This window comes from Mytilus trossulus, chromosome 4 (assembly GCF_036588685.1).
Source record: "Mytilus trossulus isolate FHL-02 chromosome 4, PNRI_Mtr1.1.1.hap1, whole genome shotgun sequence".
NCBI classification, from domain to species: domain Eukaryota; kingdom Metazoa; phylum Mollusca; class Bivalvia; order Mytilida; family Mytilidae; genus Mytilus; species Mytilus trossulus.
This window is the reverse complement of record NC_086376.1, coordinates 19,018,484-19,072,209: the sequence shown is the minus strand read 5'-3', so window position 1 is coordinate 19,072,209 and position 53,726 is coordinate 19,018,484. Positions and strand designations below refer to the sequence as shown.

Sequence of the window (53,726 nt, the reverse complement as noted above, 5' to 3'; positions counted from 1 at the left end):
ATGAACTAAAATTAAAATCATACAAGACTTAAAAGGACAGAGGCTCCTGGATTGGGACAGGCGCACAAATGCGGCGGGGTTTAACATGTTTCGTGAGATCACAACCATCCCCTATACCTCTAGCAAATAAAGAATGAAAAACACACAGTAATACGGACAGTAAAACGCTCTTGAATAGGAAATACAAGTCCTATGTCAGAATAGGAAATAAAAGAAACTAATCAAAATGACAATGATAATAAATTAACAAAGGATTACCATATTCAAGGCTAGCAGTTACTGCTCCAAACCTCAATTAAACTAATTGAAAGGTTTTATATGTCTTTATATGCACACTCTCTCCTTGATGCACTTATTGCTAATTTGTTCCGGAACAATCATGAAATATTTGTCACTGGCAACAAAAAATCGATAATTCAAAATAGGTTTTTACATGCAAATTACGAAGAACCGTAGAATTCAACTTCCATTGGTATACAGCCATAAATGGAAAAATCCATCATGCAGCTGACAGTGTGGCTTCTCTTTGCACGCCCATTCTGACGACTGGATGTACATGTGTTCTTTTAGCCTTTGCTCAAGGTCGATTGTCGTACGGTAACTTAAAAATGCCCTAATAACAAAATGCAAATACGGAACTATAATATCCTTTAAAAATCTCTTCCTTTTATTTACTATTTAAAAACAGTGGTTGATTTAGGACCCATAATGGAGCTATGTGTATGATAACCAGTCCAAACGTTTAATGTAGTACAGAGGCAACTATTACATAAATATGAATGCTCGTGAAAATAATGTTTATGGTATACGTTTATATACGATATGGAAAGGTTTCAACTTTTACAAAATCAGAGCTATAAGTTGGATTTAAACGTTTACTTTATTTGACCTTTTCAATTTTATTTGACTTTATTTGCCTTTTTTACTGAATTTGGTTCCAGTGTCAGTGATAAGTCTTTTGTATACGAAACGCGCGTCTGGCGCAAAAACCGGCAAAATTTATATCCTGGTATCCATCTACGATAAATTTTTGTAGATACCTTGTAACAGTATATTGGCTCCAATCAACTAATATTGGATCTTAGTACTCTTAATTTCAGCGTAAATAAGATATTATATATAATTTATATATATATATAACCCCCCACGTTGTGGACTAGCACAACCTTAATTGGGATACCATGCATTCAGTATCCCTACCGTATAAATATTAACTAAAATCATTGATACAAGGCAATATAATTATGATCGTCATACAACCGATAAAAATGAAAACCGATAACGTTAAAAGTTACGACCGAATCGCTTTTTTTTTATCGACCTTCTGACGGAACGCTCAAAGCTGAACTTTTAGGGCCAACAACTTACAAAGTACAGATTAAAACGTTTAAGATGGTCGTTCATAGTGTACATGAAATGATATATTCTTGAGCCAACATGATTGCAGAAAGTAAGAAGTCGTAGAGCAAAACAGAAAAAAATGAAATCAAAAGAGATAATACACCGTGTATTGAGCCTTTTTATTGCTTTGAGTTCAGTAGAAATTTTTATACGTGCTCAACCAAACCATACTTTTTGACCTACTGCGAGTTGTTCAGTTTTTACTGTTACTCCTGTTTCTCCTAAAATATGGGTGCTAGAAAAATCAGCAAGTAAAATGGTCAATATCAGAGCCGTACGTCTGATTTTTAAATGAATTCTCTTCTTTTGAGAAATATTAATTTTGTCATCCAATTTTTCATCGCTTACAACTGTCCGTCTGTTGTTTTATTTCATACATAAACTTTTAAGTATCAGTATGTTTTCAATTCATAATGTTTTGTTTCGTTCCGCTTTTATTTCGTTTCGCTTTTTACATGTACCCCTCTTTTTGCCCCTTATCTATTTTTGATCTTTTAATCAAAAATTTAAAAAATCAAACTTTCAAAAAGTGAAATAATCAAAATTACACGTTAGTTTTAGTATTTTAAAAGTTTGATCAAATTCCTAAACTATCAAATTTATAAACGATATTTAGAATTTTGATATTTTAATAATTTGGTTAAAATTTCAAAATTTCAAAACTTTAACACAATTTGAAATTTTGATATTTTAACTTTGATCAAAATTCCAAAAATCTAAAATTTCAAAACTTTTTAAAAGTTTGAATTGATAAGTGTTACACGGACCTTTTGAGGCAAGATGTATAGAGACACAGACACGTTAATTTTTATTTCTATAGAAATCGCTCCTCACTATCCTACTACCGTCGATACATTTATGTTTGGCATTGCACAAGTCATGTCTTCTTTTACTATTAATGACGTTAAAATACTAAATCCCTGGGATGTGTTTTAGTTGATTTTAGTCTCTGATGCATAATTTTTTTTATTATTAATTGGTTTTGGCTTTTAACTAGCTGTCAGTAGCTGCGAGTACTCTCAAATTGTATTTTCTTGATAATTCGACCTGTTGATACTGTTTATAATGCTTTTTTGTTATTTTTTATTTATATGGATCTTGTCTGTATACCAGCTTTGATTATTTGTAATATCTTCAATGTTTCACTTATTCTTACTACATTTGTATAAATTTCAAGATCATAATTATTTTTTTTAAAACCGGTTTTTTTTCTAAAGTGAATATTGATCAATATTTTCGAAGGGTTAAATATTTCTCAGTGGTGTCCTGCCATGGCTTTGTTTGAACTTATTTGTTTGCTTTTTGGCCATGAATGATTGTCTCTAATATTTTATTAACTGTACATTTGTATTCATATATCGCAGATCAAATTTATTCGTTCATTGTGTAATCATTTACGTTTTTTGATTGAGTTAAGTCTGCCAATTGATATTTTATCGTGTGTATTTCTATGTTGTGATGTTATGCTATTGTTTCAGAAAAAGGGAGAAGGTTTGGATCCATTAAAACGTTTAATCCCGCTGCAAATGTTTGCACCTGTCCTAAGTCAGGAATCTGATGTACAGTAGTTGTCGTTTGTTTATGTAATATATACGTGTTTCTCGTTTCTCGTTTTTTTTTATATAGATTAAACCGTTGGTTTTCCCGTTTGAATGGTTTAACACTAGTAATTTTGGGGCCCTTTATAGCTTGTTGTTCGGTGTGAGTCAAGGCTCCGTGTTGAAGGCCGTACTTTGACCTATAATGGTTTACTTTTAAAAAAATTGTTATTTGGATGGAGAGTTGTCTCATTTGCACACACACCACATCTTCCTATATCTAATAAGAATATTCATCTTCGACCAACCTTGCCTGAGGGAACTGCATGGAAACATCTTTTCTAAATATCTTTTTTAAATTCTTTAATGAAAAGCATGCTATAAATCATCTTATATCGGGACATCTCAAACTAGCATTTACTTTACATTAATTAGGCCGTTTCATCGTTTAAGTTATTTTACACTTGTCATTTCGGGGCCTATTATAGCGGACTATGTGGCTTTACTGATTGCTGAAGACCTACTGTTGTTAATTTCTGTATCGTTTTGTCTCTTGTAGGGAGTTGTCTCATTGACAACCATACCTATATATACAAGTTTAAATTCACTTCAAATGATTTCACCCGAGTTTCTTGAAAATAAAAGTTATTATCGCTAGTTTGTGCTTTGTTGCTTTTATTTTTTTTGTGATCATTTTTCATATCATGATACTCGATTGAGATGGAAGATTATCGCTAGAAACTAAGGAGGCACGTTGACATGAAATTAAGATCGTCGTAATAAGTAAAATAATGATAAACAGATTATCATTGGTCATCTCATCTCGATTGCTTTTCTCGCTTTTGCCGTACCGGCTCAAGCGAGAAAATCAATCTCTTTGAGAGGATCAACGATATAAATCTATAATTTAACATCTAAATTTTCGCTAAAATTTTCATATTAAATCAATATGACTGACGCATGGTGCTAAATATAAAGAATCACTGATTTTTGGTTGATGAGAAAAATTATGTGTGCGACAATTAAACAAACAAAACAGATATGTGACAGGTCTGAAATAGCATGAATGTGCCAAACAAGAAAAGGCATTGTCATTGCTGAGAACATATCGACGGAAGTTTGTTATGAACAAAGGGACGGCACGGTCAAACGCACTGCCATGGGAAACACTTCTTTGGTGCTTAAATTATGATACAATTACACTGGTCTATTACAACCTACTGAGGAGTACAAAAATTTAATTTCGACATCTTTCATCTTGATTAGTAAAGCAGATTGTTTGGCTTGTGATTTTGTAAGGTGATATCGCAAGACTCGTTCCACTTTATTGAGTTAATGAGTACGTGAAGAAATAATTTTCTGGATTAGATAGATATAGGAAGATGTGATGTGAGTGCCAATGAGACAACTCTCCATCCAAATAACAATTTTAAAAAAGTAAACCATTATAGGTCAATGTACGGCCTTCAACACGGAGCATTGGTTCACACCGAACAACAAGCTATAAAGGGCCCCAAATTACTAGTGTAAAACCATTCATATAGCCTGCTTTGTCGAGCCAGTTGACATTTGGATAACTTACAAAATATGTTATACATATTAAGTATATAACATGTATAAGTAAACAATAGTGATATGAATGGTCAGTAAACGAAATTTAAAGCTGAAAATTTTATATTTGCTAAGATTGTAATATGTTTATTTTCGATTCAATTAAGTTATCAAATAAGTATCCATCAATAAATTTGATAGTTTAAAATATAAATAACAATATTATAGGGAAGTGCACATAATTGTTTACTGTATACGTCTGTGCAAGAATGGTTTGGGTCGACCAATCTTCAATCGAAACCTTCACTGCAGCAAATAAACAACAAATTATCAATTCGTCAGTTATAGACCGTAGCGGATCTATATATATTTTCATAAGGGGCTCACTGACTGCCATAAAAGGGGGCCTGCTCGAGTGATTCCCTAAATAATCAACTAAAAATGTCCTTCAAAGAGGGGCCTCCTCCTCATAAATTCCCCTCTGAAAGTGTTCCTACTACCCGGTTAAAACAAACTGTATGTGTTATAGTTAAAGGAGAAAGTGAAAGGAGAAAGTGAATGAATGTTGCAATCATAAAGATTTGTGGTATCTTTTTGGTGATCGTTTGCCGGTTTATGATCATGCGCTAGATTTTCCTTTTGATGTAGGGGTTGTCTAGGACAAATTATCCCTGATTTTGTTTCCATCACAGAGTCAACATCCAGCATGTCAAATCTTAAATAAAATTGAATATTAAAGAGTTTATAGCATTTCCCTAAAAATTCATTTCAAATTTATCCGAACGAAGTTCCATAAAATCAAAAAGTTATTTAACGCTTCATTTTGGTGTTGAGGGCGGTTTGGGTACACAATTGAAAAGCATTGTGGTAGATCGCTAAAAAAAATGCATCCGAAAGAAAATTCATAGCTTTTCTTTCAACCTGGGAATTAAACAGTATATCATTATATATGATCCAACTTATTTTGGCTTTGGTAAACCATTGCTTCTGGTACATTTTTATTTATTAATTAATACTATCTATAGTATACTTACTTAGATATTTCAAGACTTGAAGTTTAAATTGGACCCTCTAACAAAGTTTAAATACATGTTTTATGTTCAGATGGCTTGCTTGGAAATAAGTCGGCATAACATTTAAAAGAGGGACAAAAGATACCAGAGGACAGTCAAACGCATAAATCGAAAATAAACTGACAACGCCATGGCTCAAAATGAAAAAGACAAACAGACAAACAATAGTACATATGACACAACAATGAAAACTAAAGAAAAAGCAACGCGAACTCAACCAAAAACTAGGGGTGATCTCATGTGCTCCGGAAGGGTAAGCAGATCCTGCTCCACATGTGGCACCCGTCGTGTTGCTCATGTTATTAAAAATCCAGTAATTAGTCTAATTCGGTAGGTCACTAGACATTCATGAAGGGGAAGGGGATTGTACGTAGTTACGACGCAAGGAAATATCCGATATCATTTGTGAAACGGTTATTCCATAACGGTGAACCAACTCGTGATGGCGTCCGTAAAATTTACGAAGGGATGATTTCAACTTCACCATTTGGAACTCTTGGTTTAATAGCTTCCCTGTAAGCAGCAACCCTCTATCAAGAAAATCATGATAGGAAATGCAAGCACGGGAATATCGTATCAAATGGGAGATTTAACATAAGTGTAATTTGTGATTTTATGAGGTTATGTAAAGACCAGTTGATAAAAAAAATTGAAATAAAAAATCAGGAAAAAATTTCGACCGGCCTACTCCATTTGTACTCCGGACTTTGAAATATTGCCATTCAAATGCGATGGAACTGTAAAAACAAATGAATAGCGTCTTCGATCGTAATATCGCAAGCGTTTTTGTATCAATCAGTCAAAATTAGTTTCATGCAAGCAATTTTTGGTAATTTTGATGACCTTACAAAACAAGCACAAACCTCACGCTATGCCGTCTGATCATGTACATTTCCCGCTTCTTTACCTAGATCTTAACAGTAATGATTATTGATTTTATTCATGATTTATTACAAATAAAAATATTGAAAACGATCTAACGGTATTAATGGCTATTATAGTTTTCTTCGTGGTCCGAATAAGTGTCTCTTTTTTTTAATAATTGTCTCAGTACAGGTGCTTTTTGGCTGTCAGAAGTCTATTGCTAATGATGATCAAATTATTACAGATAAAACTTATTGTTTTTGGCTAATTATGTGCATTTTTTTAATTTCTTTTATCTGTACTTTTTGTTGTTGAAAATTGTCGAAAATACAGTTTTTCCTCTAAACGAATTATTTTTATTTAATTAGGTCTTCACCACTAGTGCATGACAAAGTCGCCATTGTAACTGTGGATAAGATAAGTAATAACATAAATTGATCTAAAAATATCTTAATATTGATTTTTAAATGCAGACTGATTTTAGCAGAAAATCATTGTACTTTTAAAAAGCTAAAGACTAATTTTATGTGAAGTTTACCAATTTTGAAAATAATTTAACTTAAAAATGGGTTCATGGTGGTTGATTTATTGATTGCATACCAATGTGTGAAAAGAGATGTGTGTCTATTTTTAACCAGAGGGTCACTGGAGTATTGCCACATAAAGCATGTTCGCAGGTTCCTCAAAGAATCACGTGACCTTCTCAATCCAATCATTACGAGAGTGTTGTTTATCTGTCAACAATTTGTTTGTTTGCTCCTTGTTACACTATCAGTAAACCCCAAAGTGATTGGATGCCATCTTTGGATAAAGAGGATGGAGTGAAAGTAGTAGTGGACAAAGAAGACAATTATCGATCTTGTCTTTAAGGGTTTTATTTTTTCAAAGAAGTTGATTGACAGTAAGTTCAGGTCGCAATAAAATATTCTGACGATAGATTTTTTCAACAATGGCAATTTAAAATGTGATTATAAAAAGATTAAAATAATATAAACGCACTCCCCCCCTCTTTTGTCATACATGTATAGTACTTGAAATATTGGTGTCAACTATTATGTGAGACTTAAGAACTTGATTGCACGATACCATTTGGTAACTTAATCAATAAAACAAATAGAAATAGAAGATATTATTTAAACTATGGCGGATCAAATGGAAACTGCAAACCGGAAGTGCATCTAGGAAATTTAATTTGTCACATTTTTTTTTGGATTTTCAATCTTTAACAATATGTATGTTGAACAGCTCGTCCCAATATTGTTTTAACGTAATTCTAATCATGATCAGGAATATCTTCTTCAATGTAAAAATCACTAGGCAAATGTAATTCCAACTAGAAATATAAGAGCATGGAAAGATCATCAAGATTCAAAGTCAAAGAGACATTCAAACTCACAAGTCAAAAATAAACTTACAATCCATCTGTATTCTGGCTTCAACTAGATATGAGAGAAAGCATTTATTGACGGCTTTAGAGAGCTTGTTTTGAATCTCTGAACTGATTTTGTGCATCCTATATCTTTTTCTGCTTAAAATTTGTTGATGACATACCTGAAAAATAAATATACCAATAGACAAATAACAGTTAACATCATGGACCCCATGAACTCCATCATAAACTGTAGTCCAGGTGCACAGCAAGGGTAAGCAGATCCTGCTCTAGCTGCGGAACTTTAGCTCTAACTGTCTTAGGTCCTTGTCCGCAATTAGAAAAAAATACCAAAGAGCTCGGAGCTTGTATTGTTGCACTTTGTTATTGTTTTGCCAGACAAGCTGGGGCCGTGGGACGTCAGAGCTCATCCCATATTAGAAAGTGGATATTTGCCCACCCAAAATAGATGCGCTGCTTCGTCGCTGCTGGAGCTAACTGAGGGCCTTGGAATTATTTAAATCAGGCATTAATCTCTTCTTTTTACATTTATCTCTTCATTCATGTATTATAGTTTCAATTACCTGCCAACCATTATTTTTTTATATTTTAACAGTTTTCTCAGAGACCCATTGATTGATGCATTTTGCCTTTCATTTTCATAATTAATCAGGTGACCACGAGAAAACAGTGCAAATGACCATAATGTAACACCTTTTCATTTACGATTCAAGTTACCTAAATGTCTGAGAGCCTGCGATTGTTATCATGGTCGGAGCTAAATGCTTATTACCGATCTTCTGTAAAGGAAGTGAAAAAATGTGGTTGCCTCTAAATGTTAAACATCGATCTCTTATAAAGAAGGTAAAAAAATATAAATATTTGCATATTTGAGTCTCGAGGCCATGAACTCTCTTCTAACTTGACGTTCATTTGAAAGTGAAGGTCAAAATGCATCAATCGATGGGTCTCTGTGAAAACTGTTAAAATATAGAAAAACAAAGGTTGGCAGGTAGGTGAAACTTACATGAATGAAGAGATAAATGAAAAATGAAATGATTGATGCTCGATTTATATAATTCCAAGACCCTCAGTCGGCTCCAGAAGCGACGAAGCAGCGCATCTATTTTGGGTGGGCAAATATCCACTTTTTGATATGGGACGAGCTCTGACATCCCACGGACCCAGCTTGCCTGACAAAACAGCCGTCGGATGTCAGAGTAATCTCGGACTACTAACTGAGTTACACTCTTGAAATAAAGTATTTATTAATATTATTGTTGTAAACATTTCAAAAGACGAAATAATCCAAATAAAAAGTTATGACAAAATTTAACTCAAACTTAGTCATTCGCAAAACACAAGCTGAATCCTATAAGGCAAAAAAAAAAAATGTTTTACTCAAGAATGAACTGTTTTTCTTTAAAGTCTTATTCTACTGATATGTATACCTATATAAGAAAGTATTTTCCCTACACACTCAGCGATCATATATTTATTTTCTCTTACTGCTACTAGTACTTTTCAAACTTCCCCTTAAAACATACACAAGTTTATATCGTTTTTTGTGTGTAAAATTGACGTATATTAGCACTAGATTAATATTTTAGAATCATTTACATGCAGTTTTAACTTCCATTTGATATTGAAAAACAGGGTTTTTTCATGGAAAAACTGCATATGACCACCAGGGTTCGACACTAACGCTAGCCGGCTAGCCCGAGACTAGTAACTTTTGTGTCGGGCTAGTAAATGTCCGTAGCGCGGTAGCCCGAGGGGCTAGTAAATTTATTTGTCATTGAACATCAGAGTGTTGTACTTTTGGCAAAGTACAGTCCAAACGCCAGTCGTATCTGACTTTGTCGAATATTGTCTACACTGGTTCCACGATCTCTTTATTTACATACCGATACAGATACTGGAGGGTAAAAATTCTACCGTAAACCAGTCGCTATAAACTGTCAACTCGGCCTAAGATTACTCGTCCTATAAAGTAAGAATGCACCACGTTTCAAGATTTTGAAATACATATTAATTAGACTGCATATACATTTTGGTTTTATTGTATTTTATTATTAACCACATTAGAGATCCTATTAAATTGCGTGCGTAGTTTACCTTTATCTATTACATAGTCGTCGTGTAAATAGTTAAAATTGGAAATGTCCTTTCATTCTTAAAATAGAGCGTTAAAAGGTTCCCTGTTGAAATTTTCCTTTACTCCAAAGGTACTCGTGGTGGTGAAAACTTTTCGATCTTCTCTGTCTTTATCGAATTAGCGTTTGTCATGGCGTCATAATTCTTTTCGTATTGCTCGGAACTTATCATTACAGTTGCAATGGAATGAAACGAAAGTAAATTTCCGGTAATAATATTAAATGTGCAATTGATTAAATTTAGCTTCTTTTTGAGAACTGGGGGGTGATGATGATAGCAAGACTAAGCCATTGGTATGCAATTAATGCATTAACGAGAACAGGAGGACCCAAATGAGTTGGAACATGAAGACTCGGCATTATAAACCAAAAGTAAAAATAAGGGGACAAGTCAACTTATTTATGTAAATACAAAAAAACAAAAACATTGTGGGTTTTTTTTAATTTGATTATTTTAGTTGATGAGTTAACACACATATTTGTTTTGATGTAAATGTAGATTGTCACTTTCTTTGTGGTTGGTCTGTGTGTCTGTTTGCCGTGGAGACTGTGAGACACATGAGTTGTCAAGCTCAGTACAACATTGTTATTAATTAATTTGATGCTGCAGAATTATTTGTAAATTGAATACCACCCTATAAACCTGGTCAAGGTTTTGAAGTATATATTTTTAATCTGGGAACTATATTTTTTTTTAAAGTAGGTCTGGAAAATACAAATGTTAATGTTTGACTAAAAATGTTAACACCATTAATATTTAAGATATGTATATCATAAATTCACCTACAGTAAAAATGTAAGTTTTGACATACAAATTCCTGCCGTTAGATTTCTTTGGTGAAATTTTTTTAATTTTTTTTTTAAATATAACAAGTATAAAATAGGTATTTTTCAGACTGAAAACATCTTCTTAAAAGGCCTCAGAATGCAGGATTTTGCATCTAAATTTCAAAAAAATTCTGGGGGGGGGATTGCCCACAGACCCCCCTAGCTTGTTCGCGGGCCTATGGCCCGCTCATTTTGTGGACCGTTGGCCCACGAACCGGGCTACCTGACACAGATCTGGGCTAGTTGAATATAATTTTTACTAGCCCTGGGGGCTACTGCCAACAAAAGTTAGTGTCAATCCCTGGACCACACAAGATTTGAATTAAACAGAGTTTCATAAGACATTTTTATGTTTGCCTCAACCAAATATTCATCTTCGCTAGCCAAGGGTTACGATCCACTCCCGCTTTCTGAAACTTCAAGTCAATGCTAAGCAAGTAGTTACAATGCTTAGTACCTCAAACAAAACCCTGATCAAGTTTAAATTTGGGTAGATCCACTCCGACTGTTATTGAGTTGTGTCCCTTTAAAATGTTATATTCAAGGAGGGGAAGCATCTGTACATGCACCCATCTACACATTCTCAATTTATTCAAGCTATCTTTCAGCAATTTAATTCTGTTTATATATTTAACAGATTATGGAAAATATGGAAGATGACACTGAACCCAAAGAAAATATGGAGGAAGATTACGACATGAAAGAAAATATGGAGGAAGATTGTGATTCAAAAGAAAATAAAGAGGCTGATTGTGACCCAAAAGAAAACTTAGAAGATCCTGATTCAAAAGAAAAAATAGAGGCTGATAGTGACCCTAAAGAAAATTTAGAAGACATTGAACTGAAAGAAACTATAAAAGATGATTGTGGCCCAAAAGAAAATTTAGAAGAGGATTGTGACCCAAAAGAAAATTTAGAAGATGATTGTGACCCAAAAGAAAATTTAGAAGATGATTGTAACCCAAAAGAAAGTTTAGAAAATGATTGTGATGCAAAAGAAAACATGGAGGAAGATAGTGATCAGAAAGAAAATAGAGAAGACAATTGTGATCCAAAAGATATAGAAGATGATTATAAGGATAAAGGAACAGGAGATACAGTTACAAATGGCTATGACTCTGATTCTAAACGGTAATATTTATTTCATTTGACTTTGTTAAAAAAGGTGTAGATGTGCAAGGTCTAAAATGATCATTTGTTTCCCAAATCCCAACCATCCCTGCAAAATCATGCTACTCATAAAATTTTACTGTCAAAATTAAGTCAAAAATTTTATTCATTTTGCGATTTTCAGGCTTGCCGGATCTTCTGATATTGTTCCAGCTTTTAGGAAAAAATAAAATTATTTCCCTACGTTCCTACCCACTTCTGGCTTGGCAGGTATGGGATTGGGGAAACAAACAATATACTAATTTAGACCTTAAGACTTCTTTGGTAATGGTTTAAAGCTAGTATTAACCATGCTAACTATGATTTACGTCAATTTGGCTTTATCAAGTCATTAGCAGTCATACATGTACCTCATTGATGAGTTGTAAAATTTAGAATGCACTTACATTATGTACCTACAATGTAGTCAAATTGGTCAAATTATCTGTCATTTCAAAACCCATGCACACTATTAACATCATCATGATCATTGACAAAAAATCTCTTGAAATAATATTCAACATCAATCTTAATAACTGGAGATACATGTAGATGGTGGACCTTTAAAAAAAAAGGAACAGTGAGTAAGCTAGGGTTATTATTAGAGAAGCAGTCACTATCAAATAGTGTCCATTTCAGTGTATTATATATACATGTATATTAAATTTCTACATGCATTTAGGTGTGTTTTATTTAAAGCACTGGTAAGCATACATTATTATTATTTTGTCAATTTCCCTCTTGCCTTCGCCTTTTCGGCAAAGATCAAATCAAGTTGATGAAAGCAATTAAAGCAACCATACTGCCTTCAACAATGAGAAATCATATGGTCTGCAATATAAGACCCTAACATGAAATTGTGAAACTATTCAGTTGAGAATACAGTCTAATTTACACGAAAAACAAAACAATTTACGAAAAAAATATGACATACATAGCCAACGATAACCACTGAATTACAGGCTTCGGACTTGAGACACACTAACAGGTACATAAACAATGAAGAAAAACCTGGGACAAGGGTAACCGTGTTTCAGCACAACTTAAAAACATTCTGTGAAAATCAGTTGAATTAGTGCTCTGACATGGTGCTCAATTGAAAATGTTCCAAATATGTGCAAGACACAAAGCACTGAAATTAGAGCTCTCACAGTTACCGAAAGCTAGTTCAAAGCCATTTACAACTTATAAAAAAAAAGATATGAATACATCATGTTCTGTCAAATTAAAGTATCAATCTTTACAGATCCAATGAATGTACATGTGTAGTCATAAAATGGTTTAATATATAATAATTTTCTTTTTTTAGGACAAAACTTGATGATGCTTCTGAAGATAATAGCCAAGATAAATTTTCTGACGAGAGTGCAAGTGATTCAGGAACAAAGAAGGACAGAGATGATGATGCATCAACTGTTAAATCTGAAGACAGTGAAAAGGAAAACCGGCGAAAAAATGGAGAAACAGCAATGGATCTTAGCACAAAGTCAAATGGTGGAGATATTATTATGCTCTCTGATGAAGAGGAAATGCCTATGATGAATGGTCATTCTGATGAGATAACTGTATCTGAAGTCAAAATGAGAAAAAGATTTATAAAACAGTTACAGTCAGAACTTCGTAATGAGGAATCAAAATTAGTTCTTTTAAAAAAATTAAGACAAAGTCAAACTACACATATAGCAGAGCAGAATGTACCTGCCAAACAACAGAAACAGAGTTCACAGCCTCCCCCATTAGTACGAGGACCACAACAGCAGCAGCAACAACAACAACAACAAGCACATCCTGCTCATAATCAGCCACCTCAGTTAATGAGAAATAGTCAACAAAATAATAACCGTGCACACCAACATGGCCCACCACCACTTGTGAACATGGGTAGACAGCCAGAGGCTGGATATATGAATGGAAATATTCCTAATTACCGTTCTAGTCCGTCGGCACCTCAACAATCTGCACCTGTTGATAATCAAACACCGGCACAAAGACAGGCTGCTGCTAAAATGGCACTACGTAAACAGTTAGAAAAAACATTGCTTCAAATACCTCCTCCTAAACCCCCACCGCCAGAAATGAACTTTATACCTAGTCTGGCAAGTCCAGATTTTATATATCTGTTAGGTTTAGAGGAGGCAGTTAATTATATTATTGATGCTAATCTTATTTCTAAGGGACAGAAAAATCCAGATGAAAAGTTGATATGTAATCCTTTCACGTGTGTACAATGTAACTCAGACTTTACTCCCGTCTGGAAACGAGAAAAGCCAGGCTCTAAAAATGTTATATGTGAACAATGTGTTACAACTAATCAAAAGAAAGCTTTGAAACAGGAGCACACAAATAGACTAAAAAGTGCATTCGTTAAAGCCCTACAACAGGAACAAGAAATTGAGAGAATGCAGGCCACTCAGAGTAGCAATACTAATCAGGCCGCGCCACCATCTAACAGTAGACCCTCTCATAACACCTCTCATAACACCTCTCAAATTAGTTCTAATCATTCACAGTACGCCAACAGCAATGAAGCTCTCCGACAACATCAAAACTTTATTCAGGCACATCAGGCTGCAGCTGCACACCAAACGGCTTTACGGATGGGTCAACCTTTGGGAATGCCATCATTTGGTGCACGGGGTGGATTTCCATATCAAATGCCATTTGGTGGCAAAGCTTCAGAATTACAACGACAATATTTGCTGGATATGATACGACCAAATCATGGTAGTTCACCATGGAAATCCTAGTCTATTACTTTATAAATATGGTGTGCTGTGTTCAGTTTTAATCAGTGTAAATTATTGTGACTTTGCTGTAGAGGAACTTGTTCCATATTGTAGATTTTAACACACTAGTATTGTTACAGGAATTAGACTTAATCGTTTATACAATATATAGCTTTCTTGGTTTGTAATACCACAATGAACATGTTCATGTATAAGCTGGTTTTCTGACTGAACATGTAATTAATTTTCTACCTTAGGTTTTTACACTGACTTTCTGAACATTTATCAAAGTTTCATTTAGGCAAATTTTAACAAATACTGTGTCTATAAACATCAGGGGTTTTGATCTGTTCAGGTGACTTGTAGTAATGTAAGGAGACTAGCAACATATGATTCTGCATATCAATTTGTTTCCTCACTTGTGTTTAAATACTATATTTTGAAGTAAAACTTGTGTTGTACATGTATTTCCTTCTTTAGAACAAATTTGGGTAAATATTGTGTTAATTGTCACTAACAGAATTGCTGTAGTCCATTATTCATCATCTAACATTTTAACATCAGTTATCCAATATTTTATCAATGGATAGACAATGATAGAGTCTTCAATTTCCAGCTCATCATCTAAATATTTAATTTAAAATGTACATAGGTTGCAACTTGCAATAGAAAAATTCATTGATTGAGCATATGTTATTAAAGTCCAATATAAAAAAAATCACATGTTGAAGAAATCCGGTCATTTCACTCCTCTGACATACATATGATATATTAAACATGTACACAAGAGATTGTTTATTGCTGCTTTAAAAAGAATCTAAAGAAAATCAACTTCAATTTGTCTTACAATAATACATTTAGCGTGTTTAATAGCATCTTCATACAATATGATGATCAGTATTCTACAATCATGTACAGTGTATTGACCTTGGCCTTCAAAAGCAGGACTTGAGATTTCTTTATTATAATTTGTTATTGCTAGAAATTTTGTTGAATTCTCAACATTATTTTATTTCAAAAAATTTCAAGATGTCATTTTAAAGTTGATTCTCTTCTGACCTGTTACTTCAGAATGTAAACCTTTACATTCTAAAAACTTGAAAAAAAGTTATATAATAGGTACCAAATTCAACATTCCAAACCAAAACCTGTGCAATGCCAATGGTATAAATTCTCAATTTCTTTTTCATATACAGATTAAAAAGTGAAGGTCATATTCTAGAATCACATGATTTTATTATTCCAATCCCGATCATGATCAGTGGTAATAAAACATAGCAGGCAAAATTGTTTAGACTGCAGTAACATATTGGATGTATATATTTTTATTATGAAACTCTGTAAGGCCATGTTGATAATGGCAGTGATAAATATAAAGATAGTCTTTACTGTACATCATTATTAAAGAATTAAACAGAAATACTTGTGTATCATATGTGTGTGATATTTTGATAAGAGATAACATACACAATTATTTTCAACTGAAATATCTGCAGATAAGTTGATGTTTATTCAGGATCTTGTTCCAAATATTCTATAATTTCTTAAATGTTATATTTGTGAGTGACATATTTTTTCAAAAATTTTCATCCAAACATTCGAATTAATCAAAATAAATACCTTAATATGTTAGGCTTTTGTGAATAATATAGTTGTTAAACTTGTTATTATGAATTGGAATTGTTCCATAGCTACACACAACTGTTAGTGCTTCTTGTTAAGTTTGAATACATTAGGCATGATCATGTAAGCAATTTCATATTTACATCAAGTTCATTGTTCCAATTACCAAAAGTACATGAGTACTATACTGTATTTTAATGCTGTGTGAATAACTGATTTGGTGTAAATTTTCAGATGGATGTCACAGTTGTAAAACAAATGGTGTGCATTCATTATCTGTACAAGTTCCTGGTATTAAATGATGTACATATCCTGTACATATATTTACATTATACATGAACATAAGTCTTATTTATTAATCAAAGAGTTGTGATTCACAGTTCTTTTTATCTATCATGTTTTTTTATGAGTTTTGAATTTATTTTTTTCATAAGTGAAATCATTTTATGTTAATATAGTGCATTATGAGGGAAACAGAAAATCATTAATTTATTGGAGGACCAGTGCTAATAAGTTGACTAAATAAAATGCAGAAAGTATCATGAATATATAGTTGTCATTCATTATTGCCTCTAAAAACATTGATTAAAAAGACAGCTTATAGAGGTAGATTTAAAAACTTTTAAGACAGATACCCAACAACTAAACTGTCCTCCAGTTGACACAGTGTTATCCAATTGGAAATAAAAAAGACAATAAAATGAAAAGATTAAAAACTCTATTTGCCAATATGAATTTCAAAACACAGGGGGAGGATGTACGTAGTGTGATACATTTTGTACATTGAAATTATACATTTCGTTCAAACGATACCAACCTCCTATTATAATATATATATATTTCGTATTGCATTGTTAATTCAAATTAAAATATTTATTTTGTACATAAGGGAAAAGAAGGGATGTTGAGTCATTTTTCACAACACAAAACTCTACATATAAACTTTACAAAAAAAGCAAAGAAATGGTTGTTTTATTGCTGTTTTTAATCTTAAGAGGCACAGTGAGGTCTAATATGATGCAAAAACCCACACTCCCAACACCAGATGGAGCAGATTCAAATTCAACAGGAGTTATGGTTCTTGATTGATTGTGAAATGTCACTTTTTTTCTCCACATGTTCAACTGATCCTTTTCAAGTGTCCAGCAAAGCAAATTGGTGTCCGCATAATTTGAAATATTTTTTCTTCTGCTGTTTTGAAGTTGTGGTGTTTGATATAGAACAATAGGTGATTCAAGTCAATTTGTGATATCATGCATGGAAACTACTAAACATGGATGACAATATTAAGGTCTTATTTGAAATGACAGTTTTAAATTTAATTTGTCCAATAGAGTGATAGGTCCTCCTGCTGACTCTTTATCTTGTGAACTGGCTAAGTATGTCAGTCTAGTAAAAATGCAGGGAACATTGTCATCACATCAAGTTTATACGAAATAATCAATTCATTCCTATAAATAGACTTAAACATCAGAAATACAAGATCAACAAAATAGAGATTTTTCACAGTCTATTAGTATTTACAATGTTGGAGTCATTTGTTTGATATGCCAATAGACTAAGGTGAGCAATACAGGCTCCTTGAGCCTCTAGTGTTGTTTTAGCATTATATGTCTCTGAAAACTAAGCAATAGGTCAACTTTATTTTGTGTATGGAATTGTTGTAAAGTGCAGTGCATGGTAGGTTTAATCTGAACTGGACCTATTTTTTGTCAAGCCTGTGACCTTATTCGCTGAAAGCTTGACAAAGGGATAGTGATCCAGTGGCAGTAGTGGTGTTGCATAATTTCTTAAAAGGTGGAAGACGTGGATGCTTCTTACTTTGTATATAGATGCCTCATGTTACAAAGTTTCTGTTGAGTCACATGTCCAATGTCCTTCACTCAATTTCATGGTTCAGTAACTACTTGATAAAAAGATTTTTTGTAATGTTAAATTCTCTCTTATTTTAAGTAATAGAATAACTGTATTTGGTGCGTGCATACCTTGCAAGGTCTTCATGACAGTCGGACAGTTTTCACTTGACCTCGACCTCATTTCATGGATGAGTGAACATGGTTAAGTTTTGGTGGTCAATTCCATATCTCGGACACTATAAGCAATAGGTCTAGTATACTTGGTGTATAGAAGGACTAAGGTGTACATGTGTCATTTGACCTTGACCTCATTTTCATGGTTCAGTGGTTAAAGTTAAGTTTTTAACCAGATTTTTGTGACAAAAATGTCAGTTGTTGATATGGGGATGTACGGCGGGCGGTCGGGCAGCAATCAAATGTCCGTGCATTAACTCGTGTTCCATTCAACCAAAGCTTTTAAAATTTAATATGTTGTTACTGACAACTAAATGAAGGTCAAGTTCAATAATGGCGATTTTGACTTTTACCTTTCAGGAGTTATGGTTCTTGAAAGATTGAAAAATGGAGTTTCCAGTCGTGTCCATGTTGTTACTGATGACAAAATGAAGGTCAAGTTCAATAATGACGATTTTGACCTTTACCGTTCAGGAGTTATGGTTCTTGAAAGATTGAAAAATGTAGTTTCCAGTCGGGTCTGCATTTTCTCATGAAACATTCAACCGAAGCTTTTGAGATTTTTATACTACCGCAAATTTTGAAAAAATTTTCGTGGTATTTTGCTATCACGTTTTCGCACTCTAACTTTAGTAAAAGTGAATAGAAATCTATGAAATTTTAACACAAGGTTTATGACCATAAAAGGAAGGTTGGTATTGATTATGGGAGTTTTGGTCCCAACATTTCAGGAATAAGTGGCAAAAAAGGGCCCAAATAAGCAATTTCTTGGTTTTCGCACTATAACTTTAGTTTAAGTAAATAGAAATCAATAAAATTTAAACACAATGTTTATAACCACAAAAGGAAGGTTGGTATTGATTTTGGGAGTTTAGGTCCCAACAGTTTAGGAATTAGGGGCCAAAAAGGGACCCAAATAAGCATTTTTCTTGGTTTTCGCACCATAACGTTAGTATAAGTAAATAGAAATCTATGAAATTTAAACACAAGGTTTATGACCATAAAAGGAAGGTTGGTATTGATTTTGGGAGTTTTGGTACTAAAAGTTTAGGAATATGGGGCCCAAAGGGTCCAAAATTAAACTTTGTTTGATTTTCATCAAAAATTGAATAATTGGGGTTCTTTGATATGCCGAATCTAACTGTGTATGTAGATTCTTAATTTTTGGTCCCGTTGTCAAATTGGTCTACCTTAAGGTCCAAAGGGTCCAAAATTAAAATTAGTTTGATTTTGACAAAAAATGAATCGGTTGGGTTCTTTGATATGCTGAATCTAAAAATGTACTTAGATTCTTGATTATTGGCCCAGTTTTCAAGTTGGTCCAAATCGGGGTCCAAAATTAAACTTTGTTTGATTTCATCAAAAATTGAATAAATGGGGTTCTTTGATATGCCAAATCTAACTGTGTATGTAGATTCTTCATTTTTGGTCCTGTTTTCAAATTGGTCTACATTAAAGTCCAAAGGGTCCAATATTAAACTAAGTTTGATTTTAACAAAAATTGAATTCTTGGGCCTCTTTGATATGCTGAGTCTTAACATGTACTTAGATTTTTGATTTTGGGCCCAGTTTTCAAGTTGGTCCAAATCAGGATCTAAAATTATTATATTAAGTATTGTGCAATAGCAAGTCTTTTCAATTGCACAGTATTCCGCAATGGCAAGAAATATCTAATTGCACAATATTGTGAAATAGCAATTTTTTTTTTAATTAGAGTTATCTTTCTTTGTCAAGAATAGTAAGCAAGAAATATCTTATTGCAGAATATTGTGCAATAGCAAGAATTTTTTTTAATTGGAGTTATCTTTCTTTGTCCAGAATCAACTTAAATCTTTGTTATATACAATATACAATGTATATTCACTTTTTACTGTCAACTGATAAATTAAAATAATCTTTACCATTCAGTGATAACAAGCAGTTTTTTTACATCTTAATATTTTATGATGTATTTAAATGAGTAGTTATTGTTGCAAACTCAATTAGAATAATTTAATTGAGATTAGTTTTGGAATAAGGGAAAGGGGGATGTGATTAAAAAAATTGGGTTCAATTTTTCTCATTTGAAATTTCATAAAACAAAAAGAAAATTTCTTCAAACATTTTTTTGAGAGGATTAATATTCAACAGCATAGTGAATTGCTCTAAGAGAAAACAAAAAAATTAAATTCATTAGAACACATTCATTCTGTGTCAGAAACCTATGCTGTGTCAACTATTTAATCACAATCCAAATTTAGAGCTGAATCCAGCTTGAATGTTGTGTCCATACTTGCCCCAACCGTTCCGGGTTCAACCTCTGCGGTCGTATAAAGCTACGCCCTGCGGAGCATCTGGTTATATGTTGTTACTGATGAAAAAATAGAGGACAAGTTCAATAATGACGATTTTGACTTTTACTGTTCAGGAGTTATGATTCTTGAAAGATCGTAAAATGGCGTTTCCATTCACGTTGTTACATTTACTCATGAACCATTCAATCTAAGCTTTTTAAATTTTAATATGTTGATACTGATGACAAAATGGAGGTTAAATTTGATATTGATGATTTTCACTTTCACCATTCATCAGTAATGGTTCTTATGATATTGCCAGGACACAAATAAATGTTAATAAATCCGGCTTGCTGTCGTTGTGACAGCCTCTTGTTGTGTTTTGGTCTGTCTGTCTTGTACTGTATGCAATTATGCCAATAGGTCTACTAAATTTGGTGTATGGAATGATTGTAAAGTATGCATGTCTAGCTGGCAGGTGTCATCTGACCTTGACCTCATTTTCATGGTTCAGAGGTCAAAGTTTAGTTTTTGAGTTTTGGTCTTTTTTCTGATACTATATGTCATATGTCAACTATCTTTGGTGAATGGACATATTTTATGATCTATATGTCAGATGCGCAGGTTTTAATTGACCTTGCCCACATTTTTTCCTGAAGTTTTTGTGTTTTTCTTCAATAGTAGGCAATAGGTCAACTATATTTGTTGTATGGAAGAATTTTTAGCTGTACATGCCTGCCTGGCATGGTTCATCTGACCTTGGCCTTATCTTCATGATTCATTGGTCAATGTTTAGTTTTCTTGGTTAATGTTAAGTTTATGTGACAGTTGTAATAAAGCTTTATATTTAGGACTATCAACATTGCTAAGTATTTGTGTTTTACAGTCTGTTTTTCTTAATTCATAAACAATAGGTCAACTGTATTTGTTGTACGGAAGAATTGTTAGCTGTACATGTCTGCCTGGCACAGTTCACCTGACTGACCTCATTTTCAAGGTTCATTGATCAATTTTTAGTTTTCTTGGTTAATGGTGTGTTTATGTGACAGTTGTAAGAAAGCTTTATATTTAGGAAGACATATCAAAAACCAAGTTATATACACTGAAGAAATAAATTTGAACTAGGAGTATGACAAAATGTAAGTATAAAATTAATAAAAAAAAGATTGATTGTAAAATAAACATGTCTGTATCATGGCATGGCTCATCTAATTTGAGCAACCAACTATCATGGTTTTTCTGACCTGGACCCCATTTTTATGGTTTACTGGTAAAATTTTAAGCTTTCTTGGTTAATATAAGAACGTATGTGGCAATCATTGCCAATGAGACAACTCCACAAGAGACTTGGGGTCAGACCACTGCTGTTGTTTCAAGCTGCTTCCTGCGGAGCATTTTATTCTATTAATATTATAGTGGTTGATCCAGATCCACTCATAGGATATGACACATAGTTAAGTTTCTCACACACAATTTTATTTTAAATGTTCAGTGCACCATGAAATTGGGGTCAAAATTCTTAATTTGGTATTAAAACCAGAAAGATCATATCCTAGGAAACATGTGAACTAAGTTTCAATTTGATTGGACTTTCAATTTGAAACTTTCATCAAATACTACCCTGATCAAAACCTTTAACCAGAAGAGGGAACTATCATTTTCTATGAACAGTGGTCCTTGCTATTTTTAGCACACAGCCATTGTGTTTCTCTATAATTAGGCTCCTATGATTAAAAATAAATACCCCTAGGAAAATTCACATAAAGTTTTATTTAATCAGTGGTTTGTGATGAAATTATTGTAAAAAGTTGACACTGATGATGGATGTCAGATGCTAAGAGATGGTTAAAGCAAACATTTGGTAAAGGTGAACTTATAATATAAAAAAGAAGATGTGGTATGATTGTGAATGAGATAACTCTCCACAAGATACCAAATGATACAGAATTTTTTTTCACAAACTAAATTTTCCAAGACCGCCATGATATCAAGTCATTATTTTTAAACCATAAAACGACGGTAAACTAGGCGAGCAAAGAAAAGACCATTGATCTCTCTCCTTTGGATAAGAAGTTAAACAAACAGCTGGAAATGATTTTTAAATTGTTTTTATTTTCATGTTGTTTTCTTTATCAACAACATGTTTATAGAAAACATTTATAATAATTGACAACATGCATTATTTGCTGCGTTCTATCAAAACTAAAAGATACATTTCATTACAAAACTACACTATACAGTAGTAATACATTGCACATATCAGACTTTACATATTTTACAGTTCTGCTAGGATGACACTTCTCAATATATATCTCTTATATCATGGGGGGGGGGGGGGGGGCTAGGATGAAATATTTTGTCCTGCATTTTTTTTTGTTTGTAATCTCTGTTCTGCCTTTTTATTTTTCACTCTATTCGGTCCTGCATTTTTTTTTGCAAGTGTCTCATCCTGCCTTTTTTTTTTACTCAAAACTCCTGTCCTACCTATTTTTTTCAAATTTTATCCTAGCCCGGGATTTAAAAAACAATCATTAAAAGTCTTGTTTTTTAATCATATTTTAACGTAATCGTAAGCGCGCCGATGACTTATGCTTTATCTAATAACCATCCGATAATAAGAAGATAAAACGCACATACGTTCAATTGTTCATATTCATGAGATAAATTTTCTATGTTAAACGTATATATTCGAATTATTTTTGTAGACCACACAAAAAGTTATAAATTGATTTTTAATTAATGTATTTTCGGACTGAAAAGGTGAACAAAGTAAAGTACAATAATCTGTAAAGACAATATGTTGGTGTACTCTTATTGACCTTTTACTATCTCTGCTATGACTTGGTTGATACGATGTGTGTATTCACGGTTCTGTAGCAATACTCGTAGATGGCTTGTTGAAAGGTAAATTGTTATTTGCACTTCGGTATTTAACCACGCCTCTCGGGCACACCTTGCCAGGTGTGACTATCTATTCGGATCAGTGAATTATAAGACAAGGGGAGCATCCAATACACATATTTAAAATATATATTCAAGTTGGTGACAAATAAAAATTAATCGCCGTGGAATTATTTAATTCTGTTTGGTGCTATTATTTATTTGAATTCAAATAAGTTAATTTACTAAGAAATACACAATTTTTGGTTAAAGACGGGAAACTTAATTCATATGTCCGATTGAAATGATTTACACCTTTTGTCCTTGATTGATGTCTAATAAAAAGGAGAACTTAGATATTATAAATAGCTTTACCAAAGTATTTTTATTTGTCTTTATTAGGCAAATAAATGAATGAGAACACTTAGATTTAGACTTTTTAAAAGCCACGTACAAATTAATAACTGGAACTCACTGAAGATAAGTCTACCGAAGCGGAATATAATATGAACGAATAAAGAAAAAATACTTTTGTACTTGAGAAGTCTTAAAACATTGACAGCAAATTTAAGGTCTTCTTGGAATGGAATCGAAAAATTACAAATAGATATTCTTTATCAAGTGTGAAAAACGTCAACCAAATTTAATCATAATCGGGGACGTCCTTATTAAAGTAGTCTTCGTCTCACAACGTATAATACTTAATAACTATTTGACCAAAGATGTTTAAAAACAAAAGACAACGAATTTAATGTCATCTTTCCCTATTTTTGAATGTAATTATAAGTCTGTTCAACTAGCAAGAATACCCCTAAAGCGGACAAATATCTGACAAGCAGTTTATTCTTTAAATTTGCTGTCATTGAATATCAAGAAAGAAAATAAATCCCGAAAATGATTTGAAACTTTAATACTCAATAGCTTTCCTAGAAAATATTCACATCCCTCGGGGATTATTAGTGTACGCCCAGTTGCATATGTCGGAACAATTTGTGGTGATGACGAATTTCTTTCTTTATTCGAGAACAATCTAATTGATATATAAATCTGTGCTTTTACTATGTTCATAACTTCGATGAACCAAAGCAAGTTATAGATCGACCTGTATTTAAATCAAATTGGTCCTCTTCTTCTTCTTCTTCTTTTGGTATACAATAGTCTATCGAATTGGATGATTACATACTGTTGGTATACGTGGACTAGTCTATTTACAAAACTTTTACCCCAATTTGCACAAAATGTATGTTTCTTTCTTATGTTCAATGTATACATGTATATATTTTGAATTGCGCTGTAGTTCCGTAACTTTCTATCCGGGCGTATAAACGAATCGTCGACAAGTGCGCACATTTTTTTTTAATCAACATTTCTGGAATGATCCAACTATGTCCTTTACTATTGACAACGAGTAAATATTACATTGTCCCAGAGACATATAATACAATTATATGTCTCTGATTTTCCCCAAATTAACCCTTGGAAAAAATACGTATATTTGTATATCTTCATTTTTTTTTTTTTTTTGGTATCATTTTTTTTTTTTTATAAATAATATTCTTTACACCAGAAATTTTATTTATAAACAAGCGTATGAGTTAAGTAATGACTAGTATATTATATCACTTTCGGACACGCAAGACAGAGATGTATATTATACATGCACCTGATAGTTCAAAATGGAAAGTTATAAGTTATCGGCCGTGTACACTGATCAATACCTACAGAAGTAAAACGATGCATGAACTTGCAGGCCCGACAGGAAATCACTTGAATACCTGGTCGTGTCACCTTACACCCCTCACAATACCTTTGGGAGTAATACCTAAAGCCATGCGGTGATCAGTGGAGCGAAGATCCTAATTTATTTGAATAAAGTATATTCCTTTAAAAAATTATGAACGAATTAGATTTTCGAAAACAATTTTCACGGAACTCTTATTTATGATTTGAACTTTGACTTTTTAACTAATTCCAATATTAACAGTTTAAAAATAACAGACTATATGGTTATTAAAAATATAAGAACATTTTCCGAATCAAGTTAGTTAGTCAGATAAAACAACCGTACGATTGACAAGATATCGACACGTAATTACGACAACATCGGTTACTGTAGTTTTGTTTCTTTATGGTTTATAGACATATCGTGATTTTTATTTGGACACGATAACAAAATGGCGGAACGCAAAGAACTGATACTAAAAATTTAAAATCGATGGTGATCTCTTATCTAGCGGAATAAAACTTTAATATTTATAAATTTGAGCATTTTTATACAGAATGGACATAATATGAATTTTTGATTTTTTTGCGAAGTTTCCCTTTAAAGGTCCTTCCTCCTTGAGTTTTGGTGATCAAAAAAAATTTTAAATGAACTTTATTGTCATGATTGGTTACTTTATGCTGGTTTCCAAAAATTTGATACTTGCATAAATTATATGAAATCAGTAAAAAAAAATTCCAGTTTACCCAAGATCACTTCCAATTAACCTAAATCAAGGTCATATGAACATTCTTTGCATCTTGACCTATTTAATGCAAATCATCCAATGGTTTTATCATGTTCCAGTATAAAGTTTCATCAATTAATCATTAAACCAAGTATTTCAAAAGCAATTACTAAATAATTTTTATGACATGACATCATAAAAAAAATGCCCCATTTCATTCTTTGTCTTATATCTTATCCATTTTTTTGTCTTCCTCACACAGTATTAGTGGAATAGGCATAACAAGATAAGACTTAAGCTCAAAACATCTAAGATACAACCATACAGCTTTTTTTAAATATTGAAGGGAAAATCTGAAGCCAGATGATTTATCCAAATTCATTGCTGTAGAATTGTTTACCTTTTAGTTTCTTAGATTATGAATGACAAGTTAAATCTTAAATTATAACATGACCTTGACCTCAATTTTCTGCTAATGGACAGTGCCTATTTGACTCAGCTAATTGATATCATATACCAAATAGCTGATCTACTTGCTGGAAAACAAAAGCCATATTACAAGTTCCAAAAAAAAATTATTATAGCAACACCCTGTTTGTAGAAGTTTCAGAAGTGTCAGAAACAAACATTTCTTTTCAAATACACTTGGGTGAAAACTTATCAGTAATTTCAAAACATTTGTGTACAGAAATCACCCTTTATGAAAACAAATTAAAATCAAACAAAAAAAGGTTGAAGAAATAAAAGTGTATGTAAATGTTAACTTTCTTTTCTATACATGCTACAATTGTATAAAATAAAAATACAAGAATGTACAATTGTAAAATACTATACATTATCATAAAAATATAATTATCAAATCTTCTATAATAATATATTCAAAATGACCATTTTCATTTATATGGACAATGTTTCTAAATCCATTTAATTCTTATCCAAAACCATTTCTTTAACAAAATATTTCTACTTATCTATAAACGTGTACACGTATAAGCATTTTAATCCAAACAAAAAAATTAGGGTATAACTGCAGTTTTATTTTAAAATTTACAGTAATATAGTTTTTGCTTTCAAGCTGAAATTTTTTGTTATTTTTTGCAATAATCAAAACATTATTTTCTTAAATATTTGAAATGTATTCATAGTAATCCAATAATATTAATTTCTATTTTTAAATTACCCTAATGCATATACATGTACCTACTGATCAACTATCAAATTATCATTTTTTACATATATTGTTTGACTATATTTAGAGTCTATTTAAAAACTAATGTAAGAATATTTACTTCATTGATTTTAAAAAGCACAATTCACTGTTCACATATTTCCTAATTTATTTGTGTAAAGAAATACAACTTGTAAAATAGCTGTTCAAAAGACTTTTAGTACTTACAGACTAAGGTTCATAACTGGTTAAACAGTGAAAAATTTTCTTCATAGAATAAGAAAGTTATAGAACATATAATTTGTCAGACGAAAAAATAAATCTTAAGGTTAAATTGTCGACAACAAAAACCTAAATTGCAGCAACATCAACATCATTACTTCTTTATTATCCATGTTAACTACCTGTGTCAGGGAGTAATTATATCCTTATTTTTCACAGCAAGACATATTTTTTTAATACACTATTGTTCTGTATGCTGCCCATGTTAAATTTACACTGATTCTGTGATTCCCTCTATATGGTTTATGTTGTATTGAGATGGAACGGACATGCTCCTTCAGTCCACTAAAAAATATAGAACAACGTTTTAATTTAAGTATCAAAATATTCCATTTCAAAATATTAGTAATAAAAGCAAAATTTATGGAACATATTAAATACATTGTGATATTCTTGGCTGCAGTCCCTACTTCATTTGCCCCAGACTAGTGGAAGATTTCAAAATTCTATATAGTCTGTTAGGGGTAAATTTTTAAATTCAGTTTCCAGACTAGTAGATGAAAAAGTTTTTGGCACAGACTGATAAAATGAGATAATACAGAATTGTTAGAATACTAACATGAATAAGTCCATGTTCAGACAACTGTGATGACTGGAAATGATCTTTGAGTAATGACTGTGAGAAACTTGTATGTAATCTGCATCCTTCCTCTTCCTGGGCCTTGTCTCCACTTAACCTATATAAATCTGTACACACAAAAGTCATTAATAAAAAAAACATAGTAATAACCTATATAAATCTGTACACACAAAAGTCATTAATTAGAAACATGGTAATATGCTGTTGATATTTTCTTGTTTATTAGTTTAAGAATTACATATCAGAAAGATTCAAAATTCAAAACGGCAGCTTTCTTATCGGTAGTTACAAACTGGTAGAACATGGGATCGAACCCATCAACATATTTGTCAACATCCAATGAAAATCATCATTACAAATGAATTGCATTAGAAAGGGAATAATTTGACTTGGTCAGCATTGCAATTATAAGTTCTTGAATTCTGAAATCTGATGTATAAATGTATGCCAATTTTTCTGAATCACCCTAATCAATTTTGCATTTTTTTCCTTTCCTCAATCTTTTTGTTTTCATAAGTCTAAATTTCCAAACATTGCTTTGAATGAGGTGATTTATTTTTAAATTGATCATTCCGAATCAGATTGACAGTGGTGGCCATGTTTTCCCTCTGATTAAAACTAACTGATCATCCATACGTTAGGGTCTGGATGGGGGTCTGTTATTCTGTAAACATATCATTTTGACCCCTTTTCTCTCTAATCTTCAAAAAATTAACCCCTTTTTTCTCTAATCTTAAAAAAAATAACCTTTTTTTTCTCTAATCTTCATTTTTTTTGCCTGTTATTCTCTAATCTTTATTTTTTAAGGACATTATTCTTGAATCATTTAACCCCATCCAAACCCTCATACATTATTCCTTATTTTTATAAGACAAAAAGATTTTTGTGATAACAGTAGTTCATACATTCCAACGGAGCATGAAATGTAAAAAAAAAAATGTGTAAATAAATCAGGCATTTTAGTTTTCTTGTTTGAATTGTTTTACATTTGTCATTGCAGGGCCATTTTATAGCCGACTCTGCTGTATAGGTTTACTCATTGTTCAAGGCATTACAGTGACCTATAGTTATTAATTTCTGTCTCACTTAGTCTCATGAGGAGAGTTGTCTCATTGGCAATCATACCACATCTTCTTTTTCTATAATTATTTGTATTGTTCGTACCTTTGAGTAAAGATGAAGCCCATAATTGGACATGAACATCAGGTATCTTTCCTGCTAACTTCATAGCTGGTGTAACCATGTTTAATGATTCCTACAACAGACAAACATGTACTATATCTATATAACAGTGTACTATTCTTATAATATCACAGGCAAACATGTGCTATATCTATATAACAGTATACTGTGAACCAACTTATTTTCATGGGTACCTTATTCCGTTTTAGCCCTTAATTGACTACTGCAAATTCAGAAATTATTATGTGCATTTATTATTGCGATTTTGTCATTTTTGAGTAGAAAACAATTTAATTGTTGTGATATTGAGACAAATCCTATTTGATTCATGTTTAAAATTTCAAAGTGTGAGTTAAAATTATTGGGATTATGACCCTGTCACACTTTTTGCAATATTGAAACATCACAATAATTTCTGTATTTACAGCCTTTCTTAAATATTTAGTTTGGGGATTTTCATATTACATTTTGTATCAGGATGTAGTGAAGATTTAGGTTTAACATAATCGTAACATTTCACATCTGTCATCTGTAATTGGTTTGCAACTAGATAGTTTTGACAAAATATAATTTAGTTAATCAGTTTTGTTAAATTAGAGGATTTGAATATAAATTCAAAGGGAAATATTGTTTTATTATATACATTGTGCTATCTAAATAATACATCCAAATATGTAACATGTCAATGGAAAGATATATCTATATCAAGCATTTATCAACAAATATGTATATATACTTCTTGTGCAAATAAACTTACAGTATTATTACCCATAGATAAGAAAATATGGCCCAGTAAAACTAAAGAACAAGATGTCATCCTGTTTATCTCCTCTGCATTTGCCATCTTTAATGTTTCTCTTAGATAATGTCTGAAAAATAAAAACATAAATACTCAGAAAAAAACCCAACAAAAAGCCATGGTTTCTATTCATACATCATGTAGGCGGCTTCACATGTTTACTTTATATGTACGTCTATCTTTTGATAGTTTGTGTCATTAGGTTGCTGTCTCGCTGACATTTACATTAAATCTTCTTTAATCCACACATAATCACATATATTTACATACGAAATGGCAATAACCCATGAATGCTGATTAACAAAGCAACAAAAACAAATGGAACCAGAATGTACCTGTAATGGTCAATAACAGTATGAATTCATTCTTGAGAACACTTAAAATGATTATTTGTCAGAAACCAAAAGTGTGATGGACTAAAAAACAAAATGAAAAGTTCTACAGACCTAGGTATGTTACTGTAAATTCAGAAATTATTACAATGTTAATATTATTGCAAAACATGTGATAAGGTTATAATCATAATAATTGAAACTCGCATTTTGAAATTTTTGAAATAAATAATACAGGATTTTTGTCAATATTGCAAAAATAAAAATTGCATTTTAGTTTAAAATGACAAAATCCCAAAAATAAATGCACCCAAAATTTTATGAATTTCCAGTACATGGAGACCTAAATCGTTTAATAGATGTGTATGGTAAAAAAATAACATGCGACTTAAAAACTGTCAGCAACCTAACTACATAAGTTAAGAGTTATCATCAGCAGGAAGCTTATTTTCTTCAATCTAATATATTCTTCAATATTAAAAAAAAACAAAAAACAACCACAACAACTGTTATTGGGATGATCTAGAGATTGACAATCTTGTTTAGACATATGTGTGTCTTTAAAGATTGAATGGTGCTCTCTAGATATCTTTTTGATTATTTTTATTGTTGGATTGCTGTTTCAGCAATGTATACCCACATGTTTGCCTGTAGACAATACCCAAGATATCAGTCAACTTACTTTGCTTCATTGTATCTTGCCTGGAAAAAAGACTGTAATCCTCTCACATAATTTGCTGAAGCTTTCAAACCATGGGATCTGTATAACATAAGTTAAGCATAATGTGAATTTTCTTCTAATTGTCACCTAGTTATTAGAAAATAATTCTTTATCAATGCATCTTATTGTTAAATAATATAAGGAGAATGAGTTTTTTTCTCAAACATATCAAAAACCAAAATTGTGCCTTAACAAAGAGCTTGTACACACTAGAGGGTAGAGATTGCTTTTAATTTGCATTGAGACAACAAAAATACAACTGGTAATTGTATTATTAAAGCTTTAGAACGCACTAAAATTGGAGGATAATAATTGTAGTTGGGTTGAACTACAATAATGGACAAAGGGACATAAGTTCAATTTCAATAAATACTTGAGCAATGACATTATTAATATTTTTAGAACAAATACTAGATTCAATTACCATGCTATGAAATTTTCTTCACAAATAACAATTATGGTTATATGCACACATCATTTTGCAACTTGAACATCTACGTATATAATTCATTGATAAATTTCATGAAATGTTCATGAAATAGGATATTTAGATCGTGTGCCCTATGCACTGTTTTTTTTAAATCTCAATATTAGTGATATTGATAAAGTCTGGAAATTTTTTTAACTAGCAAGACAGAGCTATAAGGGTTGTAATTGCATGAAAGCAAATTATAAAGATTGAAATTAGTTAATCCTTTTTCAATTATAAATAAAAAAAATTGTCTACTTGTGCTTCAATGTAGTCAATTGTAGAAAACAAGGAGTAAAATTGAAGAAGAAAATATGTTGATTTACTGCTATAAATATACATCTGTTTGAACCAACTTACTGTGCCTGAAGTTTTTCTGGGTCAACTTTCTCTAGAATTTGCAGGAGTTCATCTTGTCTGTTTGACCTCATGTATATTATTGCTAAATTCAAATTAATGAATGCTGCCAGCTCTGTACCTCTTGATAACTAAAATTACAAAAACAATATCCTCAATATATTTAGTTAAATATATACAAAAATATATTTAGTTAAATATATACAAAAATATATTTAGTTAAATATATACAAAAATATATTTAGTTAAATATATACAAAAAATATATAGTTAAATATATACAAAAATATATTTAGTTAAATATATACAAAAATATATTAAGTTAAACATATACAAAGATATATTTAGTAAAATATATAAAAAAATGTATTTAGTTAAATATATACAAAAATATATTTAGTTAAATATATACAAAAGGAAAATACAGTAAAACCTGTATACACCGGCATGCTACGGTACTATGAAAAAGGGCTGGTTTGGACAGTGAGCCGGTTTATTCAGGTTTCCGTATCGACCGGAAGTTAATGACTTGTGACATCCGATATTTTGCATATAAAAGTTCTCCTTGATTGTAAAGAATATCTGATTAATTAAAATACTTTCATTTCGTTTTCCATTGTTTGCATTTGCATCATAAAGCTCGTGTTGTTTGGATTGTGAGACGAGAGTTTCGATTTACTTCCATGATCATTTATTTGAAATGTTGGAATGGCCAATTAAAAAGCCTGACTATTATTAAACGTAATTTCATCACTATCAAAACGTTGTCATACAGTGTACTATACCCATTGATTGTTGTCATCCAGGTGTTTTTCATTACCAAAGTCATTTGTTTAGAGGTTCACAGCAGGGAACCCAGGGTTTCAACATCACGATGTAAATTTCTTATGCTGCGATGTGTTTATCGAAGTTACAAAATGTATGTTAAATCCGAGATATATTCGGTGTGTCTTGTCGTTTAATTGACACGTTTATAATGTTTTAATAAATAATACAGCTCACTACTGAACGATTGTAAGTTCACTTCACAGTTTAACACCTGACTAATTGATTATCCTGAAAAGTCATATTGTATAAACAAATATGTTTTGATTGCATATCGATCATTGAAATTAATTAGACAAACCAGTTTTGACAGGTAATAATTAATGTAATTAAGAGTATTGGGACTTCATAATTGGACCGGAATTCGGAATAGACAGGGTCCGGTTAACAAAGGGTATTCTTACAAAGACTTTGAAGGGAAAAAAATGGGACTTTCATTTTCGGCCGGAATGTACAGGAAGCCGGTTTATTCAGGGTCCGGTTTAATCAGGTTTTACTGTACAAAACAACACTGCAAATTCTTTAATAGAAAATTAAACAAACTAATTTTCATGAGTAGAATAATATTACGATTATGTAAAACTTGGATTTTCCTTACTAAACTATATCTAGTAAATATGAGAATTGTGAAATTAAATCACTGTGAAATGGGCTAGCAAGGGCTAAATGTGAAATAAAGAATCTGTGAAAATAAATTGGTTGACAGTATTAATTTCATTACACCATGTACACATGGTAATATGTAAACAAATTCTGATTGTTATTATTATTTCTGTACTTTGTTGGTATACTGTGTTAGTCTCAGTTAAGCTATGCTTGTTAAAGAGGCACTGTTAAAGTACCACTATATAAATATTGAAAAGGAACAGGTTCATACCAATTTTAATTTTAATATTGTTTAACACAGTTGTTTTATAAATATTTCCTATCTTCCGTAATAATGTTATATGTGAGGTCAATATATACAATTCAATTAAAGGGCCTGAAAATGCAGTCTTACAGTTGAGACTCTTCATTTGAATTAACTCTTGTTGACTTTTATCTGTTTAGAGATTATATTATACAGCTATACATGGACTATTATCTGTTTAGAGATTATTTTATACAGCTATATATTGACTATTATCTGTTTAGAGGTTATCTTATACAGCTATACATTGACCTGTTTAGAGATTATTTTATATGGCTATACCAGGGCTTCCAAAATTTTTCTGAGCCAGCCGGACATTTTATATCTGATCCGAAATTTTAATCCCCAAGACTAAGTCACAAAAGGCAATTATGGTAATCAGATGGCCATCCAAATGATTGACATTAGATTATAAACGATATTAAACTTTACTTTGATATGAATTTGATGTTCTGACATAAACTGTTAAAATTTGGATTGCATCATTCAAAGTGTGCACATCAGCGTGCTCATATCTGCATTAGACTCTTTAATTGTGCAAAATGACGTTGTCAAGAACTTTATTTTCGTTTTTAAATTCACATTTTTCAAAACCGGATGTTGACTTGACAATGGTAAAACATGGACCATAAACGGATACGTAAAATCCGTGTACGTTTACATAGCACGACTGAGCACAGAAGCTCTTTCCACGTTATTTCTTCAAAAAAATACTTGAAATGAACGTTAGGTACAGGTATCAATGATAGTTTTAGAATTTTGAAGAAATGTAGGATGCATAATTGAATTTCCCACCTCTGCACATGCGCACACGTGTTCTTGTTCATACAACGTAGTTCTGACGATTTTTTCATGTTAAACCTTTTTAAATGTTTCAAGAAATCAAGTTTATAAATGTATTTATTATAAATTTGATCTTTTGGACTAAATCAATTAGATACAAACCACTGAAATGTTCGAAAGTAATTGTGAATGGACAGATTAATTTATACGATGTCCGGTACTGAAATTAGTTTACCTGTCACCTGAACAGGTAGTTTTCAGCTGTCCAACAACTAATTAGCCTTGATTAAAATTAGAAAGTATTGAAGTAAGGGTTGTTTTGATAGTAATTAATCAACATGTCACTTTTATGACCGGAAATGTATGGCTGTTAAAGGCAAAATGTTGGGTCAAAAAGATCGTGAATTATATTAAAATGACCGAAAAAGCCTTGAAAACTAAAAAGTATATGACCGTTTCATGCTTTTCCCAGCCGGTCTTTTACCGGACATTATACAAATGACCGGAATATATGACCGTTTTGGAAGCCCTGGGCTATACATTGACTATTATCTGTTTAGAAATTATTTTATACAGCTATTCATTGACTATTATCTGTTTAGAGATTATTTTATATGGCTATACATTGACTATTATCAATTTAGAGATTATTTTATATGGCTATACATTGACTATTATCTGTTTAGAGATTTATTTTAAAAGGCTATACATTGACTATTATCTGTTTAGAGATTATTTTATACAGCTATACATTGAATATTACCTGGTTAGAGATTATTTTATATGGCTATACATTGACTGTTATCTGTTAAGATGTTATTTTATAGGGCTATAAATTGACTGTTATCCGTTTAGATGTTATTTTATAGGGCTATACATTGACTATTATCTGTTTAGAGATTATTTTACATGGCTATACATTGACTATTATCTATTTAGAGATTATTTTATATGGCTATACATTGACTATTATCTGTTTAGAGATTTATTTTATAAGGCTATACATTGACTATTATCTGTTTAGAGATTATATTATACAGTTATACATTGACTATTATCTGTTTAGAGATTTATTTTATAAGGCTATACATTGACTATTTTCTGTTTAGATGTTATTTTATAAGGCCATACATTGACTATTATCTGTTTAGAGATTTATTTTATAAGGCTATACATTGACTATTATCTGTTTAGAGATTATATTATACAGTTATACATTGACTATTATCTGTTTAGAGATTTATTTTATAAGGCTATACATTGACTATTATCTGTTTAGATGTTATTTTATAAGGCTATACATTGACTATTATCTGTTTAGAGATTATTTTATATCGCTATACATTGACTATTATCTGTTTAGAGATTATTTTATATGGCTATACATTGACTATTATCTATTTAGAGATTATTTTATATGGCTATACATTGACTATTATCTGTTTAGAGATTTATTTTATAAGGCTATACATTGACTATTATCTGTTTAGGGATTATATTATACAGCTATACATTGACTATTATCTGTTTAGAGATTTATTTTATAAGGCTATACATTGACTATTATCTGTTTAGAGATTATTTTATACAGCTATACATTGACTATTACTGTAAATTCAGAAACTATTGCGAGGTTTTTATTATTGCGTATAATGCGACTGAGTTGTAAACGCAATAATTAAAACTCGCATTTTGTAATATTTTAATTGAATTAAGCATGACTTTTCTCAAAATTGTAAAAATTAAAATCGCATTCAAGTGTAAAATGACAAAATCGCAATATTAAATGCACGCAATAATTTCTGAATTTACAGTATCTGTATAGAGATTATTTTATACAGCTATACATTGACTATTATCTGTTTAGAGATTATATTATACAGCTATACATTGACTTTTATCTATTTAGAGATTATTTTATATGAGTATAGACTTGATTAACATGGCAAAAAATTTACTGCTGATTCAAGTGATTCATATGACCCTCACTGACCTTTATAGCTGTGTGAAACTGTGATTCTGCTGCCTCCATACAATTCATAGACATTGCATATAAACCCTGAAAAACACAAAAATAATGTCAATACATCCATACTTAAAATAGATTTCAATTTATCACTTATTTTGTTTTCAAATTCATGAATAAAAAGACAATTTTGGATGTGGTACAACTCAACCAAAATAATGAAGGGTAAAAAACTTTAGTTACAGAATTAACAAATGGCTACATAGTAATAAAGTAATCACCATCATTGGCATTATTAATCTACTACAAACTTTTAAAGTTTATTAGAAATTTAGATGTAAAGATTTTTAGTCTCTCTGGTCTAATATTCTTTGTTGGGTAAAAAAAACTTTCTGTTCATCACAACAGCTAAGTTTATACATATTTTTGAACAAACAAACAAAAAGATGTCATGAATTCTTGTATTCTATCTAGCATTTATACAAATGTCTTTGTTGTTTAGTTTGCTGCCTGACAATTACCATGCATCTAACTTTCATAAGATAGAACAAAGATATGAGTTTCAAACCGAAGTTACATTTTAAAACACTATAAAGCCAATACTATCCTCACCCATTTTTAATATTCAGATTGACATATATTCCATATGATATAAACTTGTTAATACTTTGAAAAAAAATAACCACTGGCTATCTTTCCCTTCAGATTTCCTTTATTTCCAAATCTATCTACATGTCTGATCTGCAAGCTATGTTAAAAGATGGTCATTGGTTATCTCAAGATGTATTTTCTGGCTTGAGCCTATACAGCGAAAGAGAGAAAAGCAATTGAGTTGAGATGACCAATGATAACCTATTTATCCCTATTTTACCTTTGACAACAGCATGTGTACCCTAAGTTGTGGGTCTCATTGGGGTCTAAGCCTGACGCGGGATTGCCGATTTTTTGTAAGCTTGAAATGTGAAAATCAAATTATTGTGTCGTGAAAATGGGAAATGAGGTTTAGCTGGACTTGGGAAATGACAAAAAAATTAGAATTGCTTACGTACATAGTGTAAGTGGGATACAGGAATCTGACAAAACAGTAAGTAGGATCTGGAAATCTGACAAAACAGTAAGCACGATTAGGGACCGGAATCCCCCAATGAGACCCCCTTAGTTTCTAGCGATAATTTTTCATATCACTATACTGTGCTGAGATAGGAAATTATCTGTCAGTAAGATCAAAGGAAAATTTCCTAAAATAGTGATAACCCAATTAACATAAAAGTTCACACAAGATAACAATATATAATATTTACCAGTAATGAATGAATCTGTGCACCATGAGTGGTGAATAATCTTGGCTGTTGCTGACAGACATGACAAACTTGAAATATCTGCAATAAATAATAAAATAAATATAACATGGCTATAGTTTTTGACATACCCTTCCTTTGGTTAAATATAAATAGGTAAGTCAGTGGCTAAATCAAATATGAAAACATTTTCTGAAACTTTTTACACAATACTGTAAATTCAGAAGTTATGGAGATGTTTTTATTAATGTGAGTATAACATCTTTTATCGCTATTTTGTGCATTTTTCCTTTGATCTTTTTTGTGATAATTTTCATATCATGCTTCTCGCTTGAGATGGAAAATTTTTCGCTAGAAACTAAGGAGACCACGTGGCTTTGCTAACGAAATTGACAACGTCGTCATAGGTAAAATAACCATAAACAAATTATCATTGGTCATCTCAACTCGAATGCTTTTCTCACTTTCGCTGTTCCAGCTCAAGCGAGAAAATCAATCTCGTTGAGATGATCAACGATAATCTATAAATATCTGCGATATCTGTATGCAGATTTTCTGAAATTGCAATAATTAATATCAAATTTTTGTTCTTTTTCAAAAATGGAAATAATAAATGCACACTATAATTTCTGAATCATAGATTTTTATGCAATTCTTGAACACACATATATGCATGCTCTAATTTAGGTAAATATTAAAGAAAAGGGGATTAAGCAAGCAAATGAGAAACTTTTGTTTGTCTAAAATGTACTTATTGTTGAATGCCGTACTGTGACCTATAGTTGTTTTAAATTTCTTTGTCATTTGATCTTAGGCAATCATACCACATCTTCTTATTTTTATCTCAAGATTCAGAGGCATAGTTTAAAAAGAAGAAATAACAATGCAGTATTTAGGTTAATTTTTTCAATTTTTTAGCAAAAGACAAGTTGAACTGCACTTTTATTAAGGTAAAAATGGTAATTATTATACCTCAGTATGTTTTTTTCTATATAAAACATAATGAAAAAGTTGTGCTATTTCATTCCACAGAACCATTTGCCAGTCAATAGTTTCAAAGACTATTGCCCCGGTTAATAGTTTCATAATCACCTTTCCCGTACTTTTTCATGCTTATTTTTCATTGGACGATAATGATGTCATTGACTACTCTGCTTGGTTACGTATGCTTTGCAATGTCAAACTTTAGTATTGTAAACTGGTGAATCTGTTTGTGTCGATTGAAAAAATTTCACTTACAAGAAGCAATGATAAAAGAGAAAGAAAATCCTCACAGGAATTTTTTAAAGATCAAAATTAAAAATATAGTACCATATTCATAATATGGGTTCGCTCTTTGTATATTAAAAGTGAATTATCGTTTGGTGTACTTTAGCTAGAATTTATTTTAAGCACGGAAAGTTAAACACAAGTATTTTTAGTCTTGATTAAAATTAATGAAATATTTATAAATATAAAACAAATTATAAAAAAAAAGTATAGTTCATCATGTGCATGTGAAGTTATGTGGCATGTTTCTTTTCTTTCATATGATATATATATACACTTTTAGAAAATTATTATTTTGTATATAAAAACACTTAATGGCTTTGTTGTTCAGTATAATAAAACATTTAATGACTGGTTGTGAGGCTTATAGCAAGTTTGTTGTCCCTTCGCATACCAACTATTGCTCTCGGCTTTGCCTCGAGCAATAGTTGGTATCTCAGGGACAACAAACTTGCTATTAGCCTCACACCCAGTCAATAGGTTTATAATATAACATAACATGAAACTACCTGTTGTACAGTTTATTATATGTACTTAAGGATGTTTGCTACTCTGTTAAAAAATAACAAGCTTTTTAAAAGACTGTTATGAATTGATAGTATATAAATAAAGAAACTAAAAAAGAAGAAAAAATTAAGGGTCCGTGTGATTGTTTTAGAGATATCAGCCATTGAAAATTTGGCGAAAATAACAAGAATTTTGTAAAATTTTGAAATATGGCTATTTTAAACTTTATGTTATTTAATAATGAAAAGAAAAGTAGGCATTAGTGGGCAAAATTTTGCAATAACAATACATGGATAAAACCAGAGGATTCTGAAAATCTGGCAAAAAATAAAAAAATGGAGGAGCAAACATCCTTAAATCTTGTCTTGAAAATGAAATATTTGCCACTAGACATAAAACAAACAGCAGTCAATCAATCTTGTATATTGGTATCTTGAAATTTAACAAAAGTAACACACTTCAAAATGCTGTCATTCTTTCTTTCAATAGATCAAAATGTGACAGTACCATATTTTATTCTTTTGTACTCATATTGGTTTACCTCTTGTATGGCGACAGTCTTGTTTCCCATGATCAGTCGACACATTATTATATGTTCTAATAACATAAGTTGAAAGGAAGAGAGAATCGGGTGAGCATCCAACACTGTAAAGTAAAACAACTAATGCGTGGATTCATTTATTTCAATGGGTACCAATTTTCTTGGATAAAGGAAAACGTGTATGCTCATGGAAATTTAATTTTATGGTTTTGCCAAAGTCTGCATACATAAGTCTAAACATATTTGTCATTCGTTAAACATTTTAGCTCACCTGTACCAACAATGAAATCCATGAAAATTGGTACCCCACGAATAATAATGAATTAACAGTATTAAACATTAGTTATGTTAAGGTCATGTTGTATAGTTTAGTTTAGTTTAAACAGTATTTTATTCAAATTAATTGAATAAGATTCGACAACAGGCATAGCCTATGTAAACCCTTTCCAAATGTCATGTTGTATTTTGCTATAAACAAAAGATTTTCAATTAAATAATGTATGGGGAAAATCAGCATTCACAAAATTCACAAATAACTCTATTCACATCTTTTATCAATACTATATGCAAAGGGGAGCAAGACAATAATTATAGATAACTATATATATGCTGAATACCAACAATGCAATCAAAATTTTAAATGTCAACCTTTATCTGTCAAAGTTTCCCCCAAAATGAATTTATAATTTCATTTCTATTTTTATAGTTACCTTCTTTACACAGAGTAAGATAAGATTAATGATATTGTTATAAATGGAATAAATAACTCGATATATTTTTCTACTTAATCTACTGTAGAAAAATTAATTTTCGTGGGGTTAAAACTTCATGGTTTTGTCACTTTAAAAGATTTCATGGGGATTTAATTTTGTGGTTTCATTAAATGGAAGTGATATTATCGTAAAGTGGTTTGACTAAAACTGCATATGTAATAAGAAAGACGTCTAAACTGTATGAATTTGTATTGATGACTAGAGTACAAGATAACGTCATAAGAACATGACGTTTGATCTACAATAATGCCGTATTAGGTAACGTTCTCTTCTGTGCGTAATTTCCAACAGATATTATATGAAAGTTAAATTTAAATGGGTTTTTCAATTTTAATCAATAAAATTAAACCTCCACGAAAATTTCTGCTTTTACATTATATCAACTTACTTTTGAGTTTTTCTATCTGCATGAGTGCTTTATCTGTGTATTTCTGTACCTTATCCATGTAACCAGCCTGCATAGAATGCATTACTGTTACCTGTAAACACATAATACATGCAAATACACACATAGAATGCATTACTGATACCTGTTAACACAATAACCATAATACATGTAAAAACGTACATTCAGGGACATAAAATGATGTATGTAAATAGATACAAGAAGATGATGTATGAGTGCCGATGACAATGAATGAGACAACTCTCCATCCAAGTTACAATTTAACTTACAGATATACAGTAATGGGGTACATGTCGGGCTACACTGTATTCCTGACACAAAATATTTCACAATTAGTGTTGTTTCACCAATTAAACGTAAGGAGCTCACAGGTCTAAATCAATTTTTTTTATTTAATATAGGATTTTTCTATATTTTTCTATAAATGAGCTTTCTCTCATACTTAATAGAAAAATGAAATAAAAAAATTGGGGTCACCGTTCATTTATGCTCACAATTTGCCTTAGAAAGAGGCATACATGTTTGTTAATGTCCTTTTTTTCTGTTGAACTAATAGGAAAAATAGCAGTAATATCCAAATAAAAAAAGAACTTAAATACAGAAATTGCTTAAAGGAGTAGGTCCGGTAAGGACCGATTTTGGCCTCAAATTTCAGTTTCATCTGACGAAAGATTTTGACCACTTTTTAAACACTTAAGTGTCTATTTCATTTGATTCAATTAATTGATGTGCAAGATTTTAACTTATTTAGTAATTAAAAACGATCCGATTCAAGCTGAAATATGGAAAATCTACCAAATACGCGAAAAAATGACACTTTTCAGATGGTTTTTGTCAAAAACCAAAGTGGCCGCATCCGTGTTCATCCTCAATCTTTACATATGTTATGTATTATCATCAAATACAACTTCCATTTCAATATCTTGGATGAACACGAATGCGGCCACTTTTGTTTTACCCGAAAACCGTCTAAAATTTAACTAAAATGCTGGAATTGTGAAGATTTCATTAATTTAGATCGACTTCATGGTGCTAGTACCCAATATATGTGCATTGTATTGTCAAAAACAGCCCATATTTGTGTAGCAGAACCATTCTACTATCCAATAACTAAGTAAAAGTTTACATTTTAACAATTTTGTAAAACTGCTATATTTTGGGGCCAAAAAGAGGTCTTACTGGACCTACTCCTTTTACAATTATTTAGTTAATGTATAGCTTATTTGAAAACAACAATAAAAAATATAGGTCACCAATGAGTAAAAAAAGATATTTCAATTTCAATGCCAAAAAATAGCATTTTTGCACCAAAGGGAGATAATTTGGTGCTTTTTCAATGATATCTACATTTTAAAAGTCACCTGGGGCCAACACAAATTGATTTTTTGGTATGATTTTTGTACCATTTGATAAAGTAACAAATACTAAAGCTAATAAATAAAATTTGTAATGAAAAATTAAAGATTTTTTCTTCTTCTAAAAATTCTTATACCGCGAGCCTCCTTAATAATTTTTTTTTTATCTTTTTCATTGCACTTTTCAACTATTCATCCTTCCTCACCTCTTTGATTTTTAATTTGTATTAATGTACGGTGCAACGGTAGATTAAGACTTAACTGTACTGACAGCAAAGTGAAAACTTGCTAGGATTCAAGCTGTAGAAGGAGTTATGTGGAATAACTATATATCCATAGTAGGACAGACAGATGGATGGACAGGGGTAAAACAATATGCCCACAACTTTTAGCTGCAGGGGCATAAAAAATTTACATCCAAATACTCACCAAATATACCAATACACACATATGTTCTATGGGTAACCATTGGAATAAGTCTACTGGATTGGTAGAGTCAGGTTCTGTAAACATAGAAAGGTTCTATTATGTTAACAATAAAATATTCTTGATTATGTGATTTGATGCATAAAGAAGAAATTTCTAGATAACTAAAGCAAAATGGTTTTTTTCTAACATATTTTTGAATTGCTCATCATAAGATATTAAATACATCAAAAATAAATTATAAAAAAAAGATTGACTTGCAAGTTTCATGTTAAAGTTTACCCTAGAGGTAAAACAGTATGATGTTTTGACAATTCCACAATAGCTGTAAAATTAAATAAAAACATACATTAGAGAGTATCATCTATGTTGGTAATGAAAAATCTCACATTTCTAAAAAGGCCCCAACAATATTTATGCATTTCTAAAAAATTTATAAAGTGAACTTTTTTTTCAACTTTTTATTTTTTATTTTGCAGATTGTCTGTTTATAAAAAGAAGATGTGGTATGATTGCCACTGAGACAACTCTCCGTAAGAGACCAAATGACACAGAAATTACCAACTCTATGTCACTGTACAGCCTTCAACAATGAGTAAAGCCCATACCCCATAATCAGCTATAAAAGGCAATGACAATGTAGCAAAATTCAAACGAAAAAAAAACTAACGACCTAATATAAGTACAACAAAAGTTTGCCTATTTAAAGTAATATGCTACAAGTGAAAAATAATGTTTATCAAATTCATGAACCAATGCATGTATATATCATAAACTTAGTCTTCTGTGTAAGATTTATGTCTATAGGAGAAGTCGAGCTCTAAAATGCCTCATTAAAAAAATGTATTAAATGATTAAAAAAGAAACCAACTAAGATCCACTATATGCGGAATATGTCAAAGAGAAAACAACCCGACCAAAGAGCAGACAACAAGATAACGTTGTGCTTTTAATACAGTTCTGTACAAAAAGAGATTTGAGGTATGTGTTTATAAGAAAGCAACCCAATATTACAATACTTAAAACAAATTAAAACATTAAGTGTACCTTCATCTGTATGTAACTGTGTAATGGTCTGTATTATCTGTTGTAAATTCTTCAATGCTGGTTTTACACTTTTAACCTAAAATAATTTAAATTTGTATCAAATTTTTTCATTATTTAAATACTGTAATATACAGAAATATGCACACACACACAATGTTTGTATTAGGTAAAGCTGAATGGACAGTTTAACTATAGAAATTGTGTCTAGGATGAATTAAAATATACATGGTTTTTAAGATTGACTATGACATTAACATTTCCTTTAATAACTATTATAAGACTTCAAATTGTCTTTGTAAGCTGTTTAAAGAATGGAGAATGTATAACAAAACAATGTGTGCACATTTTAATAGTTCGTTCATATGTTGTACTGCTATACCACTGTTCCAGGTTAGGGGAGGGTTGGAATCCCGCTAACATGTTTAATCCACCCACATTATTTAAGTATGTGCCTGTCCAAAGTCAGGAGCCTGTAATTTAGTGGTTATTGTTTGTTTCTGTGTAACATATTTGTTTTTCATTCATTTTTTTTTATAAATAAGGCTGTTAGTTTTCTCGTTTGAATTGTTTGACTTCGTTGTATCTGGGCCTTGTATAGCGGAATATGCAGTATGGGCTTTGCTCATTACTGAAGGCCATACAGTGACCTATAGTTGTTAATGTTTGTGTCATTTTGTGAACTAACTACATGCTCTCAAGTACCTGAGCTGAAAAATAGAATGATATCAATCTACATTTTCCACATTTTGATACACCTCTTATTTCCACACCAAATATCATATCAAGTAAAAGATTTCAAGTTACTTTTATAAGTGTTATGGTTTTGTATAAGAGTATACATCAATATGGTTCTAACTATTATAAGTCTATTTCATTCCAAAATAATTTGCCAGACCAGACCTTCATGTAAATCTTTTAATGTAGCATACATCAATGACCTAAAGCTTCACCAAAATCACTAAAACAATCTGAAGGGTTATACTTGGAAGGTAAACCCCCTCTGCTACATGGTAAGACACTGGCTTTATCTAGCATATCTGTTCACATCAAAACCTTCAGGTTAGAGGCTATATTTTGAATACAATGATTAGATACCAAAAAGGAACCACGAATACCATCTTATGAAATTATATAGAAGCATGATAGCAGCTAAACTAAAAGATTTCAGTGCCAGAGAGTAGAGATGAAAAAATACATGCATTAAATGTGTAATATTTCAATGGTAATTGCCTGATTTAAAGTAGAATATGAAACAACATAACACCTATACATAGAAGACCATGGACAAATGATACAGCTCACAACTAGGCCTTAAATAAAATATTGTTTGTTTCCCCAATCCCGACCGACCCTACAATGGTGCTACTCATAAAAAAATGTTGTCAAATATCATTTTATTCATTTCAGATTTTCAGGCTTGCCGGATTGTCCGATAATGTTCAAACCTTTTGGTAAAATAAAATTATTTCCCTACCTACCTACCCAAACCTGGCTTGGTAGGGTCAGGATTGGAGAAACAAACAATATATTACTTTAGGCCCTATATATGAAGTCCGTACAGTGACATACAGTTGTCATGTCATTTGGTTTCTTGTGGAGATCTGTCTCATTGGCATTCATACCACATCTTCTTATTTTTATATATAATTTGGTTACACCTTTGTACTGGAGGTCCCATATCTGTTTTTACGACCTTACCTGACCAGCCATTAGATAATGACAAACTTGTAATATAAGGAAGAAGACCTTCAGAGATTCTTTCTGTATTGTGGGTCCATTATAAGTATCTATCAATGAACTGACTGTTGTTAGTGTTTCATGGACATCACCAGTCTTCTTGTCTATCAGCAGTAGCTGTGAAAAAAACAAAATATTTTTAAACAGACATTTTACACAGCTATTATTTTTTTTAGGTTTTGGCATAGTAGGTGAACTACTGTGGATTCATTATTATTTGTTGGATACCAATTTTCATGGGTTTTTGGGATATTGGTGAACAACAAATTCAAATGTTCACCGAATAACATATTTTTATGTTTGCAGAGATTGACAAAACCACGAAAACAAATATCCAGGAACAAGCAAGTTTTCAACAATCAACTAAAATTGATATACACGAAAATAAATAAATCCACAGTAACAGACTAACAGGGACTTGACTGAATGATGTTACTTATTGATTATCATTGGTCATCTCAACAAGATTGATTTTCTTGCTTACGCCTGTACAGTGAAAGTGAGAAAAGCAATCAAGTTGAGATGACCAATGATAATCTGTTTATTGATATTTTACCTATGACAACATTGTGAATTTCATTGACAACGATCATGTGCGCACATAGTTTCCAGTGATAACTTTTCGTATTACTCTACTGTGCTGAACAAGGAAATTATCAGTCTAAAAGATTACAGCAAAATTTTGTAGAATAGCGATAAAAAAGTATATTGATAAAAAAAAAAAGATTATGCTTACATTCACATTGGATATGACATCTTTTTTTACTAAAAATAAAATGCTTTGCAGCCTGATACAAATGCAGAAGTTGAACTTTGAACAGTTGGGGCAAATTTGGACACAATATTCAAGTTTGATTCTGTCTGAATTTGGATTGTGATTAAATTTTTTACATAGTATACATTGTAGGTTTCTGACACAAAATAAATGTCAAGATTTTACAAATCTATTGCACAATATTATGAAATAAAAGATTCTTCTTAAAAAAAAAAATTGAAAAAAAAACCTTTTTGAATTCCCTTTTGAACCAATTACCCCCACACTCAAACCTGGCCTTTCCTTTGAGTATGAAACCTTGTAGCAATGTCTTGTAGTACAATTTTACAGAGATCCATATTCATCAAAATGAGTTATTGTTTGGAAACTAGAAAAATGCTTGATTTTGGCCCTTTTTTGGCCCCTAAATCCCGCATGAATTGGGCAATTACCCCAAAACTCAAATCCAGCCTTCCTTTTGTGATATGAAACTTTGTGGTACAAGATAAAAGAGATCCAAAGACTTACATACAATGCTAGTTTTTGACCCCATTTGGCCCTTATTAGATATACGAAGATGCGGTACCTAAACTGTTGGCACCATAACCCCCAAATTAATCCAAACCTTCTACTTGTGGTATTAAACATTGTGGTACAATTTCAGAGCAATTTAAATACTTATACACAAGTAAATATCCTGAAAGTAGAAAAATGCTTATTTTGGGCCCCTTATTCCAAAACAGTTGGGACCGTTATCCCCAAATTCAATCCCAACCTTCCTTTTGTAGTATTAAACCTTCTTATATAATTTCATAGAGATCCATTCACTTATACTAAAGTTATTGTCCAGACACCAAATGTGTCTTCGGATGACATGCAGATAACAAAGTTTTTTTTGCAGTCGTATAAAAAGTACATTGGATTCAATTATGTGAGTATGTTAAACTCTTGACTACTCAATTAAAATTCTATTTTGGTCATTTGACCTATCTTCAATTTCAAGTTTTAACAGACACACAGTAAAATATTACCATTCCTCTGCTAAGCAGGAACAACAGTTTTGTATATTCTGATCTAGACTTCCCTGCCACTTCAATTCCTGTGGTCAATAGTCGTACAGCTGAAGGGAAGTCTCTTTCTATGGCATGTAATTGCTAAAAAAAAATATTTAAAATAATGAAAATTCATTAAATGATATATTAATCTACCAAAAAGTATAAAGATTTTTCGTCATATCTAAATCATAAAATGTCTTTTTTGTTATCAGGAGAATAAGATGTTGATAGTAGATCTTAGATGGTTTCTGTTATAGTTATTTAATACACTTCTTTAAAGAGGTGATTTAGAGCTTGACATCTGTCTTTCTTTAAAGAATGTATGCTGAACTGTAGATGTTTAATTGTATCAAGAGGTTACCATGTTGTACAAGTCTACTGTAGATTCCTTTTGTTTAATTGTATCAAGAGGTTACCAGTTCCATGTTGTACAAGTCTATCACAAATTCCATAATATGTCAATTACATCAGTATCTCTTGATATACATTGAGAATTATAAGGCTTTCTATTCTGCATTTTAATTAATTATTACGCTGCCTTTTCAGAAGCTGTAGCTGTTAGTCTTGTGTGTTTTTTAATTCTAGTTCATTTTCATGTTTTGTAGTTTAGTCCAATTTCACGGAACAAATACACATTTTTATTTAGGCTCAGCTATGGTCTACCTCTGGATGCAGGATTTTCTTGCTGCATTGAAAACTCATTAGTGGCCTTTGGCCAATGGCTCCTTCATTGCAACAATTTGCCATTTTAGAATCTAACGCATCATAGGTAATATTTCTGAAATTGTAAACCAAAACATTGTGATTGGTTAGAATATCTACCAGTGTTTTTTTTTTATTTTGGGGTACAAACAATTACTCACTGATAGCTGAAAGAGTATTCTACAATGCCAGTATGGTGACTGCTGGGACATATCCAGTGCTGTCTGTAATAATGGCTTTGCCAATTCATACTGAGTCTGAAACAGAAATAGTCAAAAATATACAAATATCTCAAAAGCGTAGAAAAAAAACAAAATATAGAGACTATGAATGAGATAAAAAGAACCTAATCCTATAATTATTTTTTTAAATCATGGTCCAACATGATGTAATTTATCAAACTACCAAGAAAATACACCTCAATAGCAATAAGCTTTCCTAGTAAAGCAGTCTTTGCTCTTATTTCGACTCCTTCCCAATCTGTCTTTGATATTATGCCTAATTGATGTGTGGTTTTTGAGAAGTAGCAAATACAAATTTCAATGGCTTTGTTTTGAAAATCAAACCCATAACATTGAGACTTCTGAGGCAGATCTTTGTAATGAAAAGATTAAGTTCTACTCAAAATAGAATAATTCTTGTATTAAAATCACATTTTAAAGACATAATCAATCTTTATCAAACATGTCAAAGTATAGCTTCTGTTTTAATTTTTTTTTAAACATAACACTAAATATTCTAAAGTGTATATATTTGTTTCCATTGTGTTATCTGAAAAGAATTTATAATAGAGTGTTCTATAAATGGCTTTAACTTTACGGAAAAATTGCCTTGTTGGTTGTTAATATAGAAGAGATCAAAAGTCAGGTTGGTTACCAAAACTTTGGTAAATATAACTCTGTCCAGTAACCATGTGTATACAGTGGACATCAGTTCTGTTGGTTCACCATCATCAGTACATGTAATGTACATTGTATGGCAAGATGTTAGGGAAGACATCAAAAGATCAATGTAGGATAAAAAAACTTAAATCAAATAGTTTTGGGGTGGGTGGGGTGTGAACATTGCTGCAAATTTTGTCAATCTAAATTCAATTTTACCTATATCCCTATTGGTCAATCAATTTTTCCCAAATTAAGTTAAGAGGGGGGGGGGGGGGGTCAGTGAAAAAACTATGTGCATTAAGTTTTTTATCCTTCATTGAACTTTTGATGTTGTCCCTTACTTTGTACAAGTATATAGACTAAATCATGTAAATGTCTTACTTACAGTAAATCAAAATGAAATATTTAAATTAGACTTTTCTAGACTTACTCGTTCATATATCTGTGCTAAGACACTTGCTGACTCAAATTTAACTAGACTCACCTGTTGTTCATATATCTGTGCTAAGACACTTGCTGACTCAAATTTAACTAGATTTACCTGTTGTTCATATATCTGTGCTAAGACACTTGCTGACTCAAGTTTAACTAGACTCACCTGTTGTTCATATATCTGTGCTAAAACACTTGCTGACTCAAATTTAACTAGACTCACCTGTTGTTCATATATCTGTGCTAAAACACTTGCTGACTCAAATTTAACTAGTCTCACCTGTTGTTCATATATCTGTGCTAAGACACTTGCTGACTCAAATTTAACTAGTCTCACCTGTTGTTCATATATCTGTGCTAAGACACTTGCTGACTCAAATTTAACTAGACTCACCTGTTGTTCATATATCTGTGCTAAAACACTTGCTGACTCAAATTTAACATCATCTACATCTCTAGTCTGTTAAATGTTGTTAAAGAAATATTTCAAGTATTGTTTGACCAAATTGTTGGAACTTGAGTAAAAGTCTGTCCAACTATAAGTTCAGCTTCAACATAATGCCCCTAAACATTCCAAATGGGACATACAAATATTCGTCATGTGTTAAGTTAAATCAAAGCTATCTTTTTTTCAAATTACTAAGTCCTTGAATGAACTGAATTATTTTTAAAAGGTAAAAATAAAATAGATTAATTTTAAATGAAAATGAAAAAAAGTCACTGAACAACAATGCAATGAAGGCAGATTTAGACATCTATGATGACATATTCAAGTAAAACTAAGAAAGTAATGTGCATAAATCTAATCTTAAATAAGTACATGTAAGGTAAGAAGGTTTATAAACATATTGTGTACATGTACACAAAAAAAGCAACAGGGGGTATGATGATGGATGTAAAGGGCCACCATGGTCAACATATTTTTTATGGCCACCATAAAGTCACAGGTAGTACTGCACTATTGGAAACACATTCAATAAAAGCATGATTTTCTAGTGTACATACAAAATTGTAGTTTAATACTTTGAGTATCAGTAGGTTATTTGTATCCTTTAAATTGTTATCATTTACATGATTTCATAGAATAACTAATCAAATTAAGTAGAAAAAATCATATCATTCCTAGTCCTTTTACCAGATTACACATGGATTATTGCTGAGATAAATTATTATGTTCAAGTGCATTTTTCAAATTCAAGTCTAAAGTGTTAACATAGTTAAGTTTTTACAATTCAATATATGGGCTAAATTGCTTTTTTCAGAAAACTACCAAACTGGCTTTTTTATATCACTCTACACAATGTTCACTGATTATGCACAAAAACATGTACATTTTAAATCTAGATTTCTTACTCATGAATTCATTGTACATTTTGTACATATATCATGAAAATATAAGAAAGGATACGTTGCATGCTAATTCCCACTGAAATAAAAAAAAAAAACTCAATAAGTACATGCATGACATGTGCATGTATGCATATTAATTTTAAAATTGACATCTTAATAAAAGTAGGATTCATATACATATTTAAGGAGGTGAGATAAAAATATGTGCTTGCACGAAAAAAACGTGAAATAAGACATAATTTCACGTTGAACGTGAAATAATTTCTGTAATGAACGTTGCACGAACAATAAAAACTTTTATGTGAACCGTTTGTGACCCAGTCACTGTCTTAATGTTTATATTAACTTTTAATTTTACATGATATTACCGATTTACTATACACCTTTACAATGCTTTATGATATAATTGGTTTACGGCTTTAAAAAAAAGTAGTTCTTGACGATCCCTGCCAAGTGTTTGAATTTTATTTGAAAAATACCGAGCACGCAAAATAAGACTTTAAAAATCACGATGCACGTAAAATTAAATAAGCAGAACACGTTGAACGAGGCACCCGTCTTGCCTGACTGAACGTGAAATAAAAAAGTAAAAACATGTTGAACGTGAAATAAAAAACGGCGATCAAGTTGCACGAAAATAACCCTTACCACCCTCATCATACAGAGCGGTGTCAAGCACGTAAACTGAATTTGACCTATATATGTAGTCGCTATTACTGTTAGGTAAAATTGACAGAATTGATTTATTTAACTATACAATAGTTTAAATAAATGGAAAAAAATATATACGTTTGGGTCCTTATGTTCAACTCAAGATATATCTTATTTACCGCCTTTTCCAGGTTTGAAATTGCCAGGTCTGTATTTTTTGTATGTGCAATTAAGATATTGCCCAATTGTACACGTGTCCTGGTTTCTATTTTCGGTGCTAACTGTAGTGTGAGAATACTTTGTAAACAATGTATACAAAGTTTTATATTTGGGGGGTTTGATGTCCTGAAATTCTCTGCTAAACCTAGAAGAGCAACATAGCAAGCTTCTGTGTTCGCACTTGACGCCATTTTCATAATAAATATCCAGGTGCCTCGGGACTTTTCGCATTCTAGATTAGAAAGCGTCCGAGACACATTTGAAAAAATACTAAACATAACAGGAGTAGGCATGGTCAAATTTCCGGAAAACCTAGAATCGCTGATATAAACAAAGAAATTCAATTAGTCTATGATTATCAGTTAAAACTTTACTACCTGATACTGATAACAGTTTCAAATCGATTATAAAAAAAGATTTAAAAATATCAATGTTTATATGAAGAAAAAATAAGGCATAAATACAAATACTCATTAACTGACACTGCTAACTACATGTATCTATCATGAGTCATTTGATGTTACACACATAATCATTGATCTATTATATTGTTACATTATTCCTTATATTCAGACTTTCTGATATGTATTAGAAGACAGCCTAGGCTGATAAGAAATCCATCATATTGATTCCGAAACTACATTAAACAATAAATGAATATTTGTCCAAAACCGAGTCAAGTTATAATATACAGGTGTTATATATACAAGTCCAAAATAAAGTATATTATAAATTTATGTCTGTGATTAAATATAGCTTATATTAAAGGAGACAATTTAAAAACAACTAATCTATACAAAACTACGGAAGCCGATAAGGGCCATTCAAAAAAATTAATTTATGTCGTAATAACGACATAGCATGTCGTAATTTCGACATAACATGTCGTTATTACGACATCGCTATGTCGTAATTACGACATAACATGTCGTTATAACGACATCGCTATGTCGTAATTTCGACATAACATGTCGTTATAACGACATCGCTATGTCGTAATTTCGACATATCATGTCGTAATAACGACATCACTATGTCGTTATAACGACATCGCTATGTCGTAATAACGACATCGCTATATATAAAAGAATATGTATTATGATTGCCAAGAGACTAAAGGACACAGATATTAACAACTATTCGTCATCATAATGCCCCAAATAATTAGAAAAGCCCCCGCATAGTCAGCTATAAAAGAGGGAGGAAAGATACCAGAGGGAGAGTCCACGAAATGCTGACAGTGTTATTATTCAATTATTAGCTCCCTTGGTAAAACTCCAAATTTCATATTTAATGCATTTTATTGTTAAATAATTTACATGAAGCTTAATAAGTATATATTTGTTAATTGCATAGCTTTTGCTATTTGAATTCATTGGTGAAAGATATTTATTTATATTGTAAAGTTTAATATTTCCACCGTCGCAAAATCTTTGCATACCTTCTTTGAATACTTTCAGTGAGAAACTTATATATTAAAAAAACAAACAATTGTGGTTATTAAATTAACGTTTGTCACATGGTTTGTACATACATTAAATTAACGTTTGTCACATGGTTTGTACATACATAAAAGATTGATAATGCTATATATATTATATGCAAGCCTTACTTGCCAGCTAAGCATGCCATCTCCCTCAAAATGGGCGCATACTACATGGCTTCTTGTAATAGGGTAAATTAAAGTATCTATTGCTCTAATGCTTTTAAACGTTGGGCACGATATTCCTACAACACGTCACACTTAAAATGCGACGTCGAAGAGGTTCTTTGACTTCGATTAATTTTTGCAAGTTTTATTCGGTTTTTTATATTGTTGGTTGATTCTGGTTCTGTTCGTTTTGTGATGTCATTTTATCAAAAAATTACCTCGAGTTGTGGAAATCGATATAATAATGTTTACTATTTCAACTAAAAATGCAGTACTGTCGCAAGTAATGTAGGAAGGAAAGATGGGACGGAAGTACATGTATACGGTTTTCATATTTTTTTTTTTATCATAGGATGTTTAACTTTCAAGTTGCATATCATCTGT

At 31.4% G+C, this 53,726-nt stretch overlaps 2 protein-coding genes across 2 annotated transcripts; one reads left to right on the top strand and one right to left on the bottom strand.

The window, feature by feature from the left end:
• The first annotated feature begins 7,133 nt into the window (after positions 1 to 7,133).
• Positions 7,134 to 16,824, top strand: LOC134714827 (transcriptional repressor p66 alpha-like). Its single transcript, XM_063576429.1, has 3 exons — positions 7,134 to 7,328; positions 11,418 to 11,911; positions 13,239 to 16,824. The coding sequence occupies exons 2-3, from the start codon at positions 11,421 to 11,423 to the stop codon at positions 14,674 to 14,676; spliced, it is 1,929 nt and encodes a 642-aa protein (XP_063432499.1). The 5' UTR covers positions 7,134 to 7,328; positions 11,418 to 11,420; the 3' UTR covers positions 14,677 to 16,824.
• Positions 16,825 to 27,482: 10,658 nt separating this feature from the next.
• Positions 27,483 to 51,949, bottom strand: LOC134714826 (MAU2 chromatid cohesion factor homolog). The gene is made up of 18 exons (XM_063576427.1): positions 51,652 to 51,949; positions 50,880 to 50,897; positions 49,866 to 49,931; positions 48,317 to 48,412; positions 47,430 to 47,552; positions 45,606 to 45,761; positions 43,908 to 43,983; positions 42,864 to 42,937; positions 41,062 to 41,152; positions 39,901 to 40,004; positions 37,587 to 37,664; positions 36,313 to 36,378; positions 31,805 to 31,932; positions 30,937 to 31,014; positions 29,881 to 29,992; positions 29,106 to 29,196; positions 27,921 to 28,048; positions 27,483 to 27,646 (listed from the first exon to the last, which is right to left on the bottom strand). The coding sequence occupies exons 1-18, from the start codon at positions 51,886 to 51,888 to the stop codon at positions 27,605 to 27,607; spliced, it is 1,764 nt and encodes a 587-aa protein (XP_063432497.1). The 5' UTR covers positions 51,889 to 51,949; the 3' UTR covers positions 27,483 to 27,604.
• Positions 51,950 to 53,726: the final 1,777 nt, after the last annotated feature.

Coding starts and splice junctions, on each gene's coding strand:
- LOC134714827 (XM_063576429.1), top strand. CDS start 11,421: ATGGAAAATATGGAAGATGACACTGAACCCAAAGAAAATATGGAGGAA. Junction 11,912..13,238: donor TATGACTCTGATTCTAAACG/GTAATATTTATT, acceptor TTCTTTTTTTAG/GACAAAACTTGATGATGCTT.
- LOC134714826 (XM_063576427.1), bottom strand. CDS start 51,888: ATGAAAATGGCGTCAAGTGCGAACACAGAAGCTTGCTATGTTGCTCTT. Junction 47,553..48,316: donor GAATACTCTTTCAGCTATCA/GTGAGTAATTGT, acceptor ATTTTTTTTTAG/CAATTACATGCCATAGAAAG. Junction 45,762..47,429: donor TCCTGCTTAGCAGAGGAATG/GTAATATTTTAC, acceptor TTTTTTTCACAG/CTACTGCTGATAGACAAGAA.